We start from the raw sequence: 72,089 nt of genomic DNA, 5'->3' as shown, positions 1-72,089 counted from the left end.
CCACAGAGGGTGGATGGGGCTAAACAAATGCTTTAGCTCCAGCTAGATAAAGAGAGAGAGGTTTTCACACATTTCTAGGAGCCCCCGAGTTGTAATAATTTCTCAAGTCTTTGGCAATTTCAACTATCTGCCGACAAGCACCGTAACCACTTGCACACATGGGGTGGGAGAATGGAAAATGTTTGCGAGGAGAGAGCTGTGATCCCACTTTCACACGGGTTTTGGTTACTCCAAAAAGGCCCTGACCAGACTCATAGACTGCCCATGGCAAACTCCAGTATTCTTAAATTCTGTGTTTTATTCACCAGAATACCCACCAGAAAGAGGATTTGCTTTGTCTTTCCAACCTATGTGCTTACTTGCACAGCTCTACAGCAGGGCCAAGTCTGGAAGTCTCTTTGTTCACCTGAGAAATTTCAATTAAATTCTCTTGGGAGAAAAGTAGCAAAAGCAAATTAGATGTATGATCACTGAGAGCTGTTTATCTTAAGATAATGTCAGCCTTTTAGCACCATTTGAAAATTTCTGGGCCCTTCAAAGTCACTTCTCATCCCATTTTAGTTGCAAATCTCCACATGAGTTGAGGACTACTCCATGATAGTCATAAATGTAGTTTAACGCCTTCATAGGGACTTCAGAATAGTGGAATGGGACAATTCAAAGAAACTTAGTAAAGTGACAAAAACACGCAATGAACAGATGTCATTTCTGTTATAAGCAGTTTTACTGATGTGCATTCCACAGGCATGTGAGGAAATGAAGACGCGCCTCGGCTTCTTCCTGGGCTAGAGATTCATGACTCAGTTGGTTAGTATCTTCCCTTTGGCTGTAAAGATTTAGACCAATCAGATGGTGATTCCTCATTCTCTCAGTGAAGGTCTGAATCCCCTTCTCCTCTGTCCTTGTGACTTCTACAGCTTTTCCCTGGTGTACGCCGTCTCACCTAGAAGATATGGTGGGGGCACAGGTAGCAGGGCACGCATCTTATCCAGAAGCTCCTTGTCTTTGGTGCCTCGAAGTCGAGTTAACTGCCTGGTTCAAGGGCCGTCCCCGTGGCTCACTCGGGAGAGTGCGGCACTGGTAGCGCCAAGGCCGCAGGTTTGGATCCTATATAGGGATGGCTGGTGCGCTCACTGGCTGAGCGTGGTGCTAACAACACTGTGCCAAGGGTTGCAATCCTCTTACCGGTCAGGAAATAAATAAATAAATAAAATATAATAATTAACTGCCTGGTTCATAGGAGAAAGGTCAAGCTCTTAGGTTAGCTTCTAAAACCCTTCTTGACCTGGCATTCTCTATGTCTGGATTTTTCACTTCTCAAATGCATTTTTCTCTCTCTTCTTCTCTATTTTTTATCTTACTGTTTTTGTTTGTTTATTGTTCTAAGATGCTCTTTTAGATGGACAATACTGTCTTATCGTTTGGATTTTCGGGCACCTCTTGCAGGAATCGTACCCTAATCCTCCCCTCCAGACTCTGACAGGTCTGACAGATGTATCCTGTCCTTCCCCTAATCATCCATATTCCATTCTATTGTCGTCACGTGTCAAATATCTTCTCTCACACTCACCTACAAACCCCAAACTGTAGAGATCCTCTCTCTCCTTCTTAGCGCTCTGTGGCCAGCACCTAACATCAAGCCTAGGTACTCAACAAACATTTGTTGGGTGCTAAATGGATTCTAAACCAGGGCAAATCCAATCTGGCCAGGGCTAGATGCAGCTTTCTGGGAAGACAATGTGAGACATACTTATATCCTCACTGGTTCCAGTATTTGTGAAAACAGTTACAAGACCATCTTGAGGTTTCCTTTTAAACTACTACAACTCAAAATGCAAAGTGGCTCCTCTTCCAGCTCACACAATTCCAGACTTTAGCCCAAGATCCCAAATGTTCCCATTCTACCCCCTGGAAGTTCCCCAGTGTCCTGGTGGTCAGGAAGATGAGACGATCTTTTTGTTGACGAGCTTCCTCAGGGCCCCATTCAGGTCTCTGTTTCTCAGGCTGTAGATGAAGGGGTTCAGCATGGGGGTGACTGCTGTGTACATGACGGCAGAAGCTTTCTCCTTCACAGCAGTGCGGACCGAAGAGGGGCACAGATAGACCCCAATGGTGGTCCCATAGAAGAGGGCAACCACGGAGAGGTGAGAGCTGCAGGTGGAAAAGGCTTTCTTCCTGCCACCTGCAGAGGGCACCTTCACGATGGCTGCAATGATGCGAGCGTAGGAGGCAAGGATGCAGATGAAGGGCGCTGCGATCACCATCCCGGCCACGATGAGCACAAAGATCTGGTTCACGGATGTGTCGGTGCAAGAAAGTCGGAGAAGGGGAGTGAGGTCACAGAAGTAGTGCGGAAGCTCATTGTTGCTGCAGAAAACCAGGCGGGCCATAAGGAGGGTGTGGATGAGTGAGACGAAACAGGAAAACACCATCGGGCCACCAACCAGCAGGCCACAGACGTGCAGACTCACGATGGTGGCATAGTGTAAGGGGTGGCAAATGGCCACAAACCGGTCATACGCCATCACGGCTATTAAGACACTGTCCATGATGCCAAAGAAATGAAAAAAGTACATCTGGGTCAGGCAGCAAGGATAAGAGATGGACTTGCTCCCGGTTTGGATGTTCACCAGCATCTTGGGGACGGTGTTGGTGGCCAGGCAGAAATCAACCAAGGACAGGTTGGCCAGGAAGAAGTACATGGGGGTGTGCAGGTGGGAGTCTGAGCTGATGGCCAGGATGATGAGCAGGTTCCCCACGACCGTGACCAGGTACATGCAGAGAAACAGAGAAAAGAGGAAAGTCTCCTGCTCTGGTTTTTCCGAAAGTCCCAGGAGGATGAATTCGGATGCGCTGGTTTGGTTGCTTGGCTCCATGGGTGTGATTCCTCTGGAAGCATTAAAAGGGAAGTTACAGGAATGCTATGGAGATGATTTGGGGAGATTAGATGAAATCACACCCCTGTTCTCATCTGGGCTCATTACGACACCAACTTACATACACGTTGCACCTTGAACCACCGACAAAGTGTTATGTCAACTCATCTCTCAAGGCTTCGTTTCAGGACCTGGCCCTGAATATTCCTATTTCACACAAAAATTGAAAGTAGACCTTGCTAAACAGCTAGTGAAGGATTTACTTCAGGATAAAACAAATTAAATCCAGGAAGAAATTACATCTATAGGAAGTAATGGTCAGCTAAGAAATTGGTATATATGTAGGAAAACTGCAAACAAAACATTGAGTTTTAAATGCTTAGTGGTAACAAGAATGTGCACATAAACAAGGTGGATTTGAAATACTAGGCAACAATTATATGTAACAGAGGAAGCAGAATTCAAGTGAAAGTATAAGTTTCTTATACTGATTTGCAAAAGAATAGAAATTGTATTTTGGACTCCCTCTATCGAGCATACACGAGGAAAGCTTAGACGTAACCACTGGAATAATGGAGTTAGAATGTATAACTTGTAAATTGGTAGCAGATTGGCAGACTGGTGCAAAGTTACAAAGTCACAATTAGAAAGAAGAATCAGTTCTGGTGCTTTGGGGTGACGATAGCTAATAATATTGTACTGTGTGTTCCAACATAGCCTGAAAAGAGGACTTTGAATGTTATAACCACAAAGAAATGAGAAGTGCTTAGGTAGTAGATATGCTAATTATTCTCATTGGATCATTGTACAATATATGCATGTATTGAGACAACAAACTGTACCCCATAAACATGTACAGTGAAAAAAATTGTTGTAAATAACTAGAAATACCATAGAAATAGAGATTTTGATCAAACCACTTCTGAGTCAGGAATGGAAATACAAAGAAGCAAAAGAAAATCACTTCTGAGAATCTGTACTACAGACATGCAGACCTAGTCACATAAAGCTATGAGGATTCATGCACAAAGACATTTATTGCAGCTTTATTCATAATGATGGAAGATGAAGAAAACCCAAGTGTCCATCATCAGTACACGGTTGAGTCAGTCATAGGAAACTGCTGTTATTACTAGAAGCTGCAGCAGCCTGGCTTCCCTCCCTGCCTTTATTCTTTCTACCACTTGACCCAAGCCTGGCCAGTCAATTCTCTGCTCAGCAGCCAGAGTTATCTTCTAAAATAGGTAAATCATATGATGTCACTGTCTTGCTTAAAATTCTCAAATATCTTCCCAAGGTGCATAGTATAAAACTCAAACACCTCATCACAAAGGCTCATGAGACTTTACGTGACTGGCTCCTGACTCATCTGCAGCCTCATCCATGCTGTTTGTCCTCCCACTTGCCCTATTCCCACCACAGTGGTCTTCTCTCTGTCACTTGCACACACCTCAGGGCCTTTGCACCTGCTATTTTCTTTTTTTCTGGAACACTTTCCATCTAGATATTTTATTGCTGTCTCCATCTGGTCATTGGTGTCTCAGCTCAAAAGTTGCCTTTTCAGAAAGGCTTTCCTTCTACTCTCTCTTAACTGGATCTCACCTCAAAGAATAACAGCAAACACTCATAATGTGTGCTCTGTACCAGGCACTGTCCTAAGAGTTTTACAAATATTAGCTCGATTAATCCTCAAAGTGCTCTACAAAGGACAATTGTTATCTTGATTTTCAGAAAAGAAAACAGAAGCATGCAAAGTAGCTGGATCAAAGTCACACAGCTAGAAATAACTCTTTATGATTGTCATAGCATCCATCTCTACTCAAAACTATCTTGTTATTATCAATCTCTACCAGTTAAAGTGTAAATAGTGTAAGATCAAGAACCAAGTTTTTATTGCTTGCGATATCCCCTGACACACTGTAGGAATTTAATAAGCCGACTGAACTAATGAATTAATTATAGAAAGATCCATTAAGACACAAACATGAACTTTGCATTTAAAACAAGAAGAAAGCTAATAGGGTAACAGCTGTTTCAGGATTTCAGGGAAGGATGCATTCAGCCTGGGTTTAGGGAACTAAGAGAGACACACCACAGGACCCCAGCTGAGGTTTCAGTTGATTTCCAGAGGCTGAGCTGAGTGGAATTTGGCAGCATGGAAATTACTTCATGTGAGGTAAGTAAACGGAACCCAGTTTGGCTCAGTTCTTGTTTGTCTGTCCTCGTAAAGACCGTCCTCATTAGTTTGTTTCCAGCATCTCTCCATTTACCCCCTTCTTGGGGACTCATGCCTTTTAAGCTTAAATGTTTTCCAAGCTCCTAGCTTTGGCTTTCTTTTTTTACATATCGATTTTGTCCCCGGATTCTTGGAAGAATCTGCTAAAGGCTATAAATCTGCCTACCAAGAAAAAGATACATTTTTGGCATAATTTTGCATACCATTTCAGGGTTTGTGGCAAATTGCTCTAAAGTCCAAGATAAGAGCTGCTTTTGAATGTTTTTTTCCTGAAGGGCTCCTGATTTTTAAAGCTGATTGTCCAACTCCAGGCTCAAGCCCACATACCTGTAGTTTTACTTGCACAGTCAGTTTCCTCACCTGGATAACCTGCAGAAAGGTGGAACGATGGAAAGCAAACAGATGACTGAATTCAGACAGATCAGGATTTAAATGCTGGCTCTGTTACTTACTGACGATCAACCTCTCTAAGCATCATTTTCTTCTCCTGTATAATTGAGAGATATAATACCCACCTCGGGATTTCTTACAGGGTGTAATGGTGTAGCACATGCAAAGAGACCGATGTGGTGCCCAGCATCATAGTGAAATGCCTGCCAACATCAGGAGCATCACCTCAGGTTTTAGGGAAAGGGCTGTGGAAGGGGACACACCTACATTTAAATCAGGGGCTCCACACTTATGTGGCCATCTTGAGAGAGTTGCTTAACCACTGAAATCAATATCTGTTTATCAAAAGGATTTGGTCATAATGGTACATGATTTATAGGGTTGTTTTGAGGACTAAACTCATGTACAATTCTCTGCACAGATTCTGACATAAAATAATGTAGTTATAATAAGCGTTCTTTCCTCTTTTTCTTTACTCCTGGCATAGCAAGCTAGACATGTAAAAAATAAAGCATTTTCTTCTGGAGCTCCTATTTCTGTGAATGGACTCACCATTCTTCCAGATGCCTGTGGTATTAGTCCTTTTATGTTGCTTATACCAAAATACCTGCAACTGGGTGATTTATAAAGAAAACAGAAGTTATTCTTTATAGTTTCTGAGGCTGGCAAGTCCAAAGTCCATTTGGTGGTGGCAACAGTGACCCAGGGGTCTCACATTGCAAGATGGTGGAAGCAGAGAGAGTGAAAGACAGAGTCTCCTTTTAAAGCCCCCAGAACCATGCCCCTGACCACCATTTTTAATCCATTCCCTACAGCAGGTCCTACAATCCAATCACCTCTTCAAGGCTTCACCTTTCAATGACCATAATAGGATCTCCCACCCTCTTAACAGTCACAGTGGGGGCTAAGTTTCTAGTATGTAAAACTTAGGAGACAATTCAAGCCTGAGTGAGTTTTGGGGGGACATAATTCAATCCACTGCAGCTGTATTTGAAATTTGACTCTCCCTGCCTCTATATCTCTACCGCCAAAGCCAACCTGTCAACGAGCTGGCACATCCTCCATGAGTCAAACATTTTATTTTTATAGACATTTCCCATCTTTCTCCTCTTCCCACCCCCCTAAATCAAGCCTCTCATTACTTCTGGGTTGCCAAATTCACTAGTCTTTAGTCCTCATGCATCCATTCCTTTCCCTCCAAACCATCCTGAAATCACAGGATAAAACTTCCTGAAGTATAGCTCTAACCGTATCACTTTTATTTACTTATTTATTCATTCACTCACTTAATCCATAAACAATTATTGATGATTGCCATATACCAGGATCTGGGCTGAGTGTTGGAAATAAAGACATGAAAATACACAGATTCTGTCTTCAAGATACTTGAAATAGGGTATTACTCATTCATTTGTGTGGCCAGAATCTTGTCTGGGACATAGAAGGCATAAACACAATTATTCAATATATGCATGAATAAATAATGATTCTGTTTTTTATTGAATGCTTTCTATAGTGCCAGGCACTGTTCTAAGTTCATTGCTAATTTTCTCCTTACAACAAGTCATTGATTGCTGTTGCACATAAAAAGAAATGGGGGCACAATGAAATTAATAAAATCAAATAGAGTTTCAGAAAGAGTAGGTGGCAGAATTAACGCTAGCACTCTGAATGTAGAATGTGTACTGCTGATCTCTATATCTCATGAACCAGGAATGAATGAACGAATTCACAGTTTAGTGAGGGAGACAGACTCTGAGACATTTATCAAGTTATGGTGAAATGGCCTTAAGAGAGGATCACCCTGAGGACTATAGGAGCACTCAGGAAATACAGCCGAGTCACGCAGTGATTTTTGGAAAAGCTACACAACAGCCTTGAGTAGCTCACTACGGTCCACTGAGCAAAGCTCAAATGTTTACCATGACATTAAAAAATCTCCTGGATCTTTTGCAAGTCTACACTTATCTTACCTACTAATACCCTCCTAGAAGTATATTTTATTCCAGCTATTTGGGGCAATATGCTGATTCCCTTCAAAATTCATCCTTTCCTGCCATTTCCTGCCTCCATGCTTTTTCACAGTCCACAGTTTCAATAAAATTTGAATAAGTGCCAAATACTGTAATAGACACTTTCCATATATAACATATCATCCTAATAAACCGTGACGCAGGGGTGAGGATCCCCATTTTACAGATGAGATGATTGAGGCTCTAAGAGGAGACAGAATGTGTACAAGCTCCCACAGACGCTGAGTGATTGAGCTTGGTTCCGAGTGCATGTCGGCTGAGTCCAAAGCTCCCAGCCTTTCCACTGATCCACTGCCTCTCTGCAGTACATCTTCCTCAAGTTCCTTTCCCCCTTATCATCCTCCATCAAATCCCTGTCTATACGACCCCATGTCAAAGGTGGTTTCCAATGAGAAACACAATAGTGTGTCCTGACATCAGATTGAGGTCTATGTCATTCTGCAGCAAGGACAGCAATTCACCTCACAGTTACATACATCAACTAACAGTCAGAAATTTTTTTACAGCCCAAGAGGAACTAGTGAATGCCCTTTAATTAAATTATTAACTAAATCAATGAACTGATCTCAGTCATCCTCCTTCCCTGACACCTAAGCTTTCCCCCACTTACCCTGTCCCTCTCTCTCCCTGACAGCTCTTGAGAAATTTCTAAGTCTCAGGACCTGGAAGAATCATGTTTTCCCTTAATCCTCCTGGTGAGCTTCTCTATGGAAGCACTGCTTCTGCCATCCCATCTGGACCCCTGGGCTCTGTGTCTGGGCTCTCTTAGCTGGGGCAGATCAGGAATCTCCAAAGGCTTCAGAGACCAGCAATGGAATAACCCAAACTTCTGCCTTCATAACTGTGGTGGGAATATCACTTTTCTTTCAGGTGCTCGAGTTGGCTGGAGAAAGAATGTCCAGATGCTAACAGGATGGTGCTACAAGTCACGGTTGTTGGAAAAGGTCTGACGGAAACCCAGTGGGACTAAGTGGAGCTGAGTGCATGAGTCGCCCTTGGATTCTGGGCTGAGAACTGGGTGCCGATTTGGTCACGTAGAGTCTTCCAGTGACTGGGGGAAAGGGGTGGGTTGGGGATAACTGGGGAGGGAGGTTGGGGATAACTGGGTGGGGAACACAGGGTACAATCGCAATTTGTGGTAAAGGGGATGCTGCCAGTATGGATCTGGCCTTCACATCTTGGGCACGAGAGGTGACAAGCAGCTTTGTATCTCACGAATATTCATAACCAATTTTTATAAAAAGAATCCTTCAGTGTCTCTGAGATCATAAAGCCTGCCCCTCACTAGTTCTGACAACATTTATCCAGTCTCTCTCTCTCTCTCTTTCTCTCTCTCTGTCTCTCTCTCTCTATCTCTCTCTGTCTCTCTCTCTCTGTCTCTCTCTCTCTGTGTCTCTCTCTCTCTGTGTCTCTCTCTCTGTGTCTCTCTCTCTGTCTCTGTCTCTCTGTCTCTCTCTCTCTGTGTCTCTCTGTGTCTCTCTCTGTCTCTCTCTCTGTCTGTCTCTCTCTCTCTCAAGTCACTTACTGGGACATCTTTCCTCTTCTTGACACCGTCACTCAGGCATGAGTTAAACTGACACAGTTTCCTCCCTTGTGATGAACAGCAAAGATGCTTACTCTGCTTCCAGAAAGAGATGAAGGGATGAAGTTAGATCTTGGGGCCAGAAGGATGACTCATAGATGCATAGGTAGGCATCCTACTAGCCCAGAGAAGAAAAAGCTGGACTGGGGAGTAGATTGTAGGATCTGAAGGAATATTTACAATATCTGGACCAATAAGACCTCAATTCCCAAAGCTCCTTGTTAGACAAATGGTCCAGTTTCACTTCTGTTCCCCAAATAGTTCAGTTTCCTATGGGGGCTGAGACACTACAGTAGGGACAATTTTAGATCTTCAGGAGGCAGCTGAGGGACAGCCTGTAGTTTCTCCACTTGTTCTGCATCCTCTCCTTGGGGAACAAACTCTCCTTTTCTCCTAAGGTCTGTCTTCCCATGGCTCAGGGCTTCTTACAGAGGAAGATTCCATTCTTCTTTGAAGCCAGCATTCCTCATCACTTCGAGAACCAAGAAAAACAATCCAAACATCCTTCTCCATCCACACAGTGATCTATCATCTGGAAACAGGCTTCTTCCATCCCCACTTAACCTCAATAGGACAACTCTCTGTACAGCCATCACGGCTTTCTTCCACTTTTGCCAATAGGGAAATTAGAGTCTTCCCTGATGGGCGCACACAAAGAGGGCGGCTAGCTGAGTCTGCAGACAGATCCTCACTGAGTGTTGGTGTCAGTGTGGCACTGCTAGGAGTCTCTACCTTTGCATTTTTAGGAAATTCCGTTTTGTAAGGTCATTTCCTGTATGAGAAAATTTCTGTTGCTTATAACAAAATACCTGGAACTGGGTAATTTGTAAAGAAACAATCTTTATTGATTACAGTTTTGGAGGCTGGGAAGTCCAAAGTCCAGGACACATATCTAGTGAGCATATTCTTTGGGTGTGACAGAATATCTTATTTTGAGAAAGCTCCTCATGCACTCTGCTTGTAAAGCCCTCAGACCATGCCCATGACCACCATTAAACCATCAAAGTATTAATCCATTTTCTAGGGCAGGGTCCTCATAATCTCATCAACTCTTCAAGGCCCCACCTTTCAATTACCAAAATAGGATTTCTCATCCTCTTAACATTGTCACAGTGGGGTTTAAGTTTCTAATACATGGACTTTGGGGGACACGATTCAATCCACAGCATCCTCAGGTTATTGGGCTGTGTGTTTACTCAATAAACACCCATCAAACTGATTGCTATGGTAAAACCCAGTTCTTAAAAACCTTCAGTTATGGCAATACCCAAACATAGAAAAAAGAAGAAAGCATAGTACTAGGTTGAGCCATATGTAATTGCCAATTTTCTAACATTTATGACTCACAAAACTGACAATTTTTCACATACATGAGCTTAATTTAATAAATCCCATGGATTCATCACTCAGCTTCAACGATGACCAATTCAGGACCTTGTTTCATCTGCACCTTACCTACTTTGGCCTCTCTCCCTAGATTATTTCAGAGCAAATTCCACATATCACATGATTTCAGTGTTTCTCCAAAAAGTAAAACCTGTTTTTGAAAGCATAGCCTCAATACCATTATTTTACTTTAAGACATTAATAAGAATTACATAATGTTATCACATATAAAGTTACTACTCAAATTACCCAAACTGCCTCAGAAATTTTCAGTTTTTCACATAAGAATCTAAATAATGTGCATATATTACAATTGGTTGATCGTTGTCATATATTGTTTTTAATCTACAGGTTTTTCTGCCTCTTGTTTATCCCCTTTATGGTTTTCTTGTTGAATACACAGTCTGAATTTTGCCATCTGCTTTCGTATGTAATTGATATGTGTCCCTTATAAATTGTAATTGCAAATTGGTGTTTAGATGTAGATACTTAATTAGGTTCAGGATTGCTTTTTGAGGGGAAGGATACTCTGTAGGTTGTGTTGTGAACCTTCCTCAAGAAAAGGTATTTTGTGTGTGTGTGTTACTAGCAGACATTCAGAATCATTGCTTAGATCCATAATTTCAAAATGAAATGCAAACGAAGGATGTTCTACCAGACCTTCATTTACCTCCTGGAATACTTCCACAAAAGTAAACATTGGTGCATTATATGGTGTATAATGCTCATTAACTCTGTTTACCCTGAGATACTGTTTATATAGGCTCGTCAGCACAAATGTTTGAATCTTTTGATTCTTTCAATTTATTTATCAGCTTTCCTACCTTTTCCCAAATGTAACCAATGAGTGGATTTCCTTTCTCCCTGTTTTTAAAACGATCATTATGAATTCATGGCTTTTTAACATTGTATATGGGTTCCTTCATTACACTTATTTGTTTGGTTAATGCTCATATTGTCTTATATTTTGTCAGTAAGAGGCTTTAAATTGGCCCTTGAACCCTTTTGACATGACTTCAATAGGCTGTGTCAGTGACACATCCCACAGGAAGGAACGATAGTCTCACCTGGGATATTTTCAACCTCAGACCTGGAATCAACCATTTTTCCAAGAGCCTAGATCCTGGAAAAAATGATGTTTCGAAGCCACAAATGGGGTCCCGGTTGTATTCCTTGCTCCTTGGTTGGCCATTATTTCTAGTCATTTCAGGAGACAGAGCTAGGATATACTTTTAGGGAAAAAATGTGGTAAAACATATATAAGGATCACTATTTTAAGCATTTTTAAACATACAGTTCTGTGGAATTAATTACATTACAATGCTGTGTGGCTACTACTCTACCTATTTCCAAAACATTCTTGTCATCCTAAACACAGCCTGTACCCATTTATCAATAACTTCTCATTATTATTATTATTCCCCACCACTACCAGCCCCCGTTTCTGGTAACCTCTAATCTACTTCTGTCTCTGAAATTCCTTTTTTTTTTTCATTTATTTTTTCTTAATTGGCCCACAATTATTGCACATATTTATGGAGTACAATGTGATATTTGGATATATTCATACAGTGTGCAATGATCACATCAGGATAATTAGCATAACGTGTTTTGACATGATGGCATGTCAAACATTGTCACCTCTTTGTGTGGGGAGCATTTAACATCCTCTCAACCAGTGACTTAACGTTATGCAGTGATTGTTGTGGACTGTAGTCCACCTGTGCTGCTGTAGAACACTGGGTCTTATTCCTCTTGTCTCTCTGCACCTTTGTATCCATTGACTGTCCTCTCCCACCCCTTTACCCCTCCCCTTACTAGTCTCTAGTAACCACTAATCTACTCTCTACTATGACATCAACATTTTTAGCTTTCACGTATGAGTGAGGACGTGTGTTATTTCTCTTTCTGTGTCTGGCTTATTTCATTTGACATAATTCTCTCCAAGCTCATCCATGTTGCTGCAAATGGTGCAATTTCCTTCTTTTCTGTGGCTGAGTAATATTTCATTGTGTATACACCACATTTTCTTCAGCCAATCATCTGTTGATGGACATCAGGAAATACGTACTTTTTAAAGATAAAATACATCGTGTTCATACAGATCATTTCAATTCAAATCAGGGATCATAGGGGTTTTAATTTACAGCGTTGTTGTTTCATCTGGGATTCCTTTCTCCATTCTGAAATTCCTGGTTCCCAATGATATCAATTTACTGGTGTTATTCGGTAATTCTGTAAAACAGAGAAACAATACCAGCATTCCTGCCAAAAAATAAGATTATGGAAAACAGCTATATTGGGGGGAAATCTTTTTCATTTTTCTTCCTTAGCCTGTTGATGTTATTGATTACGTTAGTTTACTCAAGTGTTAAACCAGCATTGCACACGTGGGATAAATCCCACTTAATTATGGTGCATTATATGGTGTATAATTCTTTAAAATGTGTTTTTGGATTCAATTTGCTCGTATTTTGTTAAGGATTTTTGCATCTATGTTTATGAGAGATATTGGTCTATCGTTTTCTCTTCCTGTAATGTCTTTGTTTGGTTTTGCTATTAAGGGAATGCTGGCCTCATAGAATAAGTCAGGAGTATTCCTTCTGCATCTATCTTCTAGATCGCAGAGAACTGGAATAATTTCTTCTCTAAATGTTTGGTAGAATTCATCAGTGAACTCTGGGCCTGATGCTTTCTGTTTTGGAAGGTTATTAATTATCAAGTCAATTTTTAAAATAGATATGGGGCTGTTCAGATTGTTTATTTCTTCTTGTGTGAATTTTGGCAGATTGCATCTTTTGAGCAATTGGTCCATTTCACCAAGTTATCAAATTTGTGGGCACAGAGTTGTTCATAATATTCCTTTATCATCCTGTAAATGTCTGTGGTATCTATAGTGATGTCCCCTCTTTCATTTCTGTTATTAGTAATTTGTATTATCTCTTTTTTTTCTTAGCCTGGCAACAGGTTTATTGATTTTATTGATATTTTCAAAGAACCAGACTTTGGTTTCATTGATTTTCTCCATTAATTTCTTGTTTCTAATTTCATTGATTTCTGCTCTAAGTTTTTATTATTTCTTTTCTTGTGCTTACTTTGGATTTAATTTGCTCCTCTTTTTCTAGTTTCCTAAGGTGAAAGCTTAGATGATCAATTTTATATCTTCATTTCTAATCTATGCATCCAATGCTATAAATTTTCCTCTAAACACTGCTTTTGTTGCATCCACAAATTTTGGTAAATTGTGTTTTCATTTTATTTAGTTCAAAGTATGTTTAAATTTTAAAAATATAGTATTTATTATTAGCATATTCATTATTACAAATCATGATTTTTCTTCATGCCCTTCACCTGAACCTTCCTTCCTTCCTTCCTTCCTTCCTTCCTTCCTTCCTTCCTTCCTTCCTTCCTTCCTTCCTTCCTTCCTTCCTTCCTTCCTTCCTTCCTTCCTTCCTTCCCACCCAGTTATGAATGAGAACATGCAGTATTTCTCTTTCCTTGTCTGGTTTATTTCACTTAACATAATTTTCCCCTCTACTGAGATTTCTTCCTTGATCCATGTGTTAGTTAGAAGCCTGATGTTTAAACTCCATGCATTCTAGAATTTTCCATCTATTTTTCTGTACCTCCTAGCCCATGCTAAATGAAGCCTCCTCATTTCAGACGTATAGCTGTTCTGAATTTTGTCATCACTAGACTTAAGTTAGTTTATAAGAAGTGCCCTCGAGCCATATGGACTTAAAAAGTGTAATGCAACCATTAATCCTGAAGCAATTATCAACTGATGACTCCCCAATACCTCACCAGAAAATACTGTAGAACAAACAGGCTTACTAGACCTGGGGTAACAAGGGGGGCACTATCTCAAAAGAATCTCAATAGCATTTCAAAAGGGGGAAGTCAGAGAAGGATATTTATAGGGTTTTAATACCTGGGCTGGGTAATTTTAAGGCAGGATCTGTAAGGCAGGGCACTAGTTGGCACAGAGCAAAGCTTATGAGACAATAGTTTTGGATCAATGGTTGCAATGGAGCGAGGATCTTGATATGAGTCTTAATGAGCCAGCTGTTAGGTTTGGTAACTAAGCTATTTTAGTTGGTTCAAGATCTTAATTTCTAGGGGCTTAACCATCTTTTTGCATTTTCTCAGGATGTTGTTTTCAGTACTCACGAGGTGTTCTAATTGAATGTGATAGAAACTTGCACTCAAATTTACTTTGTAGTAATGACATCTTTAGGTAAGGAGCTTAAGTTCCTTTGTTAACTCTTTGATGTTCCTCCTTTGTGTCTAATTATAATGTGACTACAGTGAAAGCACCTCCCCCTTATCTGAAGGGAATACATTCCAAGACCCCCAGTAGATGATGGAAACTGCAGAAAGTGTTACTAGACAATGGGGGTCTGTCCCTTGGAGGGCACATCCAGGACCAGGGTAGGAGGAAAATTTTTTATTACTTGCAAGTAAGGAGAACATTGGTGATCACTCCCAAAGTAGTGTCTCCCCAAACGAGGGAAAGGAGTCATCCTATATAGCCAAAGTTCCCACCTAATTTCTTGCTCCAGTTCTCACTGACGTTCTCTCATGTAAATGAAGGACACAAGCTTGTTCAATTTGGATTGGTTGGTTATGGGACACAGTTCATTGGTCAGTTCCGAAGCTCAAAATTGCATTTGGACCCAGGAAAAAATGTGGCCTTTGGACAACAGTAGGACCTCCGGAAGTTGTCACAGGGGCTAAACCTTGAGTCCTTGGCTAGGACACATTACAGTCCATAGGTGGCCAATTGAAACTTCCTGTCACAGTTAACCCATGACATAAAATAGGGGCAAGTGAGTGTGGAGATCTTGGCTCCTCCTTGGGCAGAGAGTCACCAAAGTTCATCTCTGAGGCTCATATTTCAGTTTCAGCTGGTATGTTTTGAGGGTAGTCTAGAGTTTCATGAATCGTGACTTCCTGCCACCTCCTGCAAGAACAGAAACTCAGAACAAAGTATCATGACCAGTTCACTTCACTTCCTGTTTTGGACCTTTTAGCAGCAGCCAGTACCTGGGCATTTAGGAGACTCTGGGTTACAGTAGTACTGACCCTGTTTCTATTCATGTTTTCTACCCATGAATTTAATGCCTTTTCTGTCTTAACCAACCATTTATTATGCATTGTGGCCATACCTTTTACTCTTTAAGGTGTGGCCACAAAACTAGCATGATTTCTTTTTTCTTTTTCACAATTTTATGGATAAGAGATTTGTTCTTACCATAGATATTTGCAACCTCAGCGTACAATTTTTTTTCTTTTCCTGCTAAGTTGGAAACTTTACCTTTTCACTTAAAGGAAGCACTTCAAGGCTTCTTTTTGGCATACCCAAATTGCTGCCATCACTACTTTTGTGCTTATTATTGTTAAGTAACATAAGGGTTATTATTAAGTAAAATAAGAATTACTTGAACACATGCACTGCTACATCTCTGTTACTGAATTAGGCTCTTGGGTCCCAAAGTCATAGAAATGAACAATGCACCCAGCAGTAAAGCAAGCGACATTTTATTAAAGGAAGAGATAGATTTATGTATAAAGGGGTAGCTACAGGAAAGCTAGCTCCCTGAGGGGAGCGGTTCAGGGTTCTTTACAGGGAAAGGGGTTAAGGGGTGCAGGCCAGCATCACTGGGGGTGGTCCATTTGGTTCTTCCTGGTGGCATCATGGGGGCATGCTCAGTTAGGGCTTTTGTCCTTGCACCTGCTCAGTAGGTTCAAGATGGTGGTGTTCATTATAGTCACCTCAGGAGTGTCATTGTAGTGGTTATCTTTAAGCTTTGTGTGCATGTGGGAACTCCTAAAGGGGTCTTAAGGTTAATTTGTAACTCAGTTTTTACAATTACGGGAAACAAGTCTTGGGGAAGGGTTTTGCAACTCAGTGAATATCTGTTCCCCTCTTATCACCATTTATTTCATCAGGGTAGGTCATGGGATAATCGTGTGCCATGGGGGTTCTCATGACTGTGCAGGGGAAAAGTGACAAAGTGTCCTTTGCAGGGAAAATGGAGTGAGTTTGGTTCACAAGCCTAGCCCTATTCTGTCTCACCTAGACAGGTGATCTGATAACCCAGAGGGCTACTAAGTGATTAATGTGTGGGTAGCATTTACTAGGTAAATATGCTGGACAGAGGGACAATTCGAGTTCCAGACAGGACAGATAAGGACAGCATGAGATTTCACCATGGCACGCAGAGTGGCATACAATTTAAAATTTACAAATTGTTTATTTCTGGAATTTTCCATTTAATATTTTTGGACTGCTGTTGACCTCGGGTAACTGAAACTGCGGAAAAGAAAACTTTGGATAAGGGGAATGACTGTACTACTGAGACTAGACAGGTAGAGTCCAGAATTATAAAGAAGATGCCTTTTGTTATCTTAAACACTCTGTGAATATCAAATTTTTCTCTGACAGTCAGTGTCACGTGACATTGGCTCACAAGTGCCCTCTGGTTGTCCCCTCCTTTATTTGGTCCTCTTCCTTTTCTTTGAATCTAAAGGGACCTAATCAAAACAATCTTGGAGGGCATTAGAAAATACATAGATCCCTTTAGCTGTGTGCCTCTATTTTATTATTATTATTATTATTTATTTATTAAGAATATTCATGAGATACAAAGCTAATTGTCCCCCCTCCTGCCCATGACGTGAGGGCCAGATTCATACTGGGGACATGCCCATTACCAGAAATTACTTTTGTACCCTTTGCCCCCTCCCAATTATCCCCCAACCTCCCTCCCGCTCCCCCTCTCCCCCCTTTCCTATGCGCCTCTATGTGAATCTCAGTGGAAAGTCTGTCTCCCAATCAAACTCATTGTTAGCTTCAGATCACATCAACTTGTCTTTATTTTTTTAAGTTGCAAAATCTATTAGAACAGTGATTCTGAACCTTGGCTGCAGATTAGAATCATTGGGGAATCTTTAAAAAAGTACTACCTGGATCTGACCACCAGAGACTTTTATTTCATTGGTCTGGTGTGGTGCTTACACACTGAGACTTTCAAAAGCACCACAGGAGATCCTAAATAAAGCACAGTCCAGGTTGAGAGCTGCCGTATCAATACATTTAATAAGAAGATTGATGCATATATTAAATGGAACGTCTTTTAATTAGCATGGAATTTGTATGTCTCAGACATTAAACTTAGTGCCCCAGAGTGATTTCTTTTATTTATTTTTTAATCTCCAAGTGTGGATATTTCCTCTTTAATGCAATGAAGCTTTGATCCACTAAGGATTTAATCTGATCCAGTCTAAATGTGTGAGGTCTGTCTTTTTCTGTGCTTCCTTAAAAAGAAACCCTCGTTTAATTTCCATAAGAAATTTAGTTTAGTTCTTAGCATCGTTCTCATGTCTATTTTCTGGTTTTGATAATATGCTGTGGTTGTAGAAGATAATGTTATCACTGGGCAAAGCTGGGTAAAGGGTACGCGGGAAATGTCAGTATGATTTTGCAACTTCTATGACAGCCTAAAACTATTAAAAAATAAAAATTGAGTAAATATGGCGGGGGGGGGAGCCCCACATCATGTGGGATAAACAGATAAAATTTCTGTCTTACTGGAATTTTCCATGATGGGCTGACTGTAATGGTTCTTACTACTGACATCCAGAAAGTGCCTGTATCTATTTGTCTAACCTTATGTCATTCCAAGTATATGTATCACTTTCTTTTTCTTGGATGACATTAGACACACACAATTATGTACCATATTACAATTAGACAGACACAATTATGACATTATAGAGACACAATTATATTATAATGTGGAAAAGAGCTATGTACACCCAGACAAAAGAGTTTATCTGCTCTGTCCTGGGATAAGACCTATAATGTGACCACAATGTTCACCTGAGGCGTGTGGAATGAGATGGGTGGTTTCATGCACCCTCCAGCAATAAACTCTGGGATGTGACCAGTTTGTGGGCAACTCTTGCCACTTACAGGGGAATCACCTGTCTTTGAGAGCCCCAGTTGGTAAGAATTCTGTACCTGGAGTAGAAATTAACCTGAGGTTCAGCCTTGGGTAGACATCATAGACCTTGGAGGAGAATCACCTTGAAATTGTGCTAGCCTCTCTATACTTTTTCCATTGTTTAAATGTGAGTGACATTCCTAAATGTAAAGCTCCCTAGTGCATTGAGGCAAAAAGAGCCTACGAGTTGTTTTCAACTGGGATGATTTTGTCCCTCTGCAGATATTTGGCAGTGTGTGGAGACATTTGTCACAATTGAGGAGGGTGCTATCAGCATCTATTGGGTAGAGGTCAGGGATGCTGTTAAATATCTTACGATGCACAGGACAGTTATCCCCCACACCCCATGACAGAGGATTGTTCAGGCCCACATGTCACTAATGGCAGGATTGAGAAACCCTGGTCTAACAGAAAAGAATTAGTCATTATAAAGGTAAGGGCATTGTTGTCACATGACGACAAACCCTAAACCATAGAACTAATTTCCTGGGACATTTAGTAAAAGAAGAGGGTGGCCAGTGAGCTCGGGTGGTAAGAGCGTGGGCTGATGACGTCAAGGTGCAGGGTTCAAGGCCAAAATAAAAGTAAGTAAGTGAAGGACTTGATGCTCTAAATCCTTATTGTCAAGGTTGGATTTGATCGCTTTCATGCTCTTCCCCTCTATTTCATCATTTTCTTTACCCTCTTTTTATTTATTTTTTATCTTTTTATTTTTATTTTTTGAGAGGACAAATAGATCTTTTATTCAAGTAAAGCCTTGGGTTAATATATATCCAGATAACTTGTTGATCAAACAGATACCCCAGAGAACAATCTGAAAGGGTGGTGGCTATGAAATGTACCCTCTTTTGAAAATTTTCTTTTCTAAAATAATTTTTTTTAAACTTTTAATTGTGGTAAAAAAGGTATAACATAAAAATTGTCATCTTAACCATTTTTAAGTGTATAGTTCAGTAATGTTATGTATGTTCACATTACAGTGAAACAGGTCTCCAGAGCTTTCCCTTTTTGCAAAGCTGAAACTCTATCCCCACTGAACGGCTCCTCATCCCCCTCTCCCCCAGCCCCTGGTAATCACCATTCTATTTTCCATTTCTAGAATTTGACTGCTCATACAAAGGCAGTGTATTTGTCTTATTGTGACAGGCTTACTTCATTTAGTATAATATTCTCAAGGTTCTTCCATGTTGCAGTCTTCCATGCGACAGGATTTACTCCTTCTTCAAGGTTGAGTAATATTTCTTTCTATGGATATACCACATTTTGTACATCCATTTATTCAATGATGGACATTTGAGTTGCTTCCACCTTATGGCTACTGCAAATAATGCTGCAATAAATATGGGTGTTCAGATAGCTCTTGAGACACTGCTTTCAGTTCTTTTGGATATATACCTACAGGTGGGATTGCTGAATCATATGGCAGTTCTGTGTTTAATTTTCTGAAGAACCTCCAGTGTTTTCCATAGTGGCTACACCACTTCACAACCCCACCAGCAGTGCACACAGGTTCCAATTTCTCCACATTCTCACCAAGACTTGTTATTTTCTGTTCTTGTTTTGTTGTTGTTGTTTTGTTTTGTTTTTACAGTAGATTTCCTAATGGATATGTGGGATAATTCACTGTGGCTTTGATCTGCGTTTCTCTAATGATTAGTGGTTTGAGCATCTTTTATATGCTTGTTAGCCACTCGTATATCTTCTTTAGAGAAATGATTGTTAAAGCCCACGTTTTAAACCAGGTTATTTTGTTTTTTGCTATTAAATTATATGAGTTCTTTATATAGTCTGTATATTAATCCCTTATCAGGTATGTGGTTTGAAAATATTTTCTCTCTTCCCATCGGCTGGATTTTCACTGTTTGTTTCCTTTGACACACAAGACCTTTAAAGTTTGATGTAGTTCCATTTGTCTATTGCTTTAGTTGTTTGTGCTTTTGGTATCATATTCAAGAAATCTTTGCCAAATTCAATGCCATGGACATTTTCCCCTATATTTTCTTCTAGGAGTTTAATAGTTTTAGGTCTTACTTTTAGGTCTTTAATCCATTTTGAGTTAATTTTTGTCTATGGTATAAGATAAGGGCCCAACTTTATTCTTTGCATGTGGATATTCAGTTTTCCCAACTTCCTTCCTTCCTTCCCTCCTTCCCTCCCTTCTTTCAAAGCAGCCAGCTGTAGAGTTTTGAGGACAGATCAAGGCCAAATGACTGGAAGCTGACCTCGGGCACCAGCCAAGTCAACCAGAGCTCTGCAAAGCAGAAATACACAAAAGACTTTGCGGAAGAGTTGATTCTACTCCGGATCAAATCAAAATCTTGCAGGGTCCTGAGATAATGGTGAAGATAAGAACAGAAACCAGACGAGGCTTTGGTGAGACCTTGTACCTGACTCATAGACACGGAGCCCTTGTAGCTCACGTCTCCTTCTCACCTGATTTTCATCTTTACATGTTCCTTTCTCTTGCCCCCTCCTGTAAAATCCCTCAGTAAATCTAAGTCTTTGAGATGGGACAGAGGACAGACTACCATCTCCTTCAGCTGAATACGTCTGCTTTTCTAACACCAACCGTTTGAATTCTGAGTCTTTTTTTCTCTCCTTCTCAAGTGGGTGAGCAGCTGGACCTGCGTTCGGTAATATTTGGAATAACACCAAGTAGAACAGGTATTCCCTTATAGTCAAAAGCTTCAAACTGTAAGTTATACATAGAAGAAACATTGGTTTATTTCCACCAGGAGACATGTACAAAAATATTCAAAGTAGCATTTTTATAATTGGAAACGATGCTTTTAAAATGTCCAGCAATATCAAAAAAGATCACTGTTAAAAATAATTTTTAAAGATCACTATTATTGTGTTAAATATTGGAAATTTTCTCAGAAACTATATTTTATGTACTTTTACCACCAAAAAAAGTAACTACATGAGATGATGGGTATGTTAATTTACTTGACTGTAATAATCATCTCATTATGTATATGCTTATCACAACATTATGTTTTACATCTTAAATATAGACAATAAAATAAATAAAAGTGCTATTTCTTTGCCAAAAAAGATAATTATTTCATGATATCATCATGTATCTTGTAAAAATACACAGTATTGAAAATGAACTTCCGATGTGCAATAAAATGAGTTAATCTCAAAAACATGTTGAGCAAAAGAAGACACCAAGTGCATTCATTAAGATTTAACTTTACAATTTTTATTTTAATTGACATATACTAATTGAACATATATATGGGGTACAATGTAATGTTTTGATACATGTATACATTGTGTAGTGATCAAATCAGGGTAATTAGTTCATCTATCACTTCAAACGTTTGTCATTTCTTTGTGGTATGAACAAAATTCTCTGTTCTAGCTATTTTGAGATATACAACATCATATTAAAATCCAACTTTTAACAAGTTAAAACAGGCACATTTATAAATCATACTGTAGGTCAAAAACAGTGAAATGTTGTCATTTTCAGAGGGTTTGATCTAATATAAAGAATAGCAAAGAAAATGATTAATATTACATAAAATTCAGGATAGTGCTTTTTCTGGGAAAGACTGAGGGTGGTTTGATTTTGATAGTCCCACAGAAGGATTCTAAGTTGATCGTAATGCTCTATTTTTCAACTTAGGTGGTGGATATGTATATATATACTTTTATTATACTAATATCCTGTAAGAATCACAGATACATATTTCACACACTCTTTACCTATGATATATTTCACAAATAAAATTGAATAAAAGGTCATTTATACACAGTATTCTAGAATTAAAAATATCCTTAGAATTTAGAGCACTTTAACCTCTCATGATGTGCTTGTTTACCTCGGTTTTCTAGGAACCTGCCCAGTGCTCCAGAGTTAATAGTGCTTAAGTGAGGTCAAGGGATGTGTAGTTTTAACTCGGACCCCAGATGCTGCAGATATCTATTCTATAGACATGATTAGGAGAAGCGATCCCTGTACAGCCATTGTGGAAAACAGTATAGAGACTCCTCAGAGAACTAAAAATAGATCTACCTTATGACCCAACTAATGCACTGCTGGGTATATACCCAAAGGAGGTGAAATCAATATATCGAAAAGACACCTGCACTCCCATGTTCATTGCAATGCTATTCACAGTAGCCAAGAGATGGATTCAACTTAAATGCCCGTCAATGGACAAATGGATTTAAAAAACTGTGGTATATACACAATGGAATACTGTTCAGCTAAAGAAAGAAATGATATTCTATCATTTGCAGCAACATGGATGGAACTGGAAATCATCACGATAAGTGAAGTAAGTCAGGCACTGGAAGACAAATACCACACGATCTCACTCATGTGGAATCTAAAAAAAAGGAAAGTGATTCTCATGGAAGTAGAGACTAGAATAATGGACACCAGATGTTGGGGGTTGGGGGAGAAACAGTGGTGGACTAATGTGTGCAAACTATGCTGTCTACCCTAAATGAATCATTGTGCAGTATATGCACGTATGGAAACTACACACTGTATCCCACAAATGTGCACAAGCAAATGTTAATATTAAAAAAGTAATAAAATCCCCTATCAAACGCCTTGAATGCCAATCTGGGAGCTGTCCCGAAGCTGTGGTGCTACAATAATGAGGACCAGGAATGACCAGAACAGAAGACTCTCTGGGAACTGCCTTGATTTTCCTGGAAGCCACCCACTCTCACGACAATTATCTCCTTGATGTAAAAATGATCGCACATAAATGTGACTTTCTTTTCACTTCTTTCTAGTGTTACACCCAACACCTTTCCCACACGGCAAAGTCCCTCTAAGACTGCAGTGATTCCATCAGTTTTATTCAGACCTGTTTATTGTGTGGACTTTACTTGAGATGAACAGAAATGGTGACATAAGGAGGAAGGAGAAAAAGTCGAAGTCACTTTTAGCAGTTAATCAACGAGAAGGAATCAAAGAAAGCAACTGAACTGCCAGGGAGATACGATCAACCTGAGGATTGAATGCCCAATAATTACTTATGTGATTATATTACTAGATCTACAAAAAATGCTGAACATATTAAAATCACAGCTAACAAAGCTAACTGCTGGAGCAAAGGCATAAAAAAAAAATATGTGAAAGCAAAAGGATTACAAGACCCAAGAAGAGAGAACTAGGTTTGGAGTACAATCATACCAAATTTTATTGAGCACTTACTGTTTACCAGAAATTGTGCCAAATGATTTCCCCACAGTTAATATATTGTAGATCAGTGTGACTCAAAGGGTAATCCTCAGACCATTCATGCTGGCCCCAACTAGAATCCAGTTAGAAATGCACATTCATGAGCTCACTCCGCACTGCTGACTCACAAATGAAACTGTGTTACAAAAATCTCTCTGGGTGATTCTAACTCACGGTAAGGTTTATGTACCACCTGGCTGCTTAGTTTAATTCACTCATAATAATCCCACTCACCTCATCAGGGATTAGTTCACAAAAGGGCATAAGTATCAATTTTGGACTATAATATGCGAGAGGATGTTTTTGGAATGTTTTCTTGGAAAGGTCTCTCTGTTTAAAAAAAAAAAAAAAAAGACCCAAGGAAGACATAGCTTTCTGACTCTAGGTGTCATGTGAGGACATGATACCTGCAACTGTTCTATGCATCTGGTGACCATGAGGGGAACCAGCACCAGGATGAAACTAACTCACGGAAGAATGGTTGGAACCCAGTGTGATGCGCCTGGATGCACATCTTACGAACTCTAATTTATTAAAAGTGGTTGTCTCATTTGTTAGTGCTAACTTGAGTAAGAGCATATATATATTCGTATTTTTTTTCTTATTCGAGCTGGAGGCATCCTCACTGATTGGTTCAAACATCTCATAATTATGTCAAATCCTGGAACAAAGTATTTATGCCAATTTCATGGATGCAGAAGTCAAGTGTGGGGGAGCTGTCGGTGCTGTGCAGAGAGCCATTTATCAACCACTGAGCTCACACCCAGCTGCTGTCAGGGTTGACCAACGAGGAATAGCTGCTTTATTCTCTAGAAAACTACCCCAGCCAGCCAGAGGTCTGTCAAGGTAAGTCATTGTCACAGACCCAGTGATAAAGCTCAGGATGTCATGGGGGTAAAAAACAGGCCTTAAGATGTGAATAATTCAGGGAAGCCATACACACGGCACTATCCATGTATTCAGACTGAGACTCGTCCTCTAGCTGTAATAAAATCCTTACTCAGCTCCTTCCCTTGCTACGTCCTGTCCTCCTGCCATCACTAACATTCTCCTGAGAACATCCCCCCCATTACTACAGCAAGAATCCTTTGTTCCAGTTGTGCCTCTGTGGTACCTGATCAACACATCAAGCTCAGAAATGTCACAAATGTTCAAAAATCCCAATGCTTGGGAAGAGCAAAGTCATTTTTCAAACCTAAATTGAACTAGCCTCAGTCATTACAGTACGTTACTGTTGTAGCATCAGAATCTGGTGATGGGAAAGTCTGACTTTCTGCCACCCCCTGTATTCCTGTAGTTGGATTCATTCTAGAAGCCCAAGTCCAAGGCAGATGACACAATTACAGAAAAGATGTTCTTCCAATGAGTTTCTTCAAGGCTCCCTTCATGTCCCTGTTCCTCAGGCTGTAGATGAAGGGGTTCATCATGGGAGGGACCACAGTGTACATCACTGAGGCTACTGCCGTCTTCTTGGAAGATTCAATAACCGCAGAACTAATGTACACCCCAAAAGCTGTGCCGTAGAATAAGGACACAACAGAGAGATGGGACCCACAGGTAGAAAAGGCTTTATACTTCCCCCCCGCTGACGGCATTCTCAGAATGGAAGATACAATGTGAACATAAGAGGAAATAATGCCAAGGAGAGGAACACCACCCAATATGCTCGTCACCGAATACACCAGGGTGTTATTGATGAGGGTGTCAGAACAGGCGAGCTTGATGACCTGAGCAAGTTCACAGAAGAAGTGGGGGATCTCCAGGTCTGTGCAGAAGGACAGTCGCAGCAGCATCAGACTGTGCAGCAGGGAATCGACAACGCTAATGAGCCAGGAGAGTAGAATCAGCAGGCCACAGAGGCGGGGGTTCATGATGACCGTGTACCTCAATGGGTGGCAGATGGCCACGTAGCGATCGTAAGCCATGGCTGCAAGGAGAAAGTTTTCCAACCCAGCAAAAGCCAGGACAAAGCAGACCTGAGTGAGACACCCTGGGTAAGTGATGGATTTGCTCTGTCCCTGGGTGTTCACAAGCATTTTAGGGACCGTGGTGGTGCTGAAGCAGACATCGATGAAGGACAGGTTGGAGAGAAAGAAGTACATGGGGGTGTGGAGGTGGGAGTCCGAGCTGATGGCCAGGACGATAAGCAGGTTCCCCAGCACCGTGACCAGGTACGTGGTCAGGAAGAGTCCAAAGAGAAGGGGCTGCAGTTCAGGATCATCTGAGAGACCGAGGAGGAGGAATTCTAGTACATCCGTTTGGTTTTCCAGTTCCATGCTTCTGAGAAATCTGATGGGAAAAGTACAGCTGATGGACAGATAACAGATGTACAAGGATCCCTTATTTTAGAAAACTTTTACATCTACACTGTGAAGTGAACAATACTAACCTTCCCCTCTGTCTTCTGCATCTCTCTCCCTCCTTCAACCTCCTTTCTGTCTGTCCTCTTCTCTCCTACAACCCGAATATCCAGATTTTATTTGCTGAACACCTACTCTTTCCTCACACTGTACCAATTAATAGGAATAAAGTAGGAAACAATACATGACTGTTTCCTTGAGCATTCTTCAAAACCTCAAACCAGCAAGAAAACCAAAACCAAACGTAACAAATCTCTATTGACAATCACAGTGTCAATCGAGATGTGAACTCAGACACACCTGAGTTTAATTCTGACTTCAGCAAATTCAGCAATGCTTAATTGTTCTATTATTCTGTGCTGTTCTGCCTTTTACAATTTTAAATATTTCATAGATTAATAAAGAGAAATGGGTAGACTGGAGTGTAGTCTTGGAATCTGTCTTTTTCTCTACCTTCTCTCTCTCAGAAAACTCATAATTAGGGAACAGTGTCAAAACCAAAGATCTCTACAAAGGGGTATTATGAGTCAGGAATGGAAAAGTAAAAAGAAGCTGTCAAATACGAAACACAAAAAATGCAAACACTAAGTGCTAATTCTTTGCCCATTGCCAAATAAATTAAAGAAAATGTTAGAGAATTTTAGAGCATCCTTCAAAATTGAGCGAGAGTAGATGCTGTTGGAAATGGAAGAAGTCCCTGGGCTGTAGGGTCGGTAAGATTTTTTCAGAACAAGAGTTGCTCGGGTGCTGGTATAAAGCAAACATGTGAAGATGAAGATGAGAAATTAAGCAGACACCTCACAGATGACCTAGTTCTGCTCATCTTCAGCATCTCCTCACCTCACGGCTTCCAGAAATGGACATAGCCAAAGACCTGTCACTATTTGCAAAGCATAAGCTAGAGGACTTGAAATTACCTGGGTGCCAATGCTAAGGAATGATGTTCAGTCCTTCCCTGGGTGTAAAGGAGAAGAATGGGGGGTCTCTAATCAGAGAGCGCAGGAAGACAGTGGGGACCAGCTCCTGTGCAGAAATGACAGCCCTGGAGACTAAAGTCAGGTGTGCTACATACCGACCTGGGCAAGGCATTGAGCGAGTGGTCACAGGCAGACTATCTGAAGTCTCTGTGGCCCTTGGGGATGCAATATCCAAAGTTCCTCATTAGTCAAACTCTTTTACTCTCATGTGATTACAGGGCCACACAAATCCTTAAGGAGCAAGACTGGGAGATGACGACCTTTGCTTTGGCTGGTTCTCTCACCCTGGGAGACCAAATGGATGCTATCTTCTTCCTTTTACCTTTCTTGGCTCACATCCTTTTCAAGGACTTTGCACACTTCAACACACCTTCCTTCTGTTACAGGACTTGAGTCTTCTTTGGTATATTTAAGGGAAACTCTGTCCTAACTGAAATATCAGAAAGATTGACACCACGTTTAAGCTCGTTAAGATAGTTTCTTTATATGAGTAGATATAAACATTACCTGTATAAATACATGTGATTATGGGCCGAGCCCGTGGTGCACTTGGTAGAGTGCTGCGCTGGGAGCGCGGCGACTCTCCCGCCGCGGGTTCGGATCCTATATAGGAATGACCAGTGCACTCACTGGCTGAGTGCCGGTCACGAAAAAACGACAAAAAAAAAATAAAATAAAAATAAATAAATACATGTGATCATGTAATGAATGTACATTAAAAATGCAAATGCTGAGGGCTAGTTCTATGGATGGCTCATGGAATGTTGACTCTCCTCGTGCAGGTTACATTCAACAGTTACTACTACTCATATATATTCTGTGTAATCAACTGTAAAAGGCATTTTTGTTGTCATTTTTAACAGAGTTATTGAGGTATAATTGACATTCCATAAGCTGCATGTATTTAAACTGCACAATTTTAAACATTTTGACATATATATGTATATCTGAGAAATCATGACCAAAATTGATAATGAGCATATCTATTACCTGTGAAAATTTTCTAATGTCCCTTTATAAAACTCTTCTTTTGTCTGCCTTCTTTTATTCAGCATACTTGTTCTGAGATTCATTCATTTTTTTGTATCAATAGTTCATTACTTTTTATTGCTGGGTACTATTCTTCCATTGTTTGTGTGTTGGGTTGTTTTCGGGTTTTGACTACTGCCAATAAAATTGCTATGAACATTTGCGTGCAAATATTTTTATAGACATGTTTTCATTACTCTTGGGTAAATGCTAAGCATTGAAATGGATGAATCATCAGGTAGGTGTATGAATAATCGATTCAGAAATGGCCAGTGTTTTCCAGCATGGTTGTACACTAAATATCACACCGGCTTTGTACAAGAATTCCAGCACCTCCACATTCCTGCCAATACTTGGTATTGTTAGTCTTTTTAATTATAGTCCTTCTAAAATAGCATAGTTAAAGTCATTGTGGTATTAATTTTCATTTCCCTAACGACTAATAAGGTTGAGCATCTTTTCACATGTTTATTTGCCATCTGTTTGTAAACCTTTCCAATTTTTATTGTGTTTTTCATTATTGATTTTTAAAATCCTTTATATATTTTGGATATAAACCTTTTACCACATATGTGATTTACAAATAATTTGCCCAAGTCTGTGGCTTGTCTTTTTATTCTCTTAACAATGTCTTTTGAAAATACAAGTTTTAAATTTTGATTAAATCCAATATTTCAATTTGTTCTTTTATGGATTTTTTTTTTTTTGAGCTGTCAAGTAGGAAATCTTTACCTAATTCAAGATCACAAAGACTTTCACCTATTTTTCCTCTAGACTTATAGTTTTAGTTTTTACATTTAAGTCTATTTGGTTAGTTTTTGTTCATGGCAGGAGATATAGAACAAAGTTTTGTGTTTTGTTTTCTTTTGTTTTTAGCATATAGATATCCAATAGTTCCAATACGTTGTGTTGAAAAGACTATTTTTTCTCCTCTGAATTACCTTTGGACATTTTGCAAAAATCAGTCATCCATTTGTGTGTGAGACCACTGATCAATGTACTTGTCTTTATTTACAGCAATGCCACATTGCTTTAATTATTGTGACTTTACAATAACATTTGAAGTCAGGTAGCATAAATTCTTTGACTTTGCTCTTCTTTTTCACAGTTGTTTTGGCTCTTCTAGTCTCTTTCAACTTTTAATTTCCTACAGAAAAAAGTCTGCTGGGATTTTGAGGGGTTGCATTGAATCTATATATCAATTTAGGGAGAATTGACATTTTGACATTACTGAGTCTGCTCCATATTTTCAGACTTCTTTAATTTTTTTTTGCAGCAGCGTTTTGTAGCTTCCAGTATACAGGCCCTTCACATCTTTTTCAAATCTATTCTTATTTCGTATTTATGATGTTATCATATATGATTTAAATAATTTCAATTTAACATCTATTGAAACAAACAAAACAAATGAAAAATCTCTCAGGAAACTAGGAATAGGAGTGAACTTCCTCAACCTGATAGAATTCACCTATGAAAATCCTTCAGCTAACATCACGCTTATGGTGACAAACCGATGTTTTCCCCCTAAGATAAAGAAAACAATAAGGATGTCAATTCTTATCACTTTTTGCTTCATCATTGTGTTGGAGGTTCTGGCTATTAAAACAAGGCATGAAAAAAAAAATACAAGGTATCCAGATTGGAAAGTAAAAAAGTATGACTCTTTATTTGCAGATGAAATGCTTAGGTATGTAGAAAGTGCAATGAAATTTGCAGAACAGCTTCTAGAACAAGTGAGTTTAGCAAGTCTTCAGGATAAAAGATCAATAGACAAAAATCAATTGTACTTCTACTTTAAAGTTAAAAAAAGCATATTTCCCCTTTTTAGAATTTCAGTACCAACCTTTCCCAATTTTATAGTAGCAGCTTTCATATAATTTTTTTTAAGCGTATGGGTCATGGGTTGAATTTTGGTTATCAATTTTGTTACAGTAAATTGCAAATTATCAGACAGGCAGTGAACCTGTGATACAATGTACCTTTGAGGTTATAATCAACTAAGATTTGAGGCTCGTTTGGTTATGAAAACAAATTTTATTTTTGCTGACTGTTATGATGCAATAATTAAGACAGGATACAATGGTACAAAGATAGAAACACTAGACCTTTTGGTCAGAAGTGAGAACCCACAGGAAGATCAACAGAAAATGGGTGATATATTTATTGCAAAAGTGGGATTACAGTAGATGGATGCACTATTTAATTAAAAGTGCAAGGATATAAAATAAATTTGGCTTCCTATCAAACATTAAAAAAAACTTTTTAAAAAAACCCAGATGGGTTCATGCCTCAAATATACAAGGCAAAGCTATAAGCTCTTTATTTTGAGGTCAGTCTATCTCACATAAGAAAGACCTACTGAGATGAAAGGACTCAAGAAAATATCAAACCATTCAACCATGCTAAAACCAAGCACTCGTGTTCATCAAAAAAACATTACAAATAAAATGTAAAGCAAACACACACCTAATACAGGCATTTTCAATACATATAACTAACACATTTATCTCAATTAAAGAACTCTTATTAACTAGTAAGAAAAGAAGGCAGTTCAGTAGAAATGCCATAAACTGATACTTCACTAAAAAGGAAAGATAAATGGCCCATTAAATGTGAGAAAACAATCTCATAATAAGAGAAACATCAGTTAGTGTTGGTGGCTATTCAGATCATGAGAACATTCTAAGGGGTGTGTAAATTGATTTAACTACTTAGGAAAGCTCTTTGGAACTACATAAAGGAGAGTAGATCCTCCCATATACCTAACAATTTCACTCCAAGTATAAAACGCTCTCTCATTTCCACATGTGTAAGATTATTCAGATATCTTTATTGATAATAGCAGAAAACTAGACACCAAACATTCCATTGACATCAGAAAGGATAACTATTTTGTGATATCGCCGTACACAACATAAAACTGTACAGCCTTAAAAGTGAATGAATTACTGTTACACCCTACAACAGGTTTGAATCTCAAAAGCACAATGATGCCAAAAACAAAGATACGGAATTCATGTATTGATTTTAAACTTTGTAACAGGTTCAAAAGAAGGTAATTTATTTAATAAATATATTTAATAATTTCGTATGAATACACAGAAGTGATAAGAAGATGTAGCTGAGTTCTATGAAAATGCCAGTGGTGTAGAGCAAACATGATGAATTACTAAAAATTTCATACATTCAATCTAGTTAAAGAATATAAAAAATAATAAATATAGAATGCCGGGGACTTGTTGCCACAGGGAGGAGAGAGAGGAATGTGATTGAGAAACTCTTCGAGCATGTTCTATACTTTACTCTTAACCTGGTGATAAGTATGTGTGTTTTTATGTGTTTTACTCTTTAAGACTACAGATTCTTTTTTTATACCACTTAATATATGATATTTTAACAAGTAAAATCGAGGTAAGGCTTTTCATATTCCAGATTACAAATAAATTCTCCCATGTTCTTTGTATATGAATGTCTAGCTTCTCAGACATCAGACAGCATCAGAATCTCACAAAGTGTTTATTTATAACGTGCATTCTTCAGATGTCTCCCCAAAGATTCAAAATCAATATTTCTCTGCTGAGATCTGTGAACCTGGAGTATGAACGAAAGCCTCAGGTGAGCCATTTCTGCAGTGCTCTGTAAACATTAACAGAAGAAGCTCTACCCAAGAAGACACCCTGGGGGCCAGGCAGGGAGCTGTCCTCAAACGGTGGTTCTGGATACTTTTCTGCGTACCTTACTACACACTCCTGCCCTGGTGATGAGCTCTCCAGGAACCCCCTTGACTGTCCTGTGAAGACTTCCATTGTTTTTACCTCCATATCCAAGTGGGAGCTAAGAATTCTGACTTAAGTGCTAGACTTTTTCTGCTTGTGGAAGGTGAAGGCTCTTAATCATCCCAGTTTCCTTTTACTTCTGTGCTTCTTTTTACTATTATTATTATTACATCTAACACCTCTTCCAAAAAGTAAATTCCTTCTCTATGGAAAACCTGTCTTTCTCATAAAGACTCATTAAAACATTTTTCAGCCCTATGTTGTCACCTCGATGCTTTCTAGAATCCTGGCCCAAATACAATAAAAGTAACATAATGGAATAGTACTCAGCCATGAAAAAGAATGAAATTCTGCCATTCACAGCAACATGCATGAGCTTGGAGAAAATCATGTTAAGTGAAATAAGCCAGGCACAGAAAGAGAAATACCACATATTCTCACTCATAAGTGGGAGCCAAGAAAGACCACAATAAAATGTTGAACTTTCACAAACCTATAGTTACTAGAGGTGGGAAAAAGGGAGGGAGAGGAGGGTTAGAGAGTATCTGAGTAAGGGACACAAAGAATAATTTTAATTTATAATGATGAACATGCTAATAATATTGATTTGATCATCACATACTGTACACAAATACTGACAGTCAACCCTGTCCCTCATAAATATGTATAATCAATTATGTTTCAATTCAAGAATAAAATAAAAACAAAAAAAAACATGTTAAAAAATTATCCTGCTGATTTTATTCAAGGCCTTTTTTTGTATCCCTGTTCCTCATGCTGTAAATGAAAGGATTCATCATTTGAAGGACCATGGAGTACATCATTAAAGACACTGCAGTCCTCCTAGAAGAGTGAGTTACTACAGAACTAATGTATACCCCAGAACCTCTACCATAGAATAGGGAAACAACTAAGAGAATAGATCCACTGGTCAAAAGGGCTTTGTATTGTCTGCCAGCTGATGGCACTCTGTAAAGAGAAGAGAATTTGAGTGTAAGAGAAAAAAATCCCAGAGAGAGAAAGAACCACCCCATATGCTAAACACAGAATAAACCAGGATGTTACTGATAAGGGTATTGGAACAGGCGAGCTTGATGACCTGAGCAAGTTCACAGAGGAAAAGAGGGATTACCAGGTCTGTACAGAAGGACAGTCACAGCACTATCAGGTTGTGCAGCGGGGTATCCACGATGCCAACAAACAGAGAGAGTAGAACCAGCAGGCGACAGAATGACCATGTATGTATCTAGGTCGATGGCAAATGGCCACATTGTGGTCAGAGGCTATGGCTGCAAGGAGATAATTTGTCAAGCCACCAAAAACCAGGACAAAGCAGATCTGGGTGAGGCAACCTGTATAAGCGATGCTCTGACTTTGGGCTTGGGTATTCACCAGCATTTTGGGGATTGTAGTTGTGCTTAAACAGATGTCAGTGAAGGACAGATTGGACAGGCAGAAGTACATGGGGATGTGCAGCTGAGAGTCAGAGATGACAGCCAGGATGATGTGCAAGTTTCCCAGGACGGTGACCAGGTACATAGAAAAGCCTGAAGAGGAGGGGCTGCAGTTCTGGATCCTCTGTCACAACCACGAGAACGAATTCTGAAACACCTGCTTGGTTTCTGAATTTCGTGTTATTGATGGATCTAATATAAAATATGGGTGACAGGACAGTAAAACTTATGATTCCTGACCACCACGAGCAGCAGCAGCACCTGGGGACTTGTTAGAAATGCCAGCCCTTGGACCTCACTCCAGACCTTCTTATGATGAGCTCCAAGCATGAGGACCAACAATCTATGATTAAAAACCTCTCTCATGCCAGCTCTCACATGTTCTAAAGTTTGAGAAAGACTGCTCTAGAAGAACCCTGCTTTCACTATTGTGAACCCAAGTGAATATTTAAATCTTTCTCTCTGCATGTTTCTTTCCCCATCCTTCCTTCCCTCCCCCACTTCCCTGTAGTCACTTATTCAACCCAATTTTTATTGAGCACTAACTCTCTCACACAATGTGACAAGTGTTGAGAATTAAAAAAGGGAGGCATGGCTTTATTTCCCCAGAATTATTCATGCTCTAAAAAACAAAATATAATAATAAACTTATGCAATCCTTAGGGAAGTTCTTCCCCTAAGGTGACAGGTAGCATGTGATTAAAACAACAAAAAAGAACAGCTGAATGGGAGAAAGAATGAAATGCATCGGCTCATATACAGGAAGGATAAAAAGAGCAACACTTTGCTGGTCCTCAGAAGACAGAGACTTCAAGACAACACTAGCATTGGGGGTTCTAACAGGATTGATTGTGACAGCAGAACACGGTTCTCTTTCTCCTGGGGGACACAAAAGTGACCATCAGAGCGTCAATCATTTGATGAAGTACTTAGATTTGGATACTCTGAATTTAATTCAAGCTCCAGCCTTTGCTTTACGAATGCAGAAGATTTCTCAACTCTAAGGCAAGCCACTGTGTCCTCATCTGTGTCATGGAAACTACTATACAGAACATTTTAGGGATGTTGCAGTGATCAGAAGTCAACAGAGAAAAAGCAGCCAGCACAGTGTTCAGCATATGGGACCCTCTAGTGACATTTCCTATTTGGATTTTTTTTTCTGCCTTGACAAAAGCATCTGGCATGATTCTGTCTTAAGAGGGAAGTGGTTGGCAGGGCATGCTGAGAAAAGTGGAAAGAAAGTGACAAAGTCTGCTCATCTTCTGCATGACCTCACTTCAGGGCTGCCCAAAATCGGCCAGTAGATAAACACCTGTCACTATTTGCAAAGCATAAACTAGAGGACTTCAGATTACCTGGGTGCCAATACTAAGGAATGATGCTCAGTTCTTCCCTGGGTCTGAAGGAGAATATACTCTTGGAAGCTCTATACTCAGGAAACACAGAAAAACAGTGAAGCACCTGCTCAGAAATGAAATGATAGTCCTGGGGACCAGGCTCACGTGAGCTGCATGGTGGCCTGGACGTGGCTGTTGAGTGAGTGGTCACAGGCAGACTACTTGCAGTCTCTGTGGCCCTTGTGTGTTCAGTGTTGAATTTTCTCATTAGTCAAAACCTTTTATTTTTATTCTGATCCCAGGCAGCACAAATCCATAAAGAGCGAAGCTCAGAGAAGGAAGAGCCTGGTGTTGACTGGTTTCTCATCCAGAGAGTTCAGGTCTGGGCCATCTTCTTCCCTCCACCTCTTTTTGCTCACATCCAATTTTAGTGACTTTACACACGGGCACATCTTCATTCTGTACAGGATTCTAGTCTTTTCCTCTAGGTACCTTTAAGGGCAGTCCTACCCTAACCACAATATAAGGAAAACAGAGACTGTGTTTCAACCCTAAAGCCTCCACCAAAAAACTGTTAGAACTAATAGACAAAAACACAGTACAGTTTCAGGATACAAAATCAACACACAAAAACCAGTAGCATTTCTATATGCTAACAACAAACTATCTGAAAAAGAAATCCTGTTTACAACAGCTACAATAAATAAAATAAAATACTTGGAAATAAATTTAACCAAGGAGGTAAAAGACCTGTCCACTGAAATCTATGAAACATTGATGAAAGAAATTAAACATGACACAAATGAATAAAAGATAACCTGTGTTTGTGAATTTGGAAGAATTACTATTGTTAAAATATTCATACTACTGAAAGCAATCTACAAGTTAATGCAATTTCTATGAAAATTTCAATATCCTTTTTCACAAAAATCACAAAAACAATTCTAAAATTCATATGGAAACATACACATGTCAAATAACCAAGATGACTTTGAGCAAAAAAACCCCAAAGCTATAGGTAACACACTACTTGACTTCAAACTATATTACAAAGCTATCGTAATCAAAACAGCATGATACTAGCATAAAAATAGACACATCAACAAATGGAACAGAATAGAGAGCCCAGAAGTGAATTCATGCATTTATGGTTAATTGACAAAGTTGCCAAGAACACAAAATGGGGGAAAAGATAGTCTTTTTAATAAATGGTGCTGGGAAAACTGGATATCTACATGCAGAGAATAAAACTGGATTTTTATCTCATTCTGCATACAAAAACCAACTCAAAATGGATTAAAAACTTAAACATAAGACCTGAAACTATAAAACTAGTAGAAGAAAACATAAGGGGAAAACTACATTTGGTCTGGGCAACAATTTTTTAGATTGAACCCCAAAAGCTCAGGCAACAAAAGCAGAAATAGACAAAAGGTGGGAATATACCCAGAGGAATGGAAATCATCAAGTCGAAGGTATAACTGTTCCCCAATGTTCATCGCAGCACTCTTTACAATAGCCAAGAATTGGAACCAGCCCAAAAGTCCATCATCAGATGAGTGGATACGGAAAATGTGGTACATCTACACAATGGAATACTACTCAGCTATAAAAACGAATGAAATACTGCCATTTGCAACAACATGGATGGACCTCGAGAGAATTATATTAAGTGAAACAAGTCAGGCACAGAAAGAGAAATACTACATGTTCTCACTTATTGGTGGGAGCTAAAAATTAATATATAAATTCACACACACACACACACACACACACACACACACACAAAACCGGGGGGGGGGGGAAGAAGATATAACAACCACAATTACTTGAAGTTGATACGACAAGCAAACAGAAAGGACATTGTTGGGGGGGAGAGGGGGAGGGAGAAGGGAGGGAGGTTTTGGTGATGGGGAGCAATAATCAGCCGCAATGTATATCGACAAAATAAAATTAAAAAAAAAAAAAAGAAATAGACAAAAAGGATTACATCAAACTAAAAAGTTTCTGCACAGCAAAGGAAACAATCAACAGAATGAAGAGACAACTTATTGAATGGGAGAAAATATTGGCAAACCATACCTCTAATTGCTAATATTCAAAATATATAAACTACTCAATAGCAAGAAAATAAATAACCTAGTTCAGAAATGGCCAAAGGACCTGAATAAATCTTTATTTGTCAAAAGAAGACATACACATGGACAGCAGATAAATGAAAAAAATCTCAACATCAATAATCATTAAAGAAATGCAAATTAAAACCAGAGTGAGATATCACCTCATACCTGTTAGAATGGCTATTCCAAAAAGATGAAAGAGATTGGATTCAAGTTAAAAATATACTTTATTTATATGGATACATATGTCTATTACCTGTATAAATACCAATGATAATATAGTGAATGTACCATAAAAATGCAAACATGTCTAATTCAGTGTGTGGCTCAGTGAAAGTTGGTCCTGTTTTTGCATATTATATTTAGCAGTTTCTAATATATTCTCTGTAATTGCTATGGACTAAGTATGTAGCAGATATTTTTCTCTCTTTTCAGAATTTCTCTACCAACTTTTCCCAATATCATAGCAGTAGTTTCAGTATACATTTATTTTACATTACACATTATACGTTGAAATTCTGATTCTTGGTTTTTGATACTGTTGCAGCAAATTGCAAATTGTCAGAAAAAAATAATGCTTGCTACAATAAATAAGACCATTTACTATTATCAATAAATATGATAATAGTAAAGGATTAGATATAGCAAAGCTACTGTTCAGAAAAGAGTCCCGAAAAATACCAACACAAACAGTTTCTTTATTGCTGAATTGGCATTACATTAAGTGGATAGAGTATGTAATAAATGGTGTGAGGACTTAAAAAGAAATTTGAGTTGCTGTCTTATATCCAAGACAAAAATAAGTTCTAGGAGGTCTCATGTCTCAAATATAAAAGACAAAATTATTAATCCTTTAGATCAAGGTAAATAGGGTGTTTATTAGCAAGATCTATTGAGTACAAACCATTAGGGAAAATACTGACAAATTAAACCATATTGAAACTAAACACTTAACAGCGGGTGGTGGTTGGGTGGGGAAGAAGACACAACAATCACAACAATTCCTGGAACTTGTTCAGACCAGTGAACAGATATGATGTTGATTAGAGGCGAGGAGAGGGGGAGAGAGAGGGGGGAGAGAGCAATTGGTAAAGGGACATGAAAATCAACTACACTGTATATTAACAAATTAAAATAAATAATAAAAAACTTATAAAAATAAATTAAATAAATAAATAAACTTAAAAAAAGAAACTAAGCACTCTGTGCATCCACTAAACAGAACAAAGCACATGCTTTAAGCAAATTCCCAATGCATATAAATCACAAAGGATTGATATTCCAATGAAAGAAATGTTTTGAATTGATAGGAAAATGGTAAGCCGTTTAATGGAAATATCATAAATACATATGAGGGTATTTCAAAAAGTTCATGGAAAAATGCAATTAAAAGATAATTTGCATCTTTCTATGAACTTTTTGAAGTATTTTACAAAAGGCAAAGAAATAAATGGTCATAACATGTGAAACGACTCTCAACCTCATAATAAGAGAAATGTAAATTAACTAAACAACACTTTAGTCCACTAAATTATCAGAGTAAATGCAAATGTTTTGTAATGATATGAATCACCAGGACCAACTACTGGGAAAGTAAATCCGTTCAACCACTTAAGAACCTCTTTGGAACTATCCAAACGTGGAAAGTGGCTCCCCTAGAGCTAATAATAAATACCACCCCCATATATAAACTTTCATTTCCACCAGGAGACATGAAAGAGAATACTCAAACTGCTTTATTCACAGTAGCAACACAATAGCTACAAAAACTTTCATCATGAGAAAGGCTACTTAGTTTTTTATAGCCTCCATACAAAATATAAAAAATAAAAAGCACTGAAAATAAATGAATAATTTCTAAATGCAAAAAAAAAGTATTGGATGTCAGAGGCACAACAACCAAGACACAAAATTTATTCACAAAGTTTTAACTTTAATAAGGTCAAAATAAGACTTACTTAATAAATTATAAAGGGCTATAAAAGGATGCATTAGAGCCCTATGAAAATGACAGTTTTTTAGGATAAATATCTACAATGTTGGCAATCAGATACTGACCACCATGAATGCAATGTCTCTCATCCTGGTTACATTGCAGCTTCCTTTTCTCTGTGTCGTCTGCACTTCTGTCTTTCTCATAAAGATATAGTTGATTATATTTAAGACCCACCCAGATAATATGGAGTAAGCTCTTTCTCTGCAAAGGCCCTTTTCCAAATAAATGGCATTCACCCTTTTGTCATATAAGTTAATATTCACAAGTTAGGGGGATTCAGATGTGAATGGATTATCTTGGGGGCCACCATTCAACTCACCACAAAGATCCCTCTTGGTTGACTCCATGGAAAGGTCTATTATCAACCGACCCAAGGAAGGACACTCAGTGTTTTGTCTCTGGGAATCATGGCTGACTATGACACCTGTATCTGCAGCCACCACCAGGTAACCATGAGAAAATCAGTCCTAGGACAAACCACCCCATGGAGGGCTGAATGAAGCCCTACTCTCTATTCCTATACAATCCCTAATTCTGAAGTCTTTGTGACTAATGATTACTCTCTTTGTTGCTTGAGCATATTGGAGTTAGTGTTTCTTTTTCTTAGAAGAACCAAAGACATCATCACTGATGAAGTTCAAATATCTCACAATCATCGGACACCTCTGAGATCATCTAATCATTTCCATTTTATACAAAACAAAATTGAATGTGGTGGATACTAATGTTGCCTCAGAAGGACACGGTTTGCCAGTGACCACTCTCAAAAATGACTAGATGGGGGTATAAAGCCAGCTGCCTTGCTGCACCTTAGGCTCAATTTTGAGAAACGTCTGCATGGCACTGATGATAGCATCAGTGGAACCCAGTCTCTAGACATGACCAAGCTCTTGCTTAAGTCCTTTTCTTGCCCTATTCTCCTTCCCCAACTTTGCGTCTTCCAAGAGTGATCCACAAGAAAAAATTACTAGAACTGGACCCTGTTTCAGGCTCTGCTTCTACGGAACCTGAGCAATGAAACCGAATTTAGAGAATTGAAATCATTTGTCAAACATCACAGAAGTAGGTAAAAAAGCAAAGTCAAGTTTCATCTTCAAGTTAAAATGCACTTGGCCAATACGTTCTCTAGTGATTTTAGGAGAACTTGGTGATGAAAGAGTCAGACGTTCTGTCATGAGGATTTCTGTCACTTTGACTTATTCTGAAACTCCCGTTCAAATCATAGGAGACAATTGCAGAAGAGAAGTTATCCTGTCAATGAGCTTCCTCAAGGCTCTGTTCATGTCCTTGTTTCTCAGGCTGTAGACGAAGGGGTTCATCATTGGAGGGACCACAGTGTACATCACAGAAGCTACTGCAATCATCCTGGGAGATTCAGTAACTGCAGAACTAATGTACACCCCAAAACCTGTCCCGTAGAGGTGAGAGGTGAGACCCACAGGTGGAAAAAGCTTTACACTTTCCTCCAGCCGACGGGATTCTCAGAACAGAGGAGACTATTTGGGTGTAAGAGAAAATGATACCACAGAGAGGAACACCAACAAATAGGCCAGCTACCAAGTATAACAGGATGTTATTGATGAGGGTATCAGAACACGCCAGCTTGAACACCTGAGCGAGTTCACAGAAAAAGGGGGGGATTCCCAGGTGTGTGCAGAAAGACAGCCGCAGCGCCATCAGAGTGTGGAGCAGGGCATTCACAACGCTAAGGAACAGAGAGACTAGGATCAGCAGACCACAGAGGCGGGGATTCATGATGTTCATGTACCTAAGGGGGTGACAAATGGCCTCATAGCGGTCATAGGCCATGGCTGCAAAGAGAAAATTTTCCAAAACTGCAAAAACCAGGACAAAGCAGACCTGGGTGAGGCAGCCTGTGTGAGTGATGCTCTGATTCTGTGTCTGGATGTTCACCAGCATCTTTGGGATTGTGGTTGTGCTTAAGCAGATGTCAGCCAACGACAAGTTGGAGAGGAAGAAGTACATGGGGGTGTGGAGATGGGTCTCAGAGATGACGGCCAGGATGATGAGCAGGTTTCCAAACACAGTGACCAGGTACATGGACAGGAACAGGCTGCAGAGGAGGGGCTGCAGTTCTGGATCCTCTGTCAGTCCCTGGAGAAAGAATTCTGAAAATCCTGTTTGGTTTCTGGGTTCCATGTTGCTGATGATCTGATCTGAAACATCAGTGACAAAGGAAGACATACAAATGGCCAACACGTACATGAAAAAATGCTCAACATCACTAGTCATCAGGGAAATGCAAATTAAAACTTCATTGAGATACCACGTCACTTCAGTTAGACTGGCTATAATCAAAAAGATGGTGAATAACAAATGCTGGCGAGGGTGTGGAGAGAAGGGAACACTCCTGCACTGTTGGTGGGACTGTCAATTAGTACAACCACTATGGAAAACAATATTGAGGTTTCTCAAACAACTACAGATAGATCCTCCATACGATCCAGCAATCCCTCTTCTGGGTATATACCCAGAGGAATGGAAATCATCATGTGGAAGGGATACCTGCACCTCCATGTTCATCGCAGCTCTGTTGACAATAGCCAAGATATGGAACCAACCTAAATGTCCATTGGTGGATGATTGGATAAGGAAACTGTGGTATATATACACCACGGAATACTATTCTGCCATTAAAAAAAAATGAAAGTCTCCAATTTGCAACAACGTGGATGAGCCTGGAGAAACTTATGTTGAGTGAAATAAGCAAAGCACAGAGGGATAAATACCACATGTGCTCACTCACATGCAGGAGCTAAGAGAGAAAGAAGGAAGGAAAGAAAGCCCGCAGTGGTGCGTTGGACTTGCAGAGGGAGAGAACACACCTTAGGATACAAAGTGGAGTTGGAGAGAAAGGGAGACAGGGAGGGAGGTTGGGGATCATTGGGTGGGGACACGGGGTACAAATGCAATTTGTGGTAATGGGTGTGCTGCCAGTATGGATCTGGCCTTCACAACTTGGGCATGAGGGATGACGATCAGCTTTGTATCTCATGAATATTCATAACCAAATAAATAAATAGACAAAAGAAAAAGAAAAGCAAATGTAGGGTCCGTGGACCAGCAGCAGCCAGAGCAGCAGCACCGGGGACCTTGTGAGAAATACAAATTCCTGGGCCCCAGTCCAGACATACTGGTGATAAGCTGTGGGACGATGACCAGAAATCTGTTGGAACAAGCTGTCCAGGTGACTCTACACAGGCTACAGTTTGAGAACCACCGAGTAGAGTGAACCCCAGTGAACAGTCAAGTATTTCTCTGTTTCCTTTTCCCTCCATCCCTCTGCTCTCCCTCCTCCTCTTCCCTCTCTCATTTAATCACTTAAAATTTTTATTGTTCTTCTTTCACACCTTGCGGCAAGTGCTGTGAGTGAAATAAAGATGACATCACTTCTTTTCTTCAGGATTATTCCATGACTTCTGTATTAGTCCATTTCTGTTGCTCATAGCAAAATGCCTGGAACTGGGTACCTTGTAAGAAAACAAAATTCATTGCTTACAGTTTCAGAGGCTGGGAAGTCAAAAGTCCATCGGTGGTGGTGACAGTGACCCAAGGGTCTCACATTGCAAGATGGTAGAAGCAGAGAGAGCAGAGTCAGACAGTCCTCTACTTTTAAAGCCCTCAGAACCATACCCATGACCCCCGTTTTTAATGAACTCACTGTGGCCCAGTCTTACAATCTAATCACCTCTTCAAGGCCCCAGGTTTCAATTACCGTAATGGGATTTCCCGCCATCAACAGTTCCAGTGGGGATTTAAGTTTCAGTGAAGTTGGCGGGGGGACGACACACAATCTACAGCATCTTCAAACAAACTGAAAGATCAGAATAAAATTTGAACTGTGTCCCATCCTCAGGAAAGTTCTTCCTCTAAGGTAGTAGGTAGCATATGATTTGGAAAAAAACCAACCCCCTCCAAAAAAAAAAAACTGAATGGGAGAAAGAATAAAATGCTTAGCTGCTTAAAAACATGAAAATAGCAAAAGTGTATTGACCCTTGGAAGACAGAGACTTATATGATAGTCCTACCATCAGGGGTCCTCAAAGGAATGTCCCTGTAGATCGTGGTGTTGCCTCTCTTTGGGGACACAAGTGACCATCTGAGCATCAGTAAACGATGTGATACTTCGACTACACACTCTGAATTTAGTCTATGCTCCAGCATGTATTTTGTGTATGGGGAAATTTTCAAGTGTATGAGTAGCCCAGGGGAATTATCATAAAACCATAATGGGATGGTCAATGATGAGAAATGAATAGACGAAAAGCAGCCTGCACAGTGTTCCGTATATGCGACCTTCATCATGACATTTCCTATCGGGAATTGTTTTTCTGCCACGAACAGCAGCACCTGGCATGTTTCTGTACTAGCGGGAGGTGATCAGCAGGGTAAGCTGAAGAAAGAGGAAAGAGAGATAATGCCCCTAGCACGACAACTGCCAACTTCAGGATGGGATTCTGTGCTGGAATTCCCACTGGGAATCTTGATCATATACAGGGGAAAGGAAAAAATAAATAAAAAGATCGACTATCTCAATATTCATTCATTCATTCATTCATACAGTAATGAAAATGAATTAAATAATCAAATTAATTGGAAACATGAATCAATGCAGGCAATGAAATCCTACAGGACAAATAAAACCCTTTACGACATAAAGTCTACATCATGAGAATGCTTTAAATATTTTCTAATAATAAATAATAAAAATTTAAAAAATATTTTCAAAACCTACACCTGTATTTTTATTATGGATTATTCAATACAACAAAAAGTGTAAAGAGTAACATTGGAGGTCTGGGTGCCCACCAGTCAGCATCATCAAATTTACACACTTCACCATCCTTGCTTTAGGTATTCTCATTGCAATAAATAATATAGGTATATCTGAAGCCCCTTACATGATATATTTGTACAATCTTGATTCTTTTCCTTTCTTGGTGAAACCACTAATTTGATCTACATTACTTCTATGCATTTTTATTATATTTTGCATTATTTTTACATGAGCAATTTCATTTTTTTCGTTTTAAAAAGCTGTATATAGATGAAATCATACTATACATGCTATGTGGTATATACTACTCTGCTATAAAATACCGCCATTTGCAACGACATGGATGGACCTTGAGAGAATTATATTAAGTGAAACAAGTCAGGCACAGAAAGAGAAATACCACATGTTCTCACTTATTTGTGGGAGCTAAAAATAAATAAATAAATACACAAAAAATCCAGGGGGGGGGGAGGGAAGAAGACGCAACGATTACAATTCCTTGAAGTTGATACGACAAGTGAACAGAAAGGACACTGTTGGGAGGGAGGGGGCGTGGGAAGATGGAGGGAGGTTTCGGTCATGGGCCACAGTAATCAACGACATTGTACATTGACAAAATAAAATAAAATTTGGAAGAAAAAAATTGGCTTTCTTACTAAGCATATATTTTTCATTAATGTCGGCATGCACACGTTTGTCTCCTTAATTTTAACTACCATAAAGTGTGCACTGTACTGTTACATCACAATTTATTTCTTCTCTTTCTAGCTGATAGCTATATGCAGTGTTTGCCTTTTATCTTATATACACTTACAGATACATACACAATATGCACAGGGGATACCATACCATGGGATTTGCCTCTGGAAAAATAAGAGGAATGAAGGGGAATGTAAAAAGGGCGCCTTCTGTACATACATTATTTTGCTACTAAAAAAACTCATGAAGCTGATAGAGCAGAACAGTAACCTTTGTTGATCCTGTTAATGCATGAGTGGTGGCATATTATTTTATTATTACAATATCTGTTCTGTTCTTTTAATTTAAAATATTCAGCAGTTTTTTAAAGAGAAACAGGTAGACAAGGAAGGTGGCCTGCTGGGTCTCTCTGGGTCTACATTTCCTTCCCCAGGGTCCTCACAGCCAAGCGACAAAGATGGCACCAAAGCTCTTCAGTATGAAGATGTGCGGACGGAGAATGACAGCAGGAGGCCAAGCTGACCAACCCTTGTGCCCTCCACCACCACAACGATGCAAACAAATGCCAGGGAGTTCTATCATGGTCATCCTGTTGAGAAGGGGAAGACATATGCTCAAGAGAAAAATGGTTCCTGTCGTTATATAGACAGAGTAGGAGTCTAGGAGAATGACAGCAGCGTGAGTATCTTTACAAAGATAACAAAAGAGCATGTCGGGATCAGACAGGCAGTTAGGCAGGAGTCTCATGGGGGACTTCGTTCAGATCATCCTATGCATGTATTTTCCTTACAGCTCTACCTGCAAGAAGCTGTAGGAAACACCTGCCCGCATTTCCAAGGCATTGTCTAAGGAACTTTGGGTTACCTGTCCAGCATCAGTGGGGAATCATTCTTGACATCTCCCCCCGAGGTTGAATGATGAATGCAGAAGATCTGTCCTTAGGAAGGACAGAAGGACCCACTGAGGCACTGAGCTTCTGGGCCAAAGAGATCATTGTTTCCTGGCTGAGAAGGGCTGTTGAGTGAGGTGGTCACAGAGAGACTATATGCAGTCTCTGTGTCCCTGGGGGCCCAATATCCAAAGCTTCTCATTAGACAAACACTGTTATTGGCATCAGGAGCTCAGGGCCATGTAAATCCTTACAGACAAAACTCTAGCAAGGCAGAATTCAAGAGAGCTAATTCCCTTACCCTGCAAAGCCAAGTCACTCGTGCACATTCCCCCACCTGTTGAGTTCATCTCATTTCACATGCCTAGCACGCATGGATATACCGTCCTTCTCGAATTGGAATCCAGTCCTTTTTGTCTACATACAAGCAATGGCATACCTGAACTCTGATTCTAGTTTTAGGTGTGGACACATGGTTTATACATGTGGGCATCAAAATATATCTATAAATATAGCTGAGATATTGCGAAAATGCAGACTATCAGAGGTGTACCTAAGAGCCACTGAATGTTTCCGGGTCCTTAATCTTCAGTCTGTTTATTTAATACAGTAGATTCTAATTTATAATTTATCACCAATTCTGATGGTGATCAATATAGACAGACTTGTTAATCCCATTTGTGAGTTTCATAACCACCTTTTTCAACTTCATCATGATAGTTTCAAAGTATATATTTTTTTCACATTTGGGAATTATGTTTTGAAATTATGACTCAATCTTTAATAGAGTTATTTCAATGTTACTGGAAAACAGTAATATGCTGGTTAATCCATACTCATAGTAGACTTAGTAAGATTTAAACCATAATTTAATAGGTGAAAATGTTAAGCTTAATTACAAACTTATCTATAATGAATTCAATATTTTCATGTTTAGTAATTTATTTTACCACATGTTAACTTTCTATATAAATGTCATTTTTAAATCAAGTGTTTTCAATATACCAACATGAGATAAGATAGCATTGTAACATCATCCTTCACCATCTTACCCCATTCACTTCAAACACATGAAATAATAGATAAAATATAAAAAGATATAGCTGGCTCATAAAACAAAATAAATATAAATGGTGAGTTTATTAAAACGAAAGGGCTCAATGGATTTATGTCCCTAAGGAAGAAGTTACTCTTTCTAGGTAATGAGGGCTGAATGCCTTAGAGGAGATTAGGTGCTTGAAGCCAAAGGCAAAAGTGGAGCTTCAATATTTAAGAAATGCAGATAAACAGAAGTTGTCTACCACCCTGGACTCATGAATGTGAACAAAAACTGCTGAAGGTTTCAGCAAAGCTTCCAAGGAGCAATTGAATTAAACTACATGCTCGTAGCTAGATTTGAGATATTACAAAAATCACAAGTGCAGGAATCAGTAATTTGCATACAGCTCTGAAAAACCTACTAGTGATTGGTGAGAGCAAGTGGTAACCTGCTACATGAGAAAGAGTGAGCCGATAGACAGAGAGAGGGAGAGAGAAAATCCTTCCCATTCAAACAGAAGTTGAAAATAAAAAATTTAAACAGGTTGGAAGAAAAATAATTTTGAAACAGAGTGTCTGAGTCCATTTTGTGATGCTATAACAGTACCACAGACTAGGTAACTTATGAATAACAGATATCTACTGGCTCACAGTTTTGGAGGCTGGGAAGTCCAATATCAAGACAACCAGGTCTAGAGTCTGATGAGGGCCTCATCTCCACATCCAAGATGGTGCCTGGAATGCTGCATCCTCCAGAGATGAAGGATACTGTCCTTCACATGGGAGAAGAGCAGAAGAGGGGAAAACTCATTCCTGGAAGTCCTTTTTATGGTGACATTAATCCATTCATGAGAGCAGAGCCCTCATGGTCTAATCACCCCTTAAAGATCCCGCTTCTTAATCCTGTTACAATGGCAATTAAATTTCAACATGAGTTTTGGAGGGGACAAACATTCAAACCACAGCACCGGGAATCACCAAAATTACTCATCAGGATATAATGAGTCCAGCCGGGTAGACCTGGAACGAGTAAAGGGGAGAAAAGTAAGGAGGAGATCAAAGAGGTAGGGTCAGGCAGGTTGATGCAAATCCCACTAATGACAGACAGATGAAGGGAAGTTCAGCTATGGCAATATTTGAATTATCTAAATTGATAGTGGCTTGGATCGTGGTGGTAATGGTGGGGGTGATGAGATTTGGCTGGATTCTAAATCTATTTTCATGGCATAGACAGCAAGGTTTTCTGAATGACTTGACAGTGTATAAGAGAAAGAGGAATCAGAGGTGACGGTCAATGACAGAAACTGCTCAGCACCATAATAAATGGAGTTGCCATCAATTGTGGCAGGAAAGATTGTGTGCATAGCATATTTGGGGATTAATACCATGGTTTTTGTTTTGGAAATGCTGAGTTTGAGATGACCATTAGGCATCCTCATAGGGATGTCATGTGGGTAGTTGGACATAGAAATTCAAGGGAGAGTTCCTCTCTGGAGAGATAAATTTGGGAGTCCTCAGGGTGTGGGTGGCATCTATAACCATGAGTCTGGATGATGTTGCAAAAGAATAAAGGTACCTAGAGTGGTGAAGAGACCTGAGGACTGAGCCTTGAGGCCTTCCAGTGTCTGAAGTTTGGGAAGATACGGGAGACACATCAAAGGAGACTAAAGTATAGTAGCCAGTAAGGTAGAAGAAAATCCAAAACGATTTCAGGAAGTCATCACTAGAGTCGAGGCTGCTGACAAGTTGGTTAAGGGTAGAGAATTCAACCCTGGACTGAATGTGGTAGAGGACACTGATAGCTCATCGAGAGCAGTTCTGGGTGTGCTGTAACAAATGCTTGTTAGAGCGACCTCAGGAGGAAACGGAAAGAGAAAAACGGAATGTAGAGATCTCTCCTGGGGAATTTTGCTATAAAAGGACCAGACTGTAGCTAGAGTAGGATGTGGGATCCAGAGAGGGTTTTTTTTTTTTTTTTTAATTAGAGGAATTCAAATCTATTGGATACTATTGAAAATGAACTAATCAAAGCAGAGAAACTGACCCATGGGGAGAAGGAGCAGAGCTGTGTCCTAGAGTAGGCAAGAGTGTTTGAATCTAACACAAGTGGAATCCCGTTGCTTTGAGTTACTCTAGAGACCCAAGTCCAAAGCAAAAGATACATCATAGAAAATTGTGCTGATGACTTTCATCAAAGCTCCCTTCATGTCCCTGTTCCTCAGGCTGTAGATAAAGGGGTTCATGACCGGAGGGACCACAGTGTACATCATTGAAGCCACTGCAGATGATCTGGGTGAGTCAGTAACTGCAGAGCTAATGTACATCCCAAACCTGTCCCATAGAGCAAGGAAACAACTGAGAAGTGACACCTACAAGTGGGAAACATTTTATATTTGTTCCCACTGATTGCACTCTCAAAACAGAGAAGATAATGTGAATATAAAAGGAAATTATTCCAGACAGAGGAACACCACCAATATGCTAACTGAAATATATATCAGGAAGTTATTAATGAGGGTATCAGAACAGGGAAGGTTGACGACCTGAACAACTTCACAGAAGAGGGGGATTTCCAGGTCTGCGTAGAGGGACAGCCATGGCACCAGCGGACTGTGGAGCAGGGTGTCCACAATGATAACAGAGAGAAAGACTAGGATCAGCAGATCACAGAGACAGAGGTTCATAATGAACATGTACCTCAGAGGGTAACAAATGACAACATATCGGTCACGGGCCATTGCTGCAAGGAAACAATTTTCCAAGCCACCAAAAACCAGGACAAAGAAGACCTGGGTGGGTAAAGGGTGCTGTGTAAATGATGCTCTGCTTCTGCTCTTGGACGTTCACTAGCATCTTTGGGATCAGGTTGTGACTAAACAGGTGTCGGTAAAGGACAGCTCAGAGAGAAAAAAGCCCATGGGGATTTGGAGGTGGGAGTGAAAGGTGACAGGATGACGAGCAGGTTTCCCAGATTGGTGACCGGGTACTTGGACAGGAACTGACTGAAGAGGAGGCGCTGCCATTCTGGACCCTCCATCAGTCCCAGAAGACGGAATTCTGAAACAGCTGTTTGTATTCTAGCTTTGATGCTGTTGATGAATCTGATGGAAAAGGCGGAGTAAAAAGACAACAAAACGTGTGGACCAGCAGCAGCAGCAGCAGTGGGGACACGCAAAGTCTTGGTCCCCACTTCAGACTTACTGCTGATAAAGTCAGGGGTCAGGATGAGCAATCCACGCTTTCACAAACCCTCCAGGTGTTTGATGTATGTGGAATTTTGAGAAGGACTTTTTTAAAAAACAAAAGCAAAACTCTCATGTTATTGTGAACCCAAATGAGTATCCAAGTCTTCCCCTCCTCTTACTTTCTCTCTTCCATTCCTCTTTCCCACTCCTTTCCCTCCACTCCCTATATTGAAACAAATGTTTTATTGAACACAAACTCTGTTTCATACATTCTTTCTCCCTTTATTGAAACAAATGTTTTATTAAACACCAACTTTATTTCTTAAAACAAAGTGTAAGACATGGATTTTCAACCAGAATTACTACATGCCTTCAAACAAACAAAAAGAGGAGAAAAGGTTATGCAATCTGTCTTCTAAAGCAATGATTCCCAATCTCTGGCTTGCTTCAGAATCAATTGAAGGTCTTGTCAAATTACAGATGTGGCAGTTCATGCTACTCCCCCATTTACCCATGAAGACACCTAGGTAAGGTGAAGTTACATCATGGATGTGAAACACACAGTCACTGGCAAAGACTGAGCTCAGCTCAGATCGTCTGACTACTGAGTTGAGTGGACCAACCTCTGTTAGTACTTCTGGATAGTACAGAATTGGCATTTTTAAATGATCCAGCAGATCTCATAATCTCCTTTTATAACTTTAATATTTTCTTCCTGAACAAAGCCCCCAAGTCTTCCCCTTGCCTTCAAGGTATGTCTGCTTCCACCTATGAAATTAGTTGTACAGGTGAATGGCATCCAGCCAGGTGGGCCTGAGCAAAGATTAGAAAATGCTGCCTTTAAACTTGAGGTTCTTAAGACAACCCCATGGAAACACAAGCCATCTCTGTTAGCAATTAACACTAAGAGAAGCTGGGCAACCGTATCTGTGAGATTCTCTGTCTTATCCCAAGGGAGCTCTTCCCTTCAGGCAACAGGTGGCATATAATCAGAATTAAAAAACAGCTAAATGAAAGAAAGAGAAACGCATAGACTCCTAAGAAAACAGATGAAAAGTGAAATAATTTGTTGGTATTCATCTGGTTGGGCTCCAATGAAGTGTGGGTCAGACTGCATTGGACACTGGCTTTAGAGGGTGTTGCAAAGATGGGTTTCATGATCAGTTCCCAGATAGTCTTATTTTCTGGGTTAAGATGAGATCCTTGAAAACATAGACATTGGATCCTCTCACACAGGGAAGGATTAGTTGGTTAAGTCCTGAGTGCATCAATGTATTGCCTATTATTCTTGAGAACCAATGATTTAGAAAGTCTTTAAAGATGTTTTAAGGACAAATAGATCATTAGGATTCTGATGTTTAGAGCTGGATGGCCCTAGACAAACTCAGCTTCACCAATAAGGAAATCCGAGCCAAGCACAGAGTTGTGAAAACAGACAACCATAGCAAAAAACAACCATTTGGACTCAGACACACCTTCATTTATCCTAGGTTTCAGCACTTGCTTTGAGAAATAGGTTATTTTTACAACTGTGTGAAAAAACCCTGTATCCACATTTGTGTCATGGGAATTATCATGAAAACGTATAGGGATGTTGAAAGAATTAAAAAAGCAAATAAACAGTATCACCAATAACAGTGCATGACTTATGGAACCCTCTCAGTGATGTGTCTATGGCATGAATATGACTGCACAACCTGGCATGGGTCATTACAGGAAAAATAGTGAGGAGTAGGACAAAACAAAAGAAGAGGAAAGGAAAAAACAACCCTCGTATGATAAGTGTAAATTTCAGGGAGCGCTGCATGTGCTGAAATCTCGCTCATGTGTAGAAGCAGGGGGAGGAAACAAGCCACATGAACCTCAATAAACAATATCAATGTTCATTTGGCCTGGGCATAGATAAAATATATAGCAATTAAAATGATTAAATTAGACTGAGATGTATCGACACACATAATACAAACTCAAAAGAATAAATAATGTGCCTAATATGGCATATGTAGTATGAAAAAATAAGACTAAAAATTACACTGATACTATAAATTTTCATTTTTTATTATGAAATATTTTTAGCATACCAAGAAGTACAGAGAAAAGCAACAAAAGCCTGATTTTCACCGCTCAGCATCATCAAATTAAAATTTATTGCCCTACTTGTATTATGCATTTTCAAATAAGTAAAATAGTGTATATTTCTTTGAACCAACCTCCTGTCATTTTTTTCATATTCTCAATGCATTTTTCCTCCCACGGGGGACCATTCTGCTAAATTTGGTATTATTCCAAAGCATTTTCAATATTTTTAGTATGATTCTACCTATAAATAATGCTATTAATTGCATTTAAATTTTTGTATATTGTACATGTCATTTTACAGTTGGTTTTTAAGATAATGCATTTGATGTCTTATCAGCCTGGGTACCTTTTATTAGGGTTCATTATATTTAAGTTTTCACTGTTTACCACTGTCTTACAACATCACAATTTATTTATTTCTTCTTAAACTGATGGGCATTTAAATTGTAACACTTGCACATACATGTGCACACACATTATTTTAAACAGTTTAAAACAATGTTTATGGACCCAACAAATTCAAAACTGTAGTTGCCTCTGAGAATGGAGCAGACTTAAAATGAAATGTCACCACTCAGCACACTATTATGGTACTTTAAGAAGAAAACAATTATGGCAGATGTTAAAATTTATTAATTATGGAAATGGATACACAGTCACCTGTCTGTTATTCTGTACTACTCTGTTTTTTAAAATATTTCATAGGCTAATAAACAGATAAGGTTGGACTGGGGACATAGCCCATGTATCTATGTCCTCTGCCAGAGTCCTCATAGGCAGAAACCAGGATCAAGTTTGAAGATTACCTTTACAAAGGGATATCAAAAACCAAAAATGGAAGAGTAACCAGAAGCTAATCATATACCTCTTCACCTAGAATTTTTTTTAATTTAGAAAATTCTAGAACATTTATCAAAATTGTGCAAAACAATGTTTCTATTTAGGATGAAAAAGTCCCAAAAACTTTAGAGTCAGAGTAGGAGATTAGCAGATTGATATCTGTTCAAATATTGGTGTAAAGGTTCAAGCAAATACGTATGATGGCAGACAATTAGGTAAGCACTTAATATGAAAATGTATAAATGGGACTCACACAAGTCAATACCAACCAGCCAACCAACAAAATCCCACAAATAACCCTGTTAAAAATGGGCAAAGGACCTAAACAGACATTCTTCCAAAGAAGACATACAAATGACCAACAGGATTATGAAAATGTGCTCAACATCACTAAACATCATCAAAATGCAAATAAAAACCACAATAAGATATCACTTCACACCTGTTAGAACTTTTAAGCAAAGCACAGAGGGATAAATACCTCATGTGCTCACTCATATGTGGAGCTAAGAGAGAAAGAAGGAAGGAAAGGAAGACCACAGTCGTGCCATGATCCAACAGAGTAAGAGAACATTCCTTGGTCTACAAAGTGGAGCTGGGGGGGAATGGAGGAGGGGGAGAGAGATTGGGGATAATTGGGTGGGGGACACAGGGTACAAATGCAATTTGTGGTGATGGGTGTGCTGCCAGTATGAATCTGGCCCTCACATCATGGGCACAAGGGGTGACAATCAGCTTTGTATCTCATGAATATTCATAACCAATAAAAAAACTATTACAAACACAGACAATAGATAAGAAGTGCTTGTGTGGATGTAGCAAAAAGAAGACCCTTGTACACTGTTAGTGAGGATGTAAATTGGTACAGCCATTATGATAAACAGTATGGAGGTTTTTCAAAAAAACTAAAAATAGAACTACCATATGATCCAGCAATCTCACCACCGGGTATATATCCAAAAGATTAAGAGTATAGTTCATGAAAAAAAAAAATCAACTAAACATAAAATAAGGCATTAACAGAGACAATAGGAAACAAAAAGGTATAAAACACACAAAACACAAACAGAAAAATGGCAGAAGTAAGTACCTCCTCATCAGTAATTGCATTAAGGGTAAAAGGATTAAGTTGCCCAAACAAAAGACAGTGCTTGGCAGAATCGTTATTAAAAATTATCCAACTGCATCTGCAAGACACTTAAGTCAGATTTAAGACAAAGTAAGATAAAAGTGAGAGTATTTATATTTCTATCAGTAGGAATATATATTTCATGAAATTGTAACCAAATGACAGCTGGGGAGGCCATACAAACAATGGAAAGTAGACATTAGGTCAAAATGGTTAGACAAAGACATATACATTGATACAAAGGTAAATTCACCAAAGTGATATAACAATTATAAACACATTTCCACCAAACAACAGGGCTCCAAAATACATGAAATATTGACAAATTAAGCTACCTACAAACTAAGCACTTGTTTGTCCAAAAAAAGATAAAGATTATCTCCCCAAAAGGCACACACTTAAAGAGAAAATTTCAATACATGTAACTAAGACTAAAATCCTGAGTACATAAAGGACTCATATGAATTACAAATAAAATGATAAACAGCTCAGTAGAAATATCACAAAGAAACATTTAACAGAAAGAAAATAAATGGCCCCCAAATAAGTGAAAAGATTTTCAGCCGTGTAATCAGAGTTGTGCCATTTAACAGAATGATTTTTAAACCCACTGGGTTGTCAGCATAAATTAAAAACTGTAGGTGATTATGTGGATCACCAGGAACTTCTAATGTGTATGCAAAGTGATTCACCGACTAAAGAAAACTACTCGGAACTACTCAAAGAATAGATACTTTGTTACCCTGAATAACTCCACCCCAAGTATAAAACTCTTTTTCATTTCCATAAGGAGACGTATACATGAATATTTAAAAGAATTATTCATAATAGCAGAAAATATTAACAATCAAAATTTCCATCAATATCAGAAAGAATACCAATTTTGAAAAATCACCATACACAATGTAAAAATATACAGTATTAAAAATAAATTAAATACTGGTATAACCAGCAACATGATTGAATCTTTAAAGTGCCATAATGTAAAAATATTCAGAACACAAAATTCAAACAATGATATTAAACTTTTAACAAGTTTTGAAAAAAGCAAATGTGTAAATTGGACAGGAATACATACAGGGGTGATAAGACAATGACATTTAATTCTATTGCCATTTGCACTGGACAAATATGATCAAATACTGATAATTTCCTTCACAGATTTCAACCTAGTAGAAAAACGAACATCAAGGAAAATGATAAATATAGAATTGAGAATAATGATTGCTACTTGCAGTAAAGATACCTGCTATGATTAAGAAACCCTTCAGGTAAATACTATGGTGATGTCATTACTTTACTACTGGCCCCTGAATATGTATATGTATTTTCATTATGTTACTATTCTTTCAAAATTACAGATAGATTTTATACACAACTTCGTGCATACTATTTTAAAAAGTAAAATTGAGCAAAGTCCTTCCATATTTCTAATTTGAAATACATTATCTGAAGTTCTTCTGATAGGAAAGTCATGCATCTCAGACTTCAGAGCATCAGAATCCGACAGTGCTTACTAAAAATGCTTGTCCCTCACATGTCTCCCTCGATTCAAACTCAGTAGATCTTGAGTGAGGAATGGGATTCAGTCCTCTGAGAAAAAGCATCAGGTGACTTATCTCTGCAGGTGTTCCATATATGTCAACGGAGGAAGCTCTGCATGGAAGACAACTTGGGAGCCAGACAAGGAGCTGTTTCCTAGATGTGGTGCTGAAAATAACAGCATCCCCTCGACCTCCAGCAATGATCACACAGAAGGCTCTCTAGCCACTCCTTAGATTCCCCTTTGAGACCACCATAGTTTTAACCCTCATATCCACAAAGACAATTCTGATTTATGCCCCCCCCCCCAGTTTTTGTGCGTATGGGGAAAGTGATGTCCCTAATCTTGCCAGTTTTCCTTTTCTCCCATCTTCACTTACACTCAAGATCTCCATCTCAAAATAAATTACTTCTCCATAGGATAACATTCCTCATAAAGGCACCTTAAAAACTTTTCCATGAGAGCTCTAAGACGGCAGCCCATCCTATAACACATCAATGATACAATTAATTTTATTCAGTAATGTTTTGTATGTGGACTCCAACAGCAAGATTAAAAAGAAAAAAGAACAAGAAACACAGTAAGAAGAGGTGACTAAAGAGAAGGTGAAAACCCATAAACATTTTTACAAACACGTTCTGGGAAGGTTTCAAAGCAAATAAGATGCCAGACCACAAGAACCTTTGCCATGGTTACCTAATAATTACTTATTTTATTATATTATTCAGACCAGAAAAAGCAGCTAATAAATATAACAATAAACAAAAACAAACCCAATTACTAAAAGAAGTGGTAAAGATATACAAGACCAGGAGCGTTATAAGATTGTGCACATAGGCAAAATAAGGAATACAATAATACCAGTTAAATTTTATTGAGTACTTATTAGGTGTGGGGAATTGTACTAAGTGTTTGTAGTATTTATAGAAGTGAACTTTCCAACAGGAATTACATTGCCTATAGTCAGTCAAAGTATCTCTTAGTAATAATTTTCTTCACACCAGGAATTACATTAAGAAGTGGCATATGATCCAAATACAATTGGCAAGACTGAAGAAGGTACATTTGAGATGACTCTGCAATGTCACTTATCCATAGATCTAGGGAAGGATGGTCAGGTTTCTGTCTCTGGGCATCATGTCTGCATATGTCTGCCTCTATTGCAACCATCCAGGTCCATGAGGGGAAACAACTCTAGGATAAAACCACCACATGGAGGAGTAAATGGATTTTCCTCTATGTACACCATCTCTGAAGTCCTTGTAATTAAAGGTAACTCTCTTTACTGCTTGTGCATATTAGAGTCAGGATTACTTTCTCTTATTAGAAAGAAACAAAAGCTTCCTAACCAATGATGATCAAGGTCTCAAATCATCTCCCATCACTGAGCTAATCTAGCTATAGAAATTCTGTAGATGATAAAACCGAGTGTAGTGGATGCTGAAGCTGCATGACACACGTACAATTTACCAGTGACCAGTCTCAAGAACAACTGAATTGTGGCATGGAAAATCACTCCCGTGTTTCTGGGGTGCAATTCACGTGTGTCTAAGAGTGGGATAAGGTAGACGTCTCCACTATAACCACATCTTTGTTTGAGTCTTTTCAATGACCGGTCCAATTTCTCTATTTTTCCTACTTCTGAGAATGTTCCAACAAAATCACTATAACCCTTGCCTCAGGTTCAGATTCCATAAACTCCAGTCAAAGAAACTGAGCTAGAGAATGGAATTTATTTTTGAAATATCACAGAGGCAAGGGTGTCAATGCCAAGTTGCAATAAATTTACCCATTATGTCATTAACTCCTTTCAGATCTTCCTAATGCAGAAGTCTGGCATTCTGGCTCACTGAGAATTTCTCTTTAACTTGCAATGAATTCCCATTACAAAGCAGATGACACAATCACAAAAAAGAAGGTATCCTACCAATGAATTTCCTCAAGGCTCCCTTCAGGTCCCTGTTCCTCAGGCTGTAGATAAAGGGGTTCATCATGGGAGTGACCACAGTGTACATCATTGAAGCCACTGCAGTCTTCCTGGAAGAATGTGTAAATGCAGAACTAATGTACACCCCAAAACCTGTCCCATAGAACAAGGACACAACTGAGAGGTGAGACCCACAGGTGGAAAATGCTTTATATTTTCCTCCTACTGATGGCATTCTCATAACGGAAGAGACAATTCTAGCATAAGAGAAAATAATTCCGGAAAGAGAAACACCACCAAATATGCTAGCTGCAATATATATCAGGATATTATTGATGAGGGTATCAGAACAGGCAAGATTGATGACCTGAACAACTTCACAGAAGAAGAGGGGGATTTCCAGGTCTGTGCAGAAGGACAGCGGCAGCACCATCAGGCTGTGGATCAGGGCATCCCCGATGCTAACAAACATGGAGAGCAGAATCAGCAGACCGCAGAGGCGGAGGTTCACGATGACTGTGTACCTCAGAGGGTGACAAATGGCCATACAGCGGTCATAAGCCATGGCTGCAAGGACACAATTTTCCAAGCCACCAAAAACCAGGACAAGGCAGATCTGGGTGAGGCAGCCTGTGTAAGTGATGCTTTGACTCTGTTTTTGCATGTTCACCAGCATCTTTGGGATTGTGGTTGTGCTTAAACAAATGTCAAAAAAGGACAGGTTGGAGAGAAAGAAGTACATGGGTGTGTGCAGGTGTGCATCAGAGATGACAGCCAGGATGATGAGCAGGTTTCCCAGGATGGTGACCAGGTACATCATCAGGAAGAGGATGAAGATGAGGGGCTGCAGTTCTGGATCTTCTGTCACCTCCAAGAGAACAAATTCTGAAAAAGCTGTTTGGTTTCTGGGTTTCATGTTGTTAATGAATCTGATAGATAAAATGGGGTAAAATAGAGAAGACAATCAAATGTGGGTTAACTAGACCCACAACGGGAGCTGCATCACAGGTAAATGCCATCCTGGGAAGGAAGAAGACTGATGGAGGGCAATGCCTTCCATAAATGTATTATTTTGTTACTTTAAAAAGAGAGCTGACACTGATATAGTACAGAGTCAACATTTGTCTATTTTGGAAACTTTAAGGGGTCATTTTGTAGTTACACTATGCTGTCCTGCTAATAAATATTTTTGATAATTTTATTTAAGAAAACAAGTGGGTAAGCAGCTTTGTTATTGTCTGGATTCTCTGACAAATGTGAATCAAGAACCAGGACTAGGAAGATACGGTGATGTTTACCAAATTTTTGCCCCCATGACCACAGGATTGCCAGCAAATGCCAGAGAATTTCATCACGGTCATCCTGTTTTAGAAGACCAGATTTCTACTCAGTAGGAAATTGGTCCTGGTCATTTTCTGTAGAGATTGAGTATGAGAGTAATAGATGAGAGGTGCTTAGTATGGGTGCAAAGCTACAAGCTACATGTGAAAAGACGACAGACAGGCAGGAGATCCACGGATTCCTAAGGGCTGATAGTCTCATGTATGAACGCTCTTCACAGCTTGCCCTGGATAAACCTGTGTTAAAACACCTGCCCTCTTTTCCAAACATTTGCTAAGGGACTTTTGGTTACCTGGCTGGAGTCACAGTGGAATGATGTTTGGCATCTCTGGTGTAATATATGGAAGATGTGTCCTCAGGAAGGGAAGAGGGACCGAGTGAGGCACCGGGCTTCTGTCCAGGAAGGATCATCTGTGGGAGGAGGCTCAAGTGTGCTACTTCTTTGCTGGGGAAGGACCGTGGAATGAGGTGGCCACAGGCACCTTGCAGTCTCTGTATCCCTAGAGGCTCAATATCTAAAGTTCCTCATTAGCCAAGCAATTTTACTGTCACTGTGATCCCAGGGTACTATCAATCTATACAGGACAAAACTCCAGCAGGCAGGGATCAAGGTGGCTGCTTCCCTGACTCCATGAGGCCAGCTATGCACCATGCACCTGCACTTCTCCAACTGTGTCTGCTCATCTCCGTTTCACATGCCTTGCACACCTGGATACACCATCCTTCTCTAATCGTATTCCAGTCTCCTTTTCTTAGGTATAAATGAAGGCATCACTACATAGTCAATGGTATCAGAAATTCTAAAACCAATCATGGGAATGAAAAGTATAGATTCTATATGTGGGTATAAATAAATAATGTACTAAAAATATAACTAAGTTACACTAAAAATGTAAGAACTCAAGAATTTTTCTCTGAGTGATCAAATGTTTCCAGAACTTTAATCTTCCTTCTGTATATTTTGTACAATAGATTCTAATACATTCTCTGTGACAATTCTGTCTTGGATCAATACAAACTGATCTGTTACTTCCTTTTTAGGTTTTCATAATCTTATTTTTAAAAAATTTCATGGTAGTTTCCACATAATTTTTTTTCCATGCAGGGGATTTTGGGTTGAAATTGTGACTTTTGATCTATAATAAAGTTGTGGGAAATTACAATGTCATTGGAAAGCATTAGTGGGCAAGTATAATCTCAGTACCTTAAGTTAGATTTCACTCATTATTTAATAGGTGGTGATGGTACTTCATGTTAATATTAATTTAAAATTTTCATCTACAAAGAATTCAGTATGTTCATGTGTTTATCAATTCATTTGACCACCTTTTTGTATATCTATTTGACACTTGTATGTCTTCTTTGGAGAAAAAAAAAATGTCTATTCCAGTCCTATACCAATGCTTTAATTGGGTTATTGTTTTTTTGCTATTGAGTTGTGTGAATTCCCTATGTATTTTATATATTGCCCCTTATCATGGTTTGCCAATATTTTCTGCCATTCCATAAGCTGCCTCTTCTTTCAATTGATGGCTTCCTTTGCTGCACAGAAGCTTTTTAGCTTTATGTACTTGTTTATTTTTCCTTTTGTTGCCTGAGCTTTGGGTAAGATATGTGAAAAATAGTTTCCAAAGACAATGACAAGGAGCTCTCCTTTATGTTTTCTTCTAGGAGTTTTATGGCTTCAGGTCTTACATTTAGGACTCCATTTTGAGTTGATTTTTGTGTATGGTGTAATAAAAAGGTCCAATTTCATCCTTGTGCATGTGGATATTCAGGTTTCCTGACACCATTAATTAAAAATAATTTATCCTTTCCCTATTATGTGTTCCTGATGCTATAGTAAAACAAATTAGTTTACTGTATATGCTTGGGGTTATTTCTGGGTTCTCTATTCTGTTCCATTAGTATGTGTATCTGTATTTCAGTGCCATACTGTTTTGATTATTATAGTTTTATAATATAATTTGAAAACAGAACGTGTGATGCCTCCACTTTGCTTATCTTTCTCAAGATTGTTTTAGATATTTGTGATATTTTCTGACTCCCTACAAATTTTTGGACCTTTTTCTATTTTGCATTTATAAAAAATAAAATGACGTTGAAATTTGATATGGGTTACATTGAGTCTGTGTATTACTTAGGGTAGTACATAAATTTAAACAAAATTGATGCTTTCAGTCCATGAAGATGGGCTATCTTTCCATTTATTTTTGTTGTCTTCAATTTCTTTCATGGTAAGAAAGAAATTTTTTATAGTTTCAAGTGTACAGATCTTTCACATTCTTGGTTAAATTTATTCCTAAGTAATTTACTCTTTTTGATGTAATTGTTTTCTTGATTTTCTTTTCAGATAGATAGCTATTGACATAAAGAAATGCAAATAATTTTGTATGTTGGTTTTATATTCTGCAACTTCACTGAATTTATTTATTATTTCTAACAGTATTTTTGTGTAGCTCTGAGGGGTTTCTAAATACAAAGTCATGTCATCTGCCAACAGGGAGAATTTTACCTCTTTCTTTCCAGTTTGGATGCCTTTATTTTTTTTCTTGCCTAACTGCTCCTGCCAGTACTTCCAGTGCTATGGGAATAGAAATGGTGAGACAATAGAAATGGTGAGACAATAGAAATGGGCATCCTTGCCTTATACTGGATATTAGAAAAAAAGCTTTCAGTTTTTCCCAATTGACTATGATTTAGGCTTTTCATAAACGGGCTTTACTGTGTTAAATAAATTTCTTTCCATACCTATTTTGTTGAGAGTTTTTATCATGAAAGTGTGTTGAACCTTGTGCTTTTTCTGCTTCTATTGTTGTGATCATGTCATTTTCACATGTCATTTTGTGGTGTATCACACTGACTGATTTGCATAAGTTAAACCGACATTGCCTCCCAAAGATAAATTCCACTTTGTTATGGTGTATAATCTTTTTGATGTGTTGTTGAATGCAATTTTCCAATATTTTACTGATAATCTTTGCACATATGTTCATCAGAGATATTGGTCTGTAGTTTTCTTTTCTTATGGTGTCTTTGTCTGGCTTTGGGTTCAAGGTGATGTTGGCCTCATAAAATCAATTTGAAAGTATTTCCTCTGCTTCTATGTTTTGGAAAGGTTTAAGAGTGTAGTAATAATTCTTTGAATGTCTAGCAGAATTCAACTGTGAGGACAGCTGGTCTTGGGTATTTCTATTTTGTGAGGATTTTGATTATTACTTCAATCTTATTTGTTATTGTTCTGTTCAGGTGTTCCATTTATTCATTATTCAGACATGGTAGGGTTTATGTTTCAAGGAATTTACCCATTTTCTGTAGGTTATTCAATCTATTTGGCATATTATTGTTTAGAATAGTCCCTTACAATCCTTTATATTTCTGAAGTGTCTATTGTAATGTCTCCTCTTTCATTTCTGATTTTAATCTATTTGAATTTTCTCTCTTTTTTTAAGTTCCATATTTACATTGTTACAGCTTCCTGTTGATTTCACCCTTTTGGCACTATATAATGTCCTTCTTTGTCTCTAGAGAGAGTTTTTGGCTTAAAGTCTAATTTGCCTTGTATAAGCATAGCTACTCCAGCTTTCTTTTGGTTACCAGTACATGAAATATCTTTTTCCATCTTTTCACTTTCAGTCTGTATGTATCCTTGAATCTAAAGTGAGTTTCTCATACACAGAATACTGTTTGATCTTTTTACATTTTAGCCACTTGGCATCTGTTTATTGGAGAGTTTAATTCATTTACATTTAAAAGATTAATTGATAAGAAAAATATTTGTCAGTTTGTTAACTGTTTTCAGTCAATATTGTAATTCTGTTGTCCCTCTTTTTTCCTATTGCAGCTGTCTTTTGTATGTTTTTTATTGATAGGTTTTCACTACCTCTCTTTTTGTGTGTCTCTGTAACTTGTATGGGTGTTTTCTTTATGGTTACCAAGAGGCTTACACGAAATATAGTTAAAATTCATTTTAAGCTGATTACAACTTAACTTACCTTGCATGCAAGAATTCTGTGACTTTTCCTCTCACCCATACATTATACACTAGTGATGTCACAATTTACATCTATATTTTTTACATAGCCATTATAATTTATTTATAGTTGTTTTTAATACATTTGTGTCATGACTTCTATAGTAGAATTAAAAGTATACTTTCCTGCCCCCATTATGGTAATATAATAAGGTTTTCCCTTCGATATTTACCTTTGCCAATGAATTTCATGCTTTCTTATGAACTTGTGCTGCTATTTAGTATCCTTTCATTTCAACTTAAAGGACTCCCTTTGACATTTCTTCTAAGGCAGATCTAGTGTTGATGAAGTTCTTCAGCTTTTATTTGTCTCAGAAATTCATTATCTTCTTTATTTTTGAAGGAAAAGATTGCTAGGTGTAGTAGTCTTGGTTGCCAGTTTGTTTGTTTGTTTGTCTGTTTTCTTTCAGCACTTTGAATATATCATCCCACTCCCTTCTGGACTGCAACGTCTCTGCTGAAAAAATCTACTGACGGTCTTATGGAAGTTCCCTGGTATACAGCAAATAGTTTTTTTCTTGTGGCTTTCACATTTCCCTCTCTGTATTCAACTTTTTATAATTTGAGATAATATGTCTCAGTGTGGGTCTCTTTGAATTCATCTTATTTAGTATCCATTGAGCTTTCTAAATATAGATTTCCAATTTTTCCTCAGGTTTGGGGATTTTTCAGCTATTATTTCATTGAATAAGCTTTGTCAGTTTCTTGTTTTCTCCTCTTCTGTGACTCTTATAACATGTATATTGGTTTGTTTAGTGGTGTCTGATGTGGGCCTTAAATTGTCCTCCTGCTTTTGTTTTATTTTTGCACCTCAAATCATAAGATTTTTCAATGACCAAACTTGAAGTTCACTGTGATCTTTTCTTTTGCTTGATCTAGTCTGCGGTTGACCCCTTTCACTGAATTTTTGTTTTCAGTTCAGTCATTGTCTTTTTTAGCTCTATGATTTGTGTTTGGTACTATTTTTTCTTTTCTATTATATTCTTTTTTAAAAACTTGCTGTCCAGTCTGGGGATCTGAACCCTTGAACTTGGTGTTACCTACATTGTTCTCTAAACAACTAAGCTAATGTTACTTCTTTAAATAAATATTTTGCGTGTAATTAAATAATCACTTTGTTTATGTATTGCTTTCCTGTAGTGATGAGCATCTTTATGACTGTGACTTAGAATATGACAGCCACCTCTTCCAGTCTTGTTAGACTAAACTGGAGTAGCAGAGAAACCTCACCTATCAGCCTGGCCAGAGATTCTGGGAACCTACCAAACATTTGTGTCTGTCCCAAATGCTGTCATTGTTCTTCATGGCCCCAGGACATTAAAGTGTGCCAAGTCCCATCAATGACCTGAGATAGGTGAGATTAAATCCAGTCCTTCAAGATGAACATGGAAAAGTTAGAATGCTGTATGCCTGTTCCAGTTTCTTCTGTTCTCGGAGAGAAGCTGGAAGGTGGAGTTTATCTCCCACTTGCTCTACGTTAATGTGGGGAGAGGATCTATGGCAAATGGCTTCACTTTCATTCAGATCACATATTCTTTGCTATTTGTTGTCTCCATTTTTTTCTATCTTGTTACCTACTTCTGAATGAACTTTGTTAACCTACAATTTTTTGATATATTAAAACTACCATGACACAAGATGGTACTGAAAAGTCATCCTTTACCATTATAACCCCATTCACTCAAACACAAAAAATAATAGATGAAATACAAAAAATCAAAAAATAAACAATATAAAATACCAAAGGCACAGGTGAGCTTTATTATTGAATAATGTGAGAAAACAAAGGGCTTTGGACCTTGTTGGGGCTTGTACCTATAGACTTAAAACAGCTGAAAGTTTGAAAAAAGCATCCAAGGGAAAATGGAACCAATCTGCCTTGTGACTTTGTTACTGGATTTTTAAAATATTCTTAATATCAACAAGCAGCAGGAATTGGCCATTAGATGGAATTCAAGGCTAGAGGACTGGTGACTGGTGGGGACAATTGTGAAACTGCCTGATGAAAAAGAGTGAACCCACAGATGAAAAGAAAGAGAAAAATGGTGCTTCAAGTGGAATATGTATATCAAAATCTAAATAATCAGAGGTTAAAATGGTCCTAATAGGGTGAACCTACCAAATCAATAATCAGAACATGAAAGTACTCTTATAGAGTGGCATAATGAGAATTTGAAAATAAATGTTTGCTTTTTGAGTCTGGCTTCTGTATTTCAGAATACTGCCTTTAATATTCATACCAGTTGTTGCATATATCAGTCCTTCACTCCTTTTTAATGCTACACAGTATTCTAGTATAATAATATATCACAGTTTATTTATTCATTCACCCTGTAAGGACATTTGGATTGTTTCTTTTTAATCCATTATGAATGGAACTGCTATAAGTAATCATGCACAGGTCTTGGTGACATATGATTCCATTCAAGGCATTAGGAAAAAGTCAAAATTTAAAGACAGAGAGCAGATAATTTGGCTCACAAACATGAGGGTTTCTAAAAAGAGGCTGCAGAAAGGAGTTTACTTGGAGGTGTGTAACTTCTCTTTGTCCTGATTGCAGCACGGTTTACAAAACTATACATTAATTCAAATAGAAAGAATAGTAGACAGAAAATTCATTTTACTGAATAATAATTTTAAAATTAATCTCTAAAAGAGTAATACATATGTATATTTTGCACCTTCCAAGATTAAGAACATAAAATTATGTACTTTAAAAATAACAAAGGTTCTAAGAAACATTGTACACCCATCTTCATAGCTGTGATATTCACAATATTCAAGAGGTGAAAGAATCCCCAGTGTCCATCAATGGATAAACGTATATACAAAATGTGGTATGTACATACAATGGAATATCATTGAATCTTCAAAGGAAAGAGCAAACTTCATGAGTTTGAGTGAATGAATGATAAGACATGATGTTCAATCTTATTGCCACTCTCATAGCACAAATAAGGACAAATACTGTAAACAGAGCTGCGATTAACATGGGAGTGCAGGTATCCCTTCTACATGATGATTTCCATTCCTCTGGGTATGTACCCAAAAAGGGGATTGCTGGATCATATGGAAGATCTATCTGTAGTTGTTTCAGAAACCTCCATACTGTTTTCCATAGTGGTTGCACTAATTTCCAGTCCCCACCAACAGTGTAGGAGTGTTCCCTTCTCTCCACACCCTCGCCAGCATTTGTTATTCACCGTGTCTTTCATTATACCCAGTCTAACTGGGGAGAGGTGGTATCTCAATGTGCTTTTAATTTGCATTTCCTTGATGACTAGTGATGTTGAGCATTTTTTCATGGCTCTTTGGTCATTTGTATGTCTTCCTTTGAACATTGTCTATTCAGCTCCTTTGCCCATTTTTTGATTGGGTTATTTGGGTTATTTTACTGTATAATTGCTTGAGTTCTATACATATTATGGATATTAATCCCTTGTCGGATGCATAGTTAGCAAAAATTTTCTCCCACTCTGCAGGATGTCATTTCACTCTGTTGATTGTTTCCTTTGCTGTGTAGAAGCTTTCTAGTTTGATATAGTCCCATTTGTTTATTTTTTTCTTTTGCTGCAATAGACAGGACATGGAACCAACCTTTTGCTGCAATAGACAAGACATGGAACCAACCTAAATGTCCATCAGTGGATGACTGGATAAGGAAACTGTGGTATATATACACCATGGAATACTACTCTGCCATAAAAATGAATGAGAAAAACCACATAGAAAATAAAGAGGAACATACAAGAAAATGAGAAACACAGGATTCAGGACAGTGGGTTTGCCACTAGAAGGAATCAGAGTGATGTGAGAGGAAGATTCTTCCAGTAGGTTCCATGCTGACAACATTACCTTATTTTTAACGCCTGGATACATATATGTGATTTTATTATGTTACTATTCTCTCAGAACTACAAATAGATTTTATGGACTACTTCATACTCCATAATTTAACAAGTAAAATTAAGGAAAGGGCTTTTATATTCCTAACCATCAATATATCTTCCCAATTTCTTGTAATATTAAGGTTGTGAATCTCAGACTTCAAAGTTCATCAAAATCTCTGAAAGTGCTTATTAAAAATTCTAATATCTTGCACATCTTTCAGAGATTCAATGTCAGTATGTCCTGGTGAGGTCAAGAACCCTCTCTATGAGAAACTTTCTAAAGTGATTTATTCTCCAGCTCTTCTGTGAACATCAGTAGAGGAAATTCAGTGTGAGACGATACCATGAGTTCCAGCCACGGAGCCATTTCCAAAAGGTTTTGGTGGAAACAAAACCACCCCCTCGACCTTCAATGACAACCACAACGAAAGGATTTCCACCCAGTGCTTTGATTCTCTTTTGACACATCCTCTATTTTCATCCCACACTCACAGAGATGGTTTGGCTAACGGCCTCACTTTCTGCTGTGCTTTTGGGAAAAGCGATGCCCCAAGTCTTGCCAACTTCCCTTTTCCCCTGTCTCATCTTACACTCAGCATCTCCCTCTCAAAGTAAAGTACTTCTCCGTAGGATAATTTTACTGATGAAGAAAAATTAACAAAACTTTTATGAGAGCCCTAAGACTGTATGCAGTCAATCCTCTAAGACTTCACTGATACAATAAATTTTATTCAATTACATTTTTCTGTATAAACTTCAAAAGAGATAAGTAAGAAACACAGCAAGATGAGATGACTAAGGAGAAAAGTGGAAACTTGGATACGTTTATACAAATAAATCAGTGAGAACATTTCAAAGAAAATAAGATGCCGGAAGATTATCAACCTTTGCCCTGCCTACCTAATAATCGTTTATTTTTGTTATATTACTCAGACAAGAAAGCAGATGATAAGTATAACAATGAAAGAAAAAAGCTCTAATTGCTGAAGCAAGGGGTAAGAGTATGTAAGTCCAATAGTACTACAATATTATGATTATAGGCAAGATATGAAATACAATGGTACAATTTATACTTTAGCAGGTACTTACTCTCGGTACAAGGCATTCTACTAAGTGTTTGTAGCGCATATGGGCACGAACTTCCCTGCAAGAATTCTGCCCCAGATGGTTATTTTCTGATTCTCATAGTCATCAGACTCATGCAGTAATTTTTTACTTAAGCCATAAATTAGATGAATAATGAGTATATGATCCAATTTTTGATGATGAAAACAAAAGGAATGTCTACTGGTTGACACTATAGAAATATCTATTATAAATAAACTCTATTCACAGCAGATCCACAGAAGGACAGTCAGTTTTCTGTCTCTGAGCATGATGTCTGTATATAATGCTTGCATCTGTGTAGACATCTGGATCTAAGAGCGAAATCAGCCTGGGCATGAAGCCACTTTATGGAGGAGGGAATGAATCCCTACAACACTGTTCCCATACATTATTTAGGTCTGCAGTTCTTGTAATAAAAGTCTGTAAGAGTGAGAGTTTTCTTTTATTACAAGGCCTTCAGAGCTATGTAATGTATAGTATAATCAAGGTTTCTTTCTCTTATTAGAAAGAAAAGATTCCTCACTTATTAAGTTCAACTATTTCATACACATTTTAAACCACTGAGATAATCTAAATACAGCGGTTTCATAGATGATTAAACTGAGTGTCGTTTAGGCTAATGTTGCCCTGTACAGATAGCTTACCAGTGTCCAATCTCAGGAATTAATAAATTGGAATGTGAAATCTTATCCCCTATATCTGACTGTAAGGTGAACCTTGGGGTGCAATTCACATAATCCAACCCATGCAATCAGGTAGAATCTGGTATCTCCTATGACCTCGGCCCTCTAGGGATCCTTTCCCTGACCTATCTAACTTCCCCCAGTTTCCCTTTACTGAGAACACTCCCTAAAATAGCAGTATATATAAAATAGGAACTTGCTATTTCCCTAGATGAGCTTTCAAGAGTGAACAAACTTTAAACATACATTATCTTAATTAAAGCATAATAAATTTCCTCTAGCTAGAAGAATGCATATTAGAAGCATATAAAGGAGGTTTGAGACTTTTGTGAATATGGAGCATGAATCCCTGGCTGTGAGTAGGACAATCCAAAGATGAATTAAGGAGTTTATGAATATAATGATTGACAAGATTTGTCAGCTAAAGGATAATGTAGTAAACTAGGAAAGTTAGAAGAGTCTAAGTAAACTGTGTAAATTAGTAACACTCACAGAAATTCATTAAGGCCAATTTGAAGGAACCTGAGTCAAAATTATTGTCCTAGAAAGTTAAAAAGGTCTGAAAAATAATTTAATTCAACTACTCTGGCAGTTGTATTTCTTATGCAAATATCTTGTTCTTTAGATCGTGGTAAACATTGTGGCAATTATGTAAAAAATATTAAAGATGAACAAAATAACTGTTGCAGATCCCAGCCTCAGGTTCACCTTCCATAGACTATGATGGAAGAACTGAGCTTAGAGAGCAGAATTCATTTGCAAAATATCAATAATTTATACATTGGGTACAGTGTGGGGCCGATAACACCAAGGGATTGGATCCCTGTACTGACCAGAAACACATCAACCACCTCCGCCCAAAAAACAGTTATTCAAATGGATAGTCAGTTTCAACCTTATTTTTAAACACACTTAGCCATTATATTATCTAGACTTTCCGTATCAATTTGGTGACAAAAGAGTAAGGCATTGTGGCTTACCCATTATCCCTTTCTCTTTGCCTCATTCTAGTAACCCAGGCCAATCCAGATGACACATCACAGATAAGAAAATCTCCTACAGAGGAGGTTCTTCAAGGCTCCCTTCACATCCCTGTTCCTCAGGCTGTAGATGAAGGGGTTCATCATGGGAGTGACCACAGTGTACATCATCGAAGCTACTGCATTCTTCCTGGAAGAGTGTGTAAATGCAGAACTAAAGTACACTCCAAAACCTGTCCCATAGAATAAGAAAACAACTGAGAGGTGAGACCCACAGGTGGAGAAAGCTTTGTACTTTCCTCCTGCTGAAGGCATTCTCAAAACAGCAGAAGCAATGTGAACATAAGAGAAAATGATTCCAGAGAGGGGTATCCCACCTAACATGCATGCTGCAAAATATATCAGAATATTATTGATGAGGGTATCAGAGCAGGCGAGCTTGATGACTTGAACAACTTCACAGAAGAAGAGGGGGATTCCTGGGTCTGTGCAGAAGGACAGCCGCAGCAGCATCAGACTGTGCAGCAGGGAAACCCCAACACTAATAGACAGGGAGAGGAGAATCATCAGGACGGAAAGCCGAGGGTTCATGATGACCGTGTATTTCAGGGGGTGACAAATGGCCACATAGCGGTCATAGGCCATCACCCCTAGGAGAAAATTTTCCAAACAGGACAAAACCAGGACAAAATAGATCTGGGTGAGGCAGCCTGTGTAAGTGATGCTTGAATGCTGAGCTTGGATGTTCACTAACATTTTGGGGATCGTGGCTGTGCTTAAAGAGATGTCAGTAAAGGACAGATTGGAGAGAAGGAAGTACATGGGGGTGTGGAGGTGGGAGTCAGAGATGACAGCCAGGATGATGAGCAGGTTTCCCAGGACGGTGACCAGGTACATGGACAGGAACAGGCTGCAGAGGAGGGGCTGCAGTTCTGGATCCTCTGTCACCTCCAAGAGAAGAAATTCTGAAACAGCTGTTTGGTTTCTGGTTTCCATGTTGTTAATGAATCTGATGGAAATATGGGGGTCGTGACAAGATCATCAGATATTTTGTAGTCCCACAGGTGAAGCATCACCTGATGGAATCACCACCTTGTGAAGAAAATCCGATCAGTGAAGGGGAGTTTAAAGGGGTCATCATGGCTCATAAGCATGCAGAGTCCGTAGCTAATGTTGTCAGTAAAAGGCCACGTTGAGTGATTGTGTAATAGGCTGTGCTATCTAGGTGTGTGTAAGGACACTCTATGATGTTCACACGATGGTAAAATCACCTAAAGATGCATTTCTCAGAACATCTCCCTGATGTTAAGTGACCCATGGCTGTATCTTGCAACCATGAGCTAGGAAGCAAGAAGGCAAATGTCATGCAGTATAGATGGTACAGCAGAGAAACAGAAACAGGCTGAAACCCTGACGGCATTCTTGGGATGATACATCCTTGACTTCTTATTCTGTGAGACAAATAAACTCCTGCTTGTTCCAGCCAATGAATAAATAAATAAAGGGTGCCTTCTGTATGCATCCCGTGTTGCTACTTTAGTAAAGACCTGAATCTGATGTAGCAGAACATCAACAATTTTTCAGTCTGGAAAGGGTGACAGGATGGCCCTTCTTTAAATTAAACTCTCTGTGCTATTTGATTATTTAAAACATTCACTAATTTTGTAAAGAAAAACAGGTGGACTAAGGAGGCAGCTTAAAGTTACTGTCTGGATCCCCCAAGACATCAGAGCCAAGACACAGAGATAATACAAAGGTGTGTCAAGGGAAGGGAAGGCGGAGTTTAGTAAACGTTCTGCCCTCACCACTGCAGGATTGCAGGCAAATGACAGAGAATTTTATGACAGTCATCCTGTTTTAGAAGAGGCACACTTCTGCTCTAGAGGAAATGGTCCTAATCATAGCAGGAACTGGTACAAGATTAGTAGATGAGAGTAAATTGATCATCATGCAACAGTACAAGGACAGATGTGAAGATGACAATTAGGCAGGAGACCCGTGGTGACTTGATGCCAATCATCTGATGTGTGTACTCTCTTCCCAGCTTCCCCTAGATGAACCTGTAGTAAAATATCTGCCCTCACTTACAAACATTTACCAAAGCATTTTAGGTTACCAGGCTGGTGTCACCGTGGGATAATACTTGACCTCCCTGAGTGTATCATTCAGAATATGTGTCCTCAGGAAGGACAGAGAGAGGCACCAGGCTACTGTGCAGGAGGGATCAATGTTGGACGAGGCTCAGGTGTGTGACTGCTTTGCTAAGGAACGACTATTAAATGAGGGGGTCACAGGCGCAATGCAGTCTCTGTATCCCCAGAGGCTCGATAGCCAAACTCCTCATTAGCCAAGGAATTTTATTGTCACTGTGACCCCAGGACACTGCCAATCCTTAAGGACCAAGACTCTAGAAGAGAGGGATCCAGGTTGGTGCTTGCATGACCCCATGAGGCCAGGTGTGCACCACCTGCTTTTCTCCACCTGTGCCTGCTCATCCCCACGTCACATTCCTTGCATGGGTGGACACACAGCCTTCTCTAACTGGAATCCAGCCTTCTTTATTTAGTAGTGAACTAAGGCATTGATATCTAGAAGAAGATACCAGGAAATTTAATGCCAGTCTAAATGTAAAAATATGAGCGTCTTCAAAAATTTCATGGAAAGGTCCATATTATATTTTAATTTCATTGTTCTGCAAACTTTTTGAAGTACCCACATATAGTTGATAAGTGTGGAAATAAATATTTTAAAATATATCTAAGCAATTGTGAAAATGCAAAAAAAAATCTAAAGGGTTTTTTTTTTTTTTTCTCTATGAGCCATTTAATATTTCCTGAGCCTTAATTTTCAGTATGTATATTTTAGATGGCAGATCTAATCTATTCTCTGTGACAATTCTATCGCTGCTTAATACAGACTGATTGTTAGTCATTTTTTCATTTAACCACCTTTTTAATTTTATCAGCATAGTTTCAGTGTACATTTTTCTTCACTTGTAGGTGCTGTGGGTTGAGATTACAGCTCTTGATCTTCAACAGAGTTGTAAGAAATCACAGTGTATGACCAAGTACTAATGTGTAAGTATAATCTCAGTACATTTAGACTTTTCCCACTATTTAGTACACAGAGATGGTACTACACGTTAATATTAAGTT

At 38.8% G+C, this 72,089-nt stretch overlaps 4 protein-coding genes and 1 pseudogene across 4 annotated transcripts; all 5 read right to left on the bottom strand.

The window, feature by feature from the left end:
* Positions 1-1,934: 1,934 nt before the first annotated feature.
* Positions 1,935-3,747, bottom strand: LOC134389422 (olfactory receptor 1M1). Its single transcript, XM_063112989.1, has 2 exons — positions 3,714-3,747; positions 1,935-2,887 (listed from the first exon to the last, which is right to left on the bottom strand). Exons 1-2 carry the CDS (start codon positions 3,727-3,729, stop codon positions 1,935-1,937), a joined length of 969 nt encoding a protein of 322 aa, XP_062969059.1. The 5' UTR covers positions 3,730-3,747.
* A 21,317-nt stretch (positions 3,748-25,064) lies between these two features.
* LOC134387859 (olfactory receptor 7G2-like) lies at positions 25,065-26,012 on the bottom strand. Its single transcript, XM_063110405.1, has one exon. The coding sequence runs from the start codon at positions 25,998-26,000 to the stop codon at positions 25,065-25,067; it is 936 nt and encodes a 311-aa protein (XP_062966475.1). The 5' UTR covers positions 26,001-26,012.
* A 13,975-nt stretch (positions 26,013-39,987) lies between these two features.
* LOC134387549 (olfactory receptor 7G2-like) lies at positions 39,988-40,936 on the bottom strand (annotated as a pseudogene).
* A 15,941-nt stretch (positions 40,937-56,877) lies between these two features.
* LOC134388490 (olfactory receptor 7G2-like) lies at positions 56,878-57,837 on the bottom strand. The gene has a single exon (XM_063111563.1). It carries the CDS (start codon positions 57,814-57,816, stop codon positions 56,878-56,880), a length of 939 nt encoding a protein of 312 aa, XP_062967633.1. The 5' UTR covers positions 57,817-57,837.
* Positions 57,838-68,991: 11,154 nt separating this feature from the next.
* On the bottom strand, positions 68,992-69,945 carry LOC134388475 (olfactory receptor 7G2-like). The gene has a single exon (XM_063111545.1). The coding sequence runs from the start codon at positions 69,928-69,930 to the stop codon at positions 68,992-68,994; it is 939 nt and encodes a 312-aa protein (XP_062967615.1). The 5' UTR covers positions 69,931-69,945.
* Positions 69,946-72,089: the final 2,144 nt, after the last annotated feature.

Source organism: Cynocephalus volans, chromosome 10, assembly GCF_027409185.1.
Source record: "Cynocephalus volans isolate mCynVol1 chromosome 10, mCynVol1.pri, whole genome shotgun sequence".
NCBI lineage: Eukaryota > Metazoa > Chordata > Mammalia > Dermoptera > Cynocephalidae > Cynocephalus > Cynocephalus volans.
This window is presented reverse-complemented; position numbering and strand designations above follow the sequence as displayed.

Excerpts from the sequence above, each read along its gene's own strand:
- LOC134388475 (XM_063111545.1), bottom strand. The coding sequence starts at position 69,930 with ATGGAAACCAGAAACCAAACAGCTGTTTCAGAATTTCTTCTCTTGGAG.
- LOC134388490 (XM_063111563.1), bottom strand. The coding sequence starts at position 57,816 with ATGAAACCCAGAAACCAAACAGCTTTTTCAGAATTTGTTCTCTTGGAG.
- LOC134387859 (XM_063110405.1), bottom strand. The coding sequence starts at position 26,000 with ATGGAACTGGAAAACCAAACGGATGTACTAGAATTCCTCCTCCTCGGT.